General features: G+C 40.2%; 1 protein-coding gene across 1 annotated transcript; it reads left to right on the top strand.

The window, feature by feature from the left end:
* Positions 1-28194: 28194 nt before the first annotated feature.
* ZC3H12C (zinc finger CCCH-type containing 12C) lies at positions 28195-70812 on the top strand. Its single transcript, XM_068181358.1, has 6 exons — positions 28195-28310; positions 48175-48941; positions 60322-60461; positions 63246-63480; positions 64357-64463; positions 65214-70812. Exons 2-6 carry the CDS (start codon positions 48247-48249, stop codon positions 66608-66610), a joined length of 2574 nt encoding a protein of 857 aa, XP_068037459.1. The 5' UTR covers positions 28195-28310; positions 48175-48246; the 3' UTR covers positions 66611-70812.
* The last annotated feature ends 1277 nt before the right edge of the window (positions 70813-72089 follow it).

Genomic DNA, 72089 nt, shown 5'->3' with positions numbered 1-72089 from the left:
ACCAGATTGCCTTAGATCCCATGATAATTTTTTTAAGATGGCCTTACCTCAGTCTTGAACCACAGCAGTTTGATGGTGGGTTTTTTTGTTGGTCTTCCTGCTATTGAGTGATCAGGCATTTGTTCAAATATGTGGTATTTTCAGACAAATCTTATGTCACCTGTGAACACTTCACCCTCTCATTTGTTTCCTTTCAAATCTCATATTCATATTGTTGTTTGTTGCTTCAGGTTTTTTTTTAATTGACCATTGTGCATTGTGGTTTGACAGTAGGACTTTAACCCCAGGCCTGTGCATAGCTCCATTTACAGTGGAGAGTTTCTGTTCCACCTGCCTTTTCTCTGACTGGCTCCTCTGTAGTGCATACATACAATATATACCAATATATTATAATTGGTATATAGATAAAGATATAGATATACCTTTATATGTATCTATATATATATAAAATATTATACATGTATTGGTGTATATATGTAAATATATACCTGCATATGCATGTATATATAATAGACATATGTATATATTATATATATACATAAATGTATATACACAATATACAATCAAACTGCACATATTTCATTTATATAAAGAAGCTCATGTATCTCATTCTTATTGGGTTTCCTGCATTTGTCATCATTGTAGTCATTCTATCTATCCATCCTGGGCTAAAGTATAGTCATAAAACTGCATTTTTGGTATTTAGATTTGGAGCTTTTAGTCATGGCTACTGCATTTTGAGTCAATCTTTAAACTAATTACCTGATTATACTGTGTGTCTTCTTTAATATATAGATGCACTGTTAGAGCTGGGCAGCCACTCTTTCCTTTTTTTTTTTTTTTAATAATATTTTTTTTCCTAATTGCTACAATATCCCAATAATTATTATTTTCCTTTCCAGTTCTGGGGTGTCTGCTATGTGAACTTTCAAATTTAAAAGCAAACAAACTTGTTCCATAATTTCAGCTTTTGGACTTACAGTATTTCAGGGAAGCACACACCCCTTGATACAGTTACCTGTGTGTGTGTGTGTGTGTGTGTGTGTGGTCACCTGCACATGCACCTTGTTCAAACAGGAATTTTTTCCTCAGAATAACCTTCACTGTTTCTCTCCTGAGCTATCAGCCTCTACACTGCCACTCATCTGAAGATGTTTTTAATGCCTTTGTACCATAGGATGTGCTTTCCAGATGCTATAGCTCTTTGCTTTCTCACAGTTGTTTATTTATTTCCCATAAAACTTTTTCCACTTTAAATACCACCTTCCATTTCTAGTGTTTCTTAATGCAGAACCCACATTTTCAAAAGCTTCCTGTGTGTGTCAACTCTGCATAATTTCTTTTCCTCATTTCCTAAATCACAACCTGAGACTGATTTTCAGGCTTTCTGTGCTGACGTGTGGCACTGGGAGCATTTCAGCAAAGACAGCCATGGGAAAAGGCAGACCACTGTGCAGCTACACCTTAAAAGTTAGGTAGAGATCTACAAGATCTCCCACTGTTGCATCTAGCTGGGATCAAAAACACAGTTATCTACATGCTGGACAACTAAAGCATCTTCAATTTTAACTTGTCTCTTTCCATCCATGAGGAGAAATTTCCCATGGCACTCCCAAACAGAATATCTCTGGTGCAGTCCTCACGGGGCAGAAGTGGTCTACCAATGGCATAATTTCTGTCTCTGTCAGCTTGCTGCCTTTCTGCCATTAAAGTGTTTTCTCTGCAGCAGTCTCTGTAGCTGGCCTAGAAGTAAGATTTTTATTTATTATTTGCATCAAGGTCTTGATGATGAATACTTTTTTTTATTATTTCCAACTTAGTTTTCTTTTTTTCCCTCTTGACCTCACTAGAGAGTAACTTGCACTGAATTAAGCCCATTTTCCCAAATGAAAGACTTCTCTCCTCTGATAAACTAGAATGCTCCAGGGAGATATAAATCTGCAATACAGTGAAAGCCAAACTATATCAATTATGTGTTATCCTACAGAAGACTGTTCATGTACCTGAACAAAGAGAATATGACAAAGCCCTAGAAGTGTTTATCAGATTTGAGAGATTGTGTAACAGCAAGAGGTGGTGAACAGTAGGTAGGTAGCATTTATACATGTCTTGTGAATCATAAGCTTCTTCAAAGTAGGGTTTAACACAGGAAAGTTATACCAAAAGTACAGTCTGCTTGTCTTCAGAAGCAGGGAAGCGGTTTTCTTCAAACAGGCAGCTACAGACCCTTTTATTTCACCAAAGATATGTCAAGGGAAAGAATGCAAAAGGCACAATAACTGAAAAACCTATTGAAAATTAATAACAAAAACATATTTTGAACATAACAGGCAGGCAGATGCAGTATCTTGTCAAGATACTGTTAGGACGTGTTGAGTTTGGGAAGTTCATCCCCACGACCAAAGTCTCTGATAACAAAAAAGATGCAGGAGTGTCTCTGCTGGGTGCAGGCTGGTGGGGCACTTGACACCCCCATGCCATGCTGTGGCTCATATGCGGGACATGAGACTCAGAGGGAGGCTTCGCCCTGACTTTGGCGAAATCTGTGCAAAGGGTATGCCTACAAACAGCTTAGTCTCTCTTTGTGATACTGGCTCCTTGGTGATTAAAAAAAAAAAAGTTCCAGTGTTACAAATATAAAATTGTATGGGAACAGCAATTAGACTCCCCTCACAGTAGTCCAAAGCAGGAAGGAAAGTTATTTCATTTTCCTTCAGGAGTTCCTGTCTGCAATTTTGGGGAAATGTTGAAGCTCTGGACTGTTTTGATCAAAGCCTTCCTACACTGTCAAACTTGCAAATAATTCATGAAGTGTAAGGGACTGAAACCTGTCATAAAGTATGTTGTAATGCTACCCTTTTTAAAAGATGTTGGCTATATTCTTTATAGCAGCACTTGGAAATAGGCATATCCTTTTATTGCTTAGCAGCTGCCAGTTTAACACTTAAAACATGATTTAATTCACTGAGTCAATGAATCAATTCCTTGTGCTTCCATGTGCTTCCAAGGGATATGCTCATTGAAATGTCTGGCAAAATATTTCTGTGACCTCTTCATTCACATCATGATGAAAATTCCACAAGTAAGCTGAAACTTTAGGTTAACTTAGTGGTACACTGAGTAACAGCAGACAAATCCACTAAATCATCTCATAGTCTCTTAATATTCATGTCTCTTCCACTGAATCTCAATTGTGCATACTCTGATCTCAATGTGAAACATTTGGGATTAATGTCCACATTTTAAAAAGAAGATGCCGGTTCTGGTGACCTTGTTATCTGAGGACCAGCTTGAGAAATTTGACCTGAAGCTGGATAGAGGATCTGATTTGCACATGGCACAGAGCCTCCTACTCTAAAAATCAGACAAATTCTTCTTGACTTTTCTGATCCAAGTCTAATCCTAGAGTAGTTGTTTCTGATTGATTGCTCTGCACTGTCACTTTTATTGCTGGATGTGTTATAGGCAGTAGAAAAAGGAACGCTCAAGAGAAGAGAGCAGCCTGTTTTTACCTACCAGCCCATAAAGTCTCAAAATCTTCCAAACCATATCACCCCTTTCAATTTCTGTTCACTCAGGAGACAGCAGAGTCTCTTCATGCCTAAGGGCAAGGACACTGCCACATCTGCCCTCTCCTCCAAGGTGTTCTGCGCCAAATAAACCCATTAGCCGTGACCTCAAGGTATGCAAGGGAATGCCATCTAACAGGAATGCTGCAGCTCTCAGTGTTGTAGAGGTAGTGCCTATCTACAGGCTTTGAGACAGGCAGCTCTCTGAAGATGACCCATAATCAAAGGAGAATAAAGCTCCCCCACCAAAAGCTGACACTGGCATTGAAAAGGTGATGTTCCCATCAGTAGCAACAAGGAGAGAAAAAAGATGTTTTTAAAGTATCAGTGTCTGATGGAGCTCTCAGACTTACACATAAAAATAAGAAGGCTAAATTATAGGCTATATGTCTTTCTGTGTAAGATACTTTTTGGAGTCAAAGGTGGTGGGTTCCTTCCTGTGCTGGTTTCAGAAATTAGAGTTAATTTCCTTGACAGTGGCTGGTGTGAGGATCTGTTTTGGATTTGTGCTGAACAGAGGGCTGATAATGTCAAGATAATTTTGTTATTGCTCAGGGCTTACAGAGAGCCAAGGCCTTTTCTGCTTTTGTACTGCCATGCTGAGGAGGGAGCTGGAGGTACTTGTGAGGTTGAGAGGAGACATGGCCAGGACAGGTGGCCCCGCTGACCAAAGGGACATTCCAGACCATCTGACATCATTCTCTGTGTATCAGCTGGGGGCAAGAAAGAGGAAGGGACATTTGGAGTGATGGCTTTTGTCTTCCCAAGTCACTGCTACACGTGGTGGGTCCCTGCTCTCTTGAGGATGGCTGAACACCTGCCTGCCCACGGGAAGCAGTGAATTAATCCCTTGTTTTGCTTTGCTTGTGTGCATGGCTTTTGCTTTCTCTTTTAAATTGTCTTAACCTCAACCCACAAGTTCTTTATCTTTCACCATTCCGATTTTTTTCCCCAATCTCACCAGTAGGGGTGTGAGCGAGAGGCTGCATGGGACTTGGCTGCTGGCTGGGGTTAAACCATAATACTTCCTCATCTCATTAAAGAAAATCTTAAGTCTTGAATATGAGATTGTATCATAGGCAGTCTTTATCATCTTAATATCACAACTCTATTCTCTGACCTTGATAAGACACAGTTTGTAAATACAAGTCCCCTGTTCCTTTTGTTTTGAGATAACCAGATTTCTCAGCAAGACATTTGGAAAACTGAATTACTTTTGTTGTTGATCATAACTGCAAATTTATACAGTTCAAATTCAGTAGAACTGGGATGTGAGGAGGAAGTGCACAAAAAATATTGCAAACATATCTATCAAAAGGGAGATAATTTTCTGCCATAGGTTGAATTTTACATATTCATTGAAAAGGAGCAAAGAAATAATTCTGTAATAAAAGACTTTTTGGCACAAGATAAAGGGGACAAATATAAAAACAAACCTTGAAATTCCAAGTCTATGTATTTAAATTCTGACTGGTGTTGCCTGTCAGAGCCAAATTTAATATTCAAGGTCAAAAGAAAACTTGTACAGAAAATACTTGCTAAGCCAAGATAGCTCATTAATCTGATTGATTGAAAACATAGCTTGGGAAGCGAGAAGTGTGCCTTTTGCTCCTAAACTTAAGATCAGTACATTTAGCAGTCCATGTTTCTGGGGTTTTAGTTTGACTGAATGAAAAGAATTGATTTTCAGAGGTTGGGAGTTGGCATATTTGTCAAATACAGCAATTTTTGTCAAGGTGTTTACTTAGGAAATAAAATGTCGTAAGTAATTTGCCAGCTCTGAAGGGTACTAGCCATGATTTGCATTTTAAAATTTGATCATATCAATGACTCGTAAAATGCTTTGTAACCATAATGAAACTTAGGGTACAGTTGGTATCAATTGCCCATTTTTTGGTATTTCTGTTATGGTTTCCTATTTAAAACAGTAACCCTGGATTTGTAAAAGGCAACTCAAGGTGGAAAATCAAGGTTCTTGGTGCTATCATAAAGAAACCATTGGCTCATATGATTGAAAATCAACATCCTTTTAGGAGATTCAAACCTCACTCTAAAATCAAAGCTGATGATCAAAATACAATCCGTTACATATAATTCATTGAAATGTAAAATAAGTGTTAAAATCACACTTAGAGAAAAGCTAATATCAGGCAGAAGAAAAAATTGTAAGCTTTCTGTCTTTTGGCAAACTTTTCACTGTCAAACAGTCTTCAGAGATGCCTTCAACCTCTCCACTAGCACCTTTAAAACTAAGATAATTTTCTTTAAAGTCCTGGAATGCAAGAGACAGGTACAAGTAATGAAGCACAATTAAGGCAACTGCAGAAATGAGTGGCAGTGATTGATAATATTATGTGCAGTGGTACTTGTCAGTCTCAAATTCTGGTCTGGATGAAATGAGTAAGATAATAGCCTAAGTAACCTGCTATACCATGCAGAAATTAGTAACCAAACCAGCATTAGTTACTCAGTACACAGATAGAAAGACAGAACTTTAAATGGTCTTTCCAGGTCTCTCCATTCATTAAGTCAATTTTAAATGTCAAGCTTATTACTCAAGCCTTAATTTTACTGACAAAAGACCTTTACTTAAAATCATAGCAGATGCAGCAATTTTCTAAGTACAGAGCAAAAGGTTCCAGAGTAATATTTGTACAGATTTTGGACTTTGGAGGTATTCATGTCACATAACTTCAGCTTTCTAAAAGTAAGGTATCCAGCCTCAGTTAGAGATTAAGTTCCCTCTCTAGTCAAGGAGGAAGTGAATCACCCTTTGAAATGTCTTCCTCTGCCTCTCTGGCCATTGATGGAGACTATTCAAACAATTAGCCTGGACCTTACTTTTGGATGACTGGAGTTAGTCTGCCATGGCTTCAGGGCCCCACTGGTACAGACCCCACACAGAGGGTCTTTGCAGTGTAAAGAAAATATTCCAGGTGAGGTGGTGTCCTTGTGATATTGGTTTCTCAAGCATGTTAGCAGTATATGAAGGGTGTGTGTCACTAATCTGTCAGCATTTTGGAGTACTTCATCTCCTGCAATTCGCACTTCACATAACACCATGTTGCCAGCACTGACTTTTCAGCTGTTAGCAGTACATGCACAAAAACCAGATGGAAATATATGTGTAATGGAAAAACTGGATTTAGAATAACTCTAGTTGGAAGAAACCAAGATTCAGAGTTAATAATATAGAGGGAAATCAACCCAGTGAGATAGATGAGGTATATAATCAGTGAAATTGTGTTGCTCAAAACAGTGCTTTGATAACTTCTACTTTTTAAATATTGTCACAAACAAATCAATAGATGTTAGTCAATTTATCATTATCTATGGTTAGGGATTAGTGCCTGGGAAATTACTGCAATATCTTAGCATGATTACACAGTATTAAATAAATATTCAATATGAATGAATGCTCTTCACCACTGCCAGCAACCCTGAACATTGTTTTGCCTAAGTGAAGAATAAAAGTTCTGGTCCATATTCAGTTATTTTTGCCTCATTTGTTCAAGGGTAAGGATCTTGTACTCTACAGACAGAACTGTGCCTAATTAGTGAAAGTGCTTTCTGGGTTTCTCAGATGACGTCCCTGTCCCAAGGTATGGTTAGTGAAGGAGATAAGGGTAACTAGCCCAGAGTAGCCAGCAGGTGTAGTGTCCTTGTACTTTTAGGAATTTACTTAGGGGAGTCTACCTGTGAATTAGGCACCAAGGGCCCACTGTTGTCAGTGGAGATACAGAGCTCAGTTCAGATTAGGTGTTCAGTGCCATCTGACACTTGTGGTCAGATTAGGTGTTCAGTGCCATCTGACACTTGTGGTCCCCAACTGCAGGTACATAAGGCATTCATCTCCCATGGGTGCCTATGCCATGTGTACCAGCCCATATGGATGTCTTGGATACTCAAACACATCTCGACAGCATAAGCACCTATATGCCAACAACTGGAGTGAATCCTGAGGAGGTACAGCCAGGAGACCTCAGAAAACATTTCAGTTCACCCTGATAAATTTGCCTACTGCTTGACTAAGTTCTGCATACACAAGGATTTTGTGCTCTTTGGGATGCCATGGGACACCCAAGACATGGCTGGCAGACACCACTCATAACCTACGAAGGATCATGGCCTGCTGGAGGCAAGGCAACTTAAATGACACTGTGTGCTGGCACCCAACCAGGTGTGCAGGTCTCTAGTGCTTGGCCACTGAGCAGCTCCCTCCACCCCAGGGATATCTCAGCTGGGATGCCATGACCTGTAATGGGTTCCTTGGCACTACAGCTCTTAATCCCCTACACTGAGGTTTTGTGTCTCAAACTGAGTCCTACCCTGAATGTTGGACAAGTGTATCTTGTCTTTTACTCTCTTGCCAAAGAAGCTGGGGTGGCCTCTAGAGACTTTCAATTCTCAGGGGTTTAGCAATATTCATGGGTCCAAAAGGCTTGGAGAAATTCTCTTTTCCACTCTTTTCACAGGTGCAGGGAACCCTTGAAGTAGATAGTGCCTGCAGCTCTCAAGCAGAAGACTCTTAGGTAAACTTTCCCTCTTGTCAGCTCTTCTCCCCTGACCTACTCTCCTTTCCCATATTATATTAATCAGGTGAGTCTTCAATACCCCAACCCAGTTTTACCTGAAAGGCATCTGCCTCTTACTCCACATGCTGCAAAATTGAGCTGCCAAGGAGGAACAGCAAAATAGAAGGAGAGAAAGGGGAGGCATGTTGAGGAGTTGTTTGAGAGACTGATGACTCCACTAAATTCACTCTTGCTGTAATCCCACACCTGTAATAAACCTCAGAGACAAACTCACTCCAAAGCCCTTGGGCTCTCATAAATTTTCTTCTACAGGTCCAAACCAAAGGCTATGGAAATGAATGAATCTCCTCTCCATGACTTTAATGATCTTCAAATGACCTTGGCATAATTTCTTCTGCTTCTCATCTCTTCTTCTCTATTTTCCTTCTGCTGCAAAATTTTACAGGCTCAAATATGCTTATGCTGTGAATTATGGCAACGAGCTACAGAAATCTAATTCTTCAAGTGTCTCTATTATGTTCTGCCAGATAATCTGTCTGTAAAAACCAGCCTCAAAACAGGAATTCAGTCCTGCTGAAATTAGGCTGAGAAGAAACAGAAAGGAACTACCTCTTGAAATGTAGGTCTGCTGGTGAATTTTTAAAAGATGTGGCCATTATCTTGGGTAGTCTGTTCCATCTGTGACACTCTCCTATAAATTATACTGTTCTCTCTGGGTGTGCATGTCTTCATAAATCTGGTGCAAGTCGACGGTGTCAATTTTAGCTACAAATGTTAAAATTCTTTATTCATCTATTGAACCAGCCCCAAATGCCGCTTTCATGGTAATGGCTTTGACCTAGTACAGCTGGGAACTTTGCTATGAATTAACCAAACCAAAATAAGAAGTGCTGCCTTTTTTCCCAATCTCCTGTGCTGAAAAACACGAGAAAAAATATTTCTGGTTTTTCTTTGCATAATATTTATACTTCCATAATTCCCATTTAAAGATGCTATATGCAGGCAGAGAGACAAAGGACTGCTCAGGAAAGGGTAAAGCTAGAGAGAAGCATGGAATAAAGAAACGTTAAATTCTTTCAAAGTGACATAAATCACCTCATGGGTGAATACACTGAAGGTGAGCCAGCAGGAAACCTGGGGAAGATATTCACAATCAGCGCAGAGCAGGTGAATATCAGCTGAGATCTGCTCATCCCCATCACCCATAAGAACTTACTGGATAAAGATGTTTCAGGGATGGTATAGTTCCTTTTCATTTTCCCTTAGGTAAAAGGACAAGTAGGTGACCTGCAAGGAGCCATCCAGCCTTGGTTTTTTCCAGCTATAATTCTCAGTCACATAGGAAACTGGCACAAGAAAAGGGGGCCAGGGTGTCCAATATCACATCTGGGTTCCCAAATGGTAATTGGGAGTGTAGCATCCCCAGCTTTGACACTGCTAGAAAAACATCTGCTTAAAAGGGTACTGATTCTGATTCCATTTAAAACAAATAACACCTGGTTTCCTATTCTATGTATCCTAACAAGTAATTGTTAAAGTGCTTTCTTCAATACAGTGTGAAAGATTTCTCTGGCTGAAGGCTGTTAAATACTGCAGTTGATTTACAATGAAAGGCATGAGTAGAAAGCAAGCTCTGTTGCACTGATTTCTAAGAACAGAGTAAGGCAAGTGTCCTATGACCAGGCTGAGAGTTTTCAGCCTTGAGAACTAAGGTTCACTGCAGAAATAACGTGCTGAATTTCCTGTCCTGCTATACCCAAGTAAATATTTAGCAATTGCACTGAGTTCAACAGAGATTGAAGTTAACCTAAATAATCCATGATAGAGCATTTTCTGTAATGGATGGAAGTTCACTTCAGTAATTTACTTGTTTGTGAAGGACCATTGGATCAGGCCTTTGTTCTCTTCCAGAGTCAGGAGCTGGTAAGGAGAGTTAAACTCAGATTTTATGCTCAGGATGTTGCACACAGGAAATGTACAGCACTCCGGACATCTGGAATACAAATCTTGTTCTCTTGTCCTCAGATTTTTCTGATTGGCTTGGCAAGACAGTGAACTGGGCAGTGAGTGTTTCTTTGCTTCATCTCAACAAAACCTAGGTGGATTCACTGGAAGGCTTTAATAAAGGGGTTGAGAACTTTTTGTCCTCCAAGATAGCCCATTTATCTCAGTCCTCTCAGGCTGAAGAAATTACTAAGTTTCTGATCCCCATTCCACTATTAATGGGAATTTATTTGCACCCCCAAAGCTGCCAGCTTCAGTCAGCAGGCTGGGATGAAGAGCAAATGGGCAGCACAAGCCAAACATCACTGCTATGCTGTTACCAGTACCTGAGAGAGCTGCCTAAAGCTAGCCCATATTTAGCCTTGTATGGCCCTTACACCTGAGGCTGCTTGATAGACAGTTTTTTAGACAAACCAAAATCATGACAGCCCCTCAAGAAGGGACTCTGTGAAATAAAACTTACGTGCTATGCATAATCTTTTGGACTACAAATTTATATTGCTTAGGCTTTGTAAGTAAACAGAGAATATCAGCCACTAAATAATGATTCTGCATCAACTCCTGAGCAAACAGTGCTTTACACCACTCAGTAGGTGATACAGTATTGTTGACTAAGTTTGGTGGGAAATGACGCTACATTTTCCACAGTGCTTGCATGTGATTTGTTCACAGCACAAGTACATGGTGAACACTGCAATTGCCATTTCTCACTAATTATGTGGAAAAATCCACTGAGGGAAAAAGAAACCCTTGCAATATCTTTTTAGCTAACAGGATGAGCACATTAAAGGCAAATGTACATTTCCATAAATAGATATAATATTTTCTCCATCATTATAAAAGCAGAACTATTACCAGAAAATTATTTTTTGCCCTCAATATCTTTGAAGAAAGAAAAGGAAAGTTACATTCAGGGTGAAGTGCATGGTACTCAGTCAGGGCACAGAGCATGGGGAATCATGCCCAAGACATTGCCACTGAGGCAAAGTTGCTGGTACGTAAGCTTGATTGAACAGGTCAAAAAACAAGGATATGCTCAGGTGCTCTGGTTCCTACAATATGGGGTACATGGGCGAAGGCTGTTATGGGTTTGTGTCCAGGAGATTACACCAGAGATGTCAGTAGTTCTGCTTCAAAAAGAAGGTTAAAAATAATATTAATTAGGGTTTTAGCTATGTTATTAACTTTTCCCTGTCATTTCAAGGACAAAATGTTCAGTTCCCCTCTCTTGCCTATTGTTTCTACAAATTAGTTCTGGGTATCACTGCAAGTAATGACCACAGGAGCATTCAGAGGTGTTAAATGCAAGGAGAGTTTAACCCTGCTGCTGGAACTGACCCACCAGGAGAGGAGTTCAGCTAATGGGAAGTTATGTTTCATAACAGGTACAAAAATTACTTGTATTCTGTTTTTAGGGCTCACCAATTTTACATTTCTTTTTCACAATCTTCTTAACCAAAAAAAACCTAAATGCATAATGAATGATTGTCTGTTTTTTTTAATATTTTATTTTATGTACCAATTTTTGGCATCTTTAAGGGATATGTTTTGCAGAAGATGTGTGATGAGCACTGGTTTTATGCACTAATAGTTAATGGAAAATAAACACCCTGACATCTTTGGCTCCAACCACCAGCGTCCCCTTCAAAGCTCTGCACTCTCCTAAATTATTTTTGAGTTTATCCTAATAGTCTTTCAGGTCTAGATAGCAGGATGCAGTATAAAATGGACTCAGAGCAAGCCCATGAAGGACACCAACTAACAGCAGATCTAATCCTGACATATCCAGGCCAAAATGTCTGCAATAGGCTGACAGCAGTCATCACCAAAGACACAAGGAAAACCATATTTTTCTATGCATTTTAATTACTCTTAGGAAAGAAAATCCCAGTCGTGGACCAATTTTAAAGTAAGGCAAGCACTTGCCATAGGCAATCCCACTAGTGAGTCGGGAAGGCAGAGATCTCACAAACACCTTGATGCTGCTCCTTAATGCCTTTTTTTTTTTGCACAGAACTACAAAACTGCTCCTTGAGTCCCTCATTCTCAGCCCTGCTCCTCTGACCCTGTTAAAATACATTTTCCTGCATTTGTTTTGCCTTTTCCCTCTGCCCTTTGAATTTGCCTAAGGTCTGGGAGTGGGGTGTCCATTCTCAGCTTTGGCTGAATTCTATGGTTTCAGCTGCCAGGCTGTTATCTGAACTACTGCCCATTTCCAGCTCAAAGCCTGGTGCCAGCAGTCACATGAGGACCTTGGCCTTTAGGACAAATTAATCCCATTTCTAACTCTTACTGTGCAGGAATAAAAGATGGAGACACTAGCAGGCAGTGGGAAGGGAGGGCCAGAAGAAAAAATAAGTAAGTGTTTTAAAGAAAAAAACGGCAATTGAGTGGGGAAGAGGGGAGGAGAGGGGGGAATGTAGGAATCTAAGTCACAACTTTTCAAAAACTGATGTTAGTAATTTTTTGAACATCTTTCCAATCCTTAACCCTACCCTGTCTCCCTTGGGCTGCTGCCCTTCAAAATCATCACTTTACAAGGGCTACAAGGAGCTAGTCCCTGCTGAATATGAGGCATGGACAACCTGCTGCTCAGAGACCAAGGAATCTAATGGGCAATGTCCACAAGGAACACAGAGAGCTGGAGCTCAGAGCCGTGATATCTTGTAGGACAGGAGAGATAAGGACTTCAGATCCCTGCTCCTCCATCCCATGCTTCATCTTGGGACAAGATGCTTCAAAGATCTGATTAGTGGCATCTTGTTCTGGCTCCTGCAATTAATTCTCTGCTGGCACATCTGACCTTTAATTTGGAAAGGTAACATTCAGCCTGGCCTTCTACCTTGGAAAGGATGCTGACACCTGCTACATATTTTCACTGGGAAGACAGAGTGATTCCTGGTCTCATTAATACAGTAGATAGCTGGGGTGACCCATGGCACAAGCTAAATGGATATTTTGGGAATGGTGATTCCTAAGTTGTTGTATTGTGTTTTTATAAAAGTTCAACTTGAAAGGGGTTTCCATATTTGTGAGACTGCAGTTAGTTTGGTATTTATTTAGCTGCTAGTATGTGTGAGTTCCTCTGGCATTAAGCAAGCTCCAGCACACTCAGGGCTTTAAATACACCTCTCTCAGAGCATGGCACTGCCTTTGACCTTGAGGAAGCTGGAGTATACCTGGCTATGGGAGAAATCCAGAATGCCCCCCAGAAGAGAACATCATTTTCCATCACACAGCACCCCAGAACAGGCACCCAGGAGGCTCATGCTAGGGGTGTAAGGGGCTTTCAGGGGACATTGTCCATGGGCTAGTCATTGTACTGGGAGGGCAGACAATACAGGATAGAGCACAGTCACAAAGCAAACACACTGTCACTTGGCACAATCAAGTGTTGCTGTCTTTAAGCTTACTGAGACTCATATAAGGGCTCTGGTGTATGGCACATCACAGTTGGGAATCTGCTCTGGGATCAGGAACAGCCTTTGGGACAGCAGGGATGGAGCAGCATGCTGTATTCTTCTAGTCAGGCTCTGTGTGAAAAGTTCTGCAGGAGAGACCAAAAGGACACCTTGGATGCAGAAAGATCTGCTTTTTCTGGATGGTAGCATGTAGCACATTGCCTGTTGTTTTTGGTTTTTTGTTTTTGTTTGTTTGTTTGTTTTTGTTTTGTTTTGTTTTTTCCTTTATGTCAAAGAGAGTAACAAAGAGTCACAATGGGGAAGAACAACTCACTCCTACAGGAATTTAAGCTTTCACCTGCTTTGCAATAGAGTAATATCTGCCTTTGATGGCAAGGCTATTTTTCTCTATCATTTATTTTGAGCAGGAGGGCTTATACACCATCCACCTACTTCTCCATGCTTTTTGAGTGTTACTTATGCTGAGCATGGAAGAACATTAAGGTAAAAAAAGCAATGGCAGAGATTCATTAAATACTGTGCTTCACTTAATCAATAGTGCTTAAGCAGTCCTGAGCCAGGTTTTCTGAGGATCTCACAGCCTTTTCTCAATATATGCTCTATCTCAAAGCATATCTGTAATACTTTCTAAACTCACATGACAGAGAATAATTATAGACAATGAATAAATACAGACAATGAGGCTTGTGACTATTTGTTACAGCACACCTGTATAGTTAAATAGAACAGCTCAGGGTCTCTTGTCTGACCAACTGACTATCTCACCCCAGCTGGTTTGCAAATAACTGCAGTAAGCCTGTGATGACTTTGTTTTATTTTAATGCAATACCCATTAGCGTTTGAAGTGAACAAGGCTCTTCCCATAGCCACTAGTGTGAATCCTCTGTGATCAGTCATTTTCCCCTTAAATGTTAATATCATTATCCAATGCTTTCTCTGGGCAGAAAAACACATCAGCATTTCATAAAGTCTGGCACAAAACCACCAAGCAAAGGGGAAAAATCATCCTCTATCAAAATCTTTCATGGTGAAACCATATTCCTCAAATATGAAGAAAAATATGGAAAGATAGAACAATTTTTCAAGGTGTCTGTTAAGTACTGCACTTCTTGAGAATGAAAAGTAAAAACTCACACAATCAACAGGTGCAGAACATCACATGGTATGGGTTAGTAATACCATCCTCCCTGATACTACATAGCTATTAGAGCACAGTGAAAAAAAAATTTAAAACATACTCAATTTGATTGCTACAAGGAATAAACTAGGAGTTCAAAGATGAATCTGCAGAAAGTATTTAATCTTATTTTTTTATATGTGTAAGTATATATATAAAGCCTCCTGCAAGCAATAGCTGGAGGTCTTAAAAGCACACAAGCACCAGATGGAGTTATCGCAGTTTGCAATAATGGAAATAAATTTTTTTTAAAAAGACAAAACTCTAAAAAGGTTTAATATCCTCCACATCCCCTCAACGAAGCAGTGAAGTATGAGTGCCATCAGGCCAGCAATGAGCAGTGAGAAAATTGTACTAAAAATCTGCTTCCTCAGCTTAACCAGGCGCCTCCAAAGTAAAGACTTTGTGACAACATCTGCTCAGTGTAAAATGTTATTTCATGTGCAATGACCAGCACAGAACTGTCAGAGGTTTTATCAGCTTTCTAGTACACATCATGGTCTCCCAGTGTTAGAAAGCCAGACCTGGGGGACCACAGGGAAAGAGGAGAGTTATTTGACACCAGTTTAATTTTGGTATCATCATAGGTATTCTCTATAAAGTATCAGTAGTCACTTACATTTTCCACCCTTTTATAAACATAAACATAAACATTCTGTCTCAGATTAAGTGCTTAAATAATATGCTCACAAAAAAATTCATTTTCAGTGGCTACAGTTATAATTTTACAGTTGCAAATTGTACTCCAAAAGTCCACAAATATATTTACAGTTCACTTGAGAGCTTCCTTGAATTCTTCCTTGAAGGCTTCCAGAGAAAAGCAGTGATATAAGTTTGAATCAGAATAATCAGAATCCGTATCAAGAAAAACAAATGTGAGGGTGAGTCATTGAAGAACTGGATCCAGTAAGCAACCTGAGAGCTTTGTAGGTGAACAAAAAAGAAAGAACCTCACATATTTCTGTATGTGATTTTAATGTAGCTGGAAAAGTAGAGACTAAAATACACCAGAGTTAGGAGTGATCCTGAAGACAACAGATTCCCTTTCAGACTCCTTGGAAGCCTCATAGATGGTTCAGGAGTGGGATGAGAGACACATGTTAGCCTTCTTTCAAACATATAACTTTCACTCAGGCAAACAAAAAATTGGAGAAAGAAACATTTACCTACTCTCAAAAAAGTGTTAATCTCAAGGTATGACATAATTGCAATCAAATTTAATTAATCCTCAAAATAAGAACTGATATGGGAAGAGTTGCTGAGACATCTAAGTCAAAGACCTGGCGTTTTCCTATACAGAAGATTGTCACCTGTGCAAAAATGGCAGATGGATCATACTGATTAATTACAATGCAAATATACATGCAGTAATATAGAAAGATTTTCATAGAGAAAATGAGGCAAGAACAGCAAGTTTTGTTCAGGCTCACTGCAAGCTCTTCTTGGATAACAGGATACAAATTTAACTTTATGCAAACCATTATTGGAGTATCATCCTCCTGCAACTGTAGCCTTCAGCAACACATTTGGAGAAGCATAGAAAGAGGCTTCCTTCATGCAGCAATATGTCTAGAGCCAGTCCTAATATATATTATGCTATTTTTTTGGCAAGACACCTATAAACTGTTATAAAGATGGCTAAGCTGAGCCTGGGCTACAAGCTCTCTTTGGTTACTCTTTGGTTAGCAATGCCTCTTGGAGGAGGAGGTTAGACTAAACTCAAGCCCTGGGTGATGTCAGGCAACTATCCCTTACTTTAAAGTCTCACTGCTACCTACTAAAAGGCAGCAAATATGAGACAAAATTATTCCCTTTTGAGTAAGACCTGGATGAGGTGAAGACCTTGTGATTTCTTTTCAGTACTTGGCTCCCTCTCACATGATGAGTTTGTTCCGAGAACACACAGCTGTATCTCTAACAGGTGGTGGCTCTAAGAAGCAGCCTGGGTATTTGTTTTCTCCATGGTAGGGAGTAATTCTCCTGCTCAATAAACAGGCACAGTTTGGTTGCTAATCGAAAGCCACCCAAGGATTCAAAGTGAACATAAATCTCATGCAGGACACCTAGGTAGCAGCTCCCTGAATACACTGCTGATGCAGGACTGTTAGCTGAGGCAAAACCCACCAACCAACATGAGCTAAAATCCAAGCTGTTTAATGTTGCCATCAAGCAACTCCTCCCAACCCCAACAAGAGGATCCTCCAGCATCACATAAATCTGGAATACCATTGCTCTCATCTATCCCAGGAACAGAGCAGCTCTGTGCTCATCCCTTCAAAATACATCAAGGCAGATTTACCTCCAGTAAGACAAGTCCATTGAGGATTTTGCAACAGAGGCCTGTCCCAAGCTGGGCAGCATTTCATTAATATCAAAAATACAAGTGCTGTGGTGCCAAGGCAGATACACAGCTCAGACTCCTCCTGCCTTACCAGTTCCTGCTGCTTTACTAATTGTACTAATGTTGTTTCATTACCTGTGTCTCTCCCTAGGATGAAGTCTGGGTATTTCTGGTATATGATGGAACCTTCACCACAAGCTGCTGAGCTCTTTAATGTATGATCAATAAACAATTGTTGAACTCCATAACCCTTTGAAGCTGAGGACATGCTTGGTAGCCAGGCTGTGTTGTGTGATACATCTAAAGTGTATTGCTCTTGGGGCCATTAGCACAGTGAGCAGCATGGACTCGTAGCTCTTCCCAGAATAGAACTCCTCAGAAGTGTTCATTTTCATTTGAAGAGTTGCCACAAGCTGTGAGGCAGATGCACCTTCCTCCTGCTGTGCATGTTTATGTATAAATGTAAATCTTTCTTACCTTTCATCTGTGAAAACTGAAACTTTACCAAATGTTCTCGTTTATTGAAAACACACATGCTGGGGGTTTTCAGAGAAGTAGCTTTCCATCCAGCATTATGTAGATTCCTCTAGACCTGTGCTAAACCAATCCTGTATTTTAATAAATAATTGCACTATTATTTTTACATGAACCATGAAGGCAATCGCCATATATTGTAGCTAATGTGTTCTATACACAGTGAAATACAGGAAAACTTTTGGGGACTTGAAGACATTTGAAAGATTAATCATTCCTTTTTAGGACAGGCCTAGCACGGGGCAAGTATATTTGGGTTAAGAAAGGATTTCTGAGCGTTTTTTTTACCTCTGCCTAAGATGTCACCCTTTCAAATCATGTTTTGCATAAGTAATTTTTACAAATTGCCCACAGAGCAATCAAGCCAGCCAGCCAATTCTGCAGTAGGGCATACTGAAGCATCAAATTGGAAATGATTATGCCTCTCTAAGGTGTTCAGCTTTTCACACCACTATTTTTAAATAGATGGTGAGATTACACCCCTCCAACAGTGTGCCCAAACAATAACAAATCTTCTGCTAACACAGAATCAACCCTACTAAGTGTCACTCTGCCTTAAGTTCAATAGCCTGCAGTGCTCAAACAAATTCAGACCAACTACAGATGGGACAAACATCAAGTAAAAGCAATAGTGGTAACTAAAATTATCCTGGCATTTGACAAGAAAACAAAAGAGAACCAGGGTCAGGGCCTTTTCCACATCCTACCTCTCAAATGCTAGGCGGTGAGCCATAGTTTCAGTTTGTTTCTCATGGTGCTTCTAAAGAGATGTCCTTTAACACAGGTGACCTACAGCACAGTTAATTTTAAATTCTGAGAAGTACTGGTGACATGCTTAGTAATTGCTATTCTATAGTACTTGGAAGTAGTCAAAATCAGGGAGATTGACTACAAAATTGCTCAATATTGATCCAAAGATGTAGAGTTTACAGTATGCAAGCTTGTGTTTGTGAAGTCTATGCTACAAGACACAAAGAGCCTTCCTTCATTCCACTGTCCTCTGGGGAAGAAGCAAATTACAAATTATTTTCCCACCTGAAAATAATTTTCAGGAACTGAGAAAAATTCTCCACCCCTAATCAGGATAAGCAGTGTTTGTATCAATTGGGAAAAAAAAAAACCACCAGAGTTTAAAATAGATTTCAGTTCAGTTTTGATGATTTGGGGTTTTTTCATCATCAGTTTCAGTAGAAAAGTCACTTTCAAATGAGAAAAATGGAACTGTCTACATGTAAATCTTGAAATCTCTCATTTGATATCTCCAAAGCCAATGGTTGTTCAGATCACATGCCTCTGACTGTGGCACTACCTACTCTTGTTTTATGGCACTACCTACTCTTGTTCTAAGTTAGGTGTGTTATGAAGGGGACAGAGATCCTATTTTCATTCCCCATACAGCATCCAGAACAAGTCCTCAATGTACTACTATTAACAAGTGTAGCAATAATACAAACAATAAATAATAACTGAATAACTGGAAGAAACAGGTTGTCCTTTATGTCAGCAAGTCATGATAAATGTAAAGCCTTATAAAGACAAAACCCATACCCCAAAGGCCAGGGAGAAACGTAGAAGCTGTTTTACATCACAATGAGCCAGCAGTGCCTTGGCAGCCAAGAGGGCCAACCCTGTCCTGGGGGGCATCAGGCACAGCATGGCCAGCCGGGCAAGGGAGGGGATTGTCCTGCTCTGCTCTGCACTGGGGTGGCCTCACCTCCATGCTGGGGGCAGTTCTGGGTGCCACAATATAAAAAAGACATTAAAGTATTAGAGAGTGTCCAAAGGAAGGCAATGAAGATGGTGAAGGGCCTTTGAGGGAAAGACCCCCTCACGGCTGAGGTCACTTGGTGTGTTCAGCCTGGAGAGGAGGAGACTGAGGAGAGACTTCATTGCTGTCTGCAGCTTTCTTGTGAGGGGAACAGAAAGGGCAGGCACTGACCTCTTTCCTGTGGTGAGCAGTGACAGGACCTGAGGGAATGGCCTGAAGTTGTATCAGGGGAGGTTTAGGCTGGATATTAGGAAAAGGTCTTCACCCAGAGGGTGGTTGGGCACTGGAACAGGCTCCCCAGGGAAGTGGTCACAGCACCAGCCTCACAGAGTTCAAGGAGCATTTGGACAACGCTGTCAGGCACATGGTGTGACTCTTGAGGATGATGCTGTGCAGGGCCAGGCGCTGGACTCAATGATCCTTTTGGGTCCCTTCCAACTTAGAAGATTCTGTGATTCTCTGTTTCTATGAATAAACTGATTCTGATTTGCCGATAACTTAATTTGAAAGTATCAAGTAGCAGTAACAATAGTAAGAGAACACTGCAGGAGAGATTTGTTAATGAATAGCAATATGAATTCAAAGCACTATGGTGCCAGTGGAAAATCTTAAATATTATTAGATAATACCACTAAGCAGAAAGTATTCTATCAAGATGTTGATTCATCTTCAGTTTCAGAATCACAAAACCAAAGAATTCTTAGGTTTTTTACGTAAGAGCCTTCAGTCCATCTGTCAGGTCCTGTAGCTGTGACCCATCCAGGGTCTGCATCAAAAAAACTTATTCCAGTAGGCTCTGCCCTAGGGATCTGAAGGTGCTGCTATCTTACCTCTCAGATGACTTTGAACCTAGAATATTAAAGTAGCAGGAGCTACATATGATGTTTCTAGATGAACAAACACTGGAAACGGCACATTAAATAAATTTTCTATCTTCAGTCTTAGTTTCTGTCCTTGAAATTTTGATGATTTCTCTAAACCAATTATAATCATATGAAATTCAAAATCCCAGGTTACATATTCCTTATGTTCATTATTAGTATAAATGTAAGTATAAATAAATTATTAGTTTAATGCTATTAAACATAAGGTATGATCAAAGTAGCATGGATTTATCCCAAATGCTCTTTGCAGTTACCCATGCATTCTCCCACAGTCCTAACATCAGTCTGGTCATGTGTATTTCAATTGCCTTTGTATTTCATTTGACTTCAGACAATTCACTCTACTTGAAGTTTGTTCTGTAATTCTCACAAAGCTGTTCTGAGTTTCATATAGATTGATTGAGATTGACAGATGAAAAAGTAGAAGATTCAGAAGCAATTATCCTCCATCATAGGAGGTACTATAGTAATAAGGATGTTTTTTAAGGAACTATTATTTAAGCTGTTTATAAAAATAGAAATGAAAAGAGTAATATTTCTGAACACTTAACTAAATGGACCATATTTTTAGATCAACTTGCTTTTCAGATACATGAAAAAAATCCTCTCAGTATTCCTCCCTCACATGTTAATTTGAAAATTTACTCCACAACTTCAAGAATGAAGATGATATCTTCTTAAACCTGCAATAAAGACAGGAAAAGAGCACTTCTGGCATATTGCTTTTGCGTGCATCTTTTTTAAAGTATTGTAGACATAAAACATCAAGAAAGAGTCAGCACTCTTTTGCTGCTGTGGCACCTGCTGATTTTGATTCTCTCCCACCAGGCCTTGTGGCTCACTGGTATGCAGCACTCAGCTTCACAGCAAGTACAGCCTGAAGTAAGCAATGAAGAGCTGCATGTGCTGCTTTTGCTTCAGTGGTGATGTAATTGGAGAGGGCTTTTCCTCTGATCAAATTCTCCACCCGCCCTCCTAAAAGATAAGCTGAGGTTCTTGCAGAGGACGTTTAATGTCATGCAGTCTCTCATCCAACACGTGCTTAGTTTCAAGTTCCTTATTATGAGAACTATATGAACCAGCTGAAAAGAGGAACAAAAAGGATGAGTTGGAAATAAACAGCGTTTAAAGAAATAGCAACTGATTTATCCTTTAGAAGATGAGAAGCAACATGAAAAAAATAAGGATAAAGGGCACAACAAGGAGGACAGGAATAAATTGCACTCCATCCTTGTCCTATGGATGAGACAGAGTGGAATGGTTTTCAATACAGATTAGACATTAGGAGTGTTCTTTCCATCTCAGACAAGTCTAAAGGCCCATCTGTAGACAAACGAAGAATAATCCATATCTCCACCTCTCCTAGCAGAACCTTAGAAGCCTACAGTATTTGTAGATACGTACCAATAGACATGTACAATTAGATAATTAATCCTATAATGATTATTTGAAAGGTATTTCCCAGGGAAACTATGAAAACAGTGCAGACCAGTCAGTACTAGAGAATTTTGCCTACAGAGTATATGGTGTCTCCATCAACACATATTATTTAGAAGTAGGACAAATGCTGTCATCGCTAATTTACATGGAGATGATCCTGCTGTGGAGTATAATGATGGGCCAAATAACATCTCTTCTCATACTAGTTTCTATGATTTCTATGATTCTGCTTATAATCACAAAATCATAGAATGGTTTGGGTGGGAAGGGACCTTAAACACCATCCACTTCTAATCCCTCTGCTGTGGGAGGGACACCTTCCACCAGACCAGGTTCCATCAAACCTTGCCTTGAACACTTCTTAGGATGGGGCATCCACAACATCTCTGAGCAACATGTGCCCAGTCCCTTACCACTATCATAGTAAAGGACATACAAAGGTGACCAGGAATGGGGGGAAAAGACTCCAAGATACTCAGGGGGTGGAGCAGAGTGAAGGTAAGTGTCTAAAGTCAATATTGCCCCCCAGCTAAAATACAGACACTGGAAACTGTTCTGCTGGTTCAAAAATTGTTAAAGAAATCAAAGTGAAACAAAGTCTGACAACATGGATACTCAGTCTCAGCTATCATAGCATTTGTATCTCAAATATAATGAATTAATAAATACTGAGACAAGTCAATTGTCTTGAATTTGCTTGCTTTCAGATCTTTGTTCAAAACAAGAGGGCAAAAAATTATATAAATGGAGAGAATAAAGAAAGTAGAGATTCTCACCTCCAAGGAGATGAGGTATAAAGAACAGCAAACATTAGGAGAGAAGATATTACTGCTTTCTCATTAATGATATGCAAAACAACTAAGAAAATGGTAGCATGTTGTTAGCAGCTTTTGGGCAAATTGCACAGTTCCTGAAAAAAAACGTATTTTCACTGCAATCAAAGGCCATTTTGTTCATTTATCGTAACTGCTATGTTCATTTCTGAGCCATTATGAAACACAACTCTATAGGAAATAATACTAACCCCCCTCCATGAAGAAGAAAAAAGCACAAGCATTGGTGTTTGGGGTTTTTTCTTGCATCAGTAAGATCAGATTTCACCAGAATGAAGGAAACAAAATGGTATCTCTTCACCTTAAAGAAACACCAACTTCTCACAATACTGACATATAAAACTTATAATAAAAATACTATCTAGTGAAACAGCAGAATGTGACTAAGACTCATATTGGTTACAAAAGAACAGAAAAGAGCTTGTTCCTCAGTAATTCTCTGCCAATTTTTGCCAGCTGTGAAGAAAATAAAACATTTGCGTATCTGAAAATTATCTCCCAAGTGCTCTTTCCTTTGACTTTTTAGCATTTAAAATATTTTCAGATAAACTAAAGGAAATTCCAGTGCAAATTTATTCCTAATCAAGGAGTCAAAACCCCAACCAAAGATGGAAGCACAAATTTTTTTATTTAATAAAAATTCTGTAAAACGTATGAATGTAAAACTGCTAAATGTTTTAAGGTTTTTGTTTCAAAATTTGAAATGTTGTAGCAACTACTTTTGCTTGAATTTTCATTGCTTCCAAATACAAATAGCCAATACTAAATACATGGTATGAGGTCATTTTATACTCCTATATCCTTCTCTCCGTATTCAGTAAACCACAGCATGACAGTCACAACAGATGAATGTATGGGGTAAATAAAGACCTCCCTAAACTGTTTTTTCACTGCTGGGTTGCTCCATCACCCTCACCCTCTACCAGTGTTCTCCACAGACTAGAGGGTTACCCTAGGTGTAACCCTAACCCTAGGCAGAGCAGTAAAAGCAGCCTTGGGCTAAGGCTGGTTCAAAGGAGAAGGCTATAGTAAAAAATGCAGTGAACCCCAGCTCAGGGAGGAAATGATGCTGTCTGGCTCAGGATCAGAAGGCAGAAGGATAGCATTATTAAAACTATACTATATGACATCTATATACTATTTAAAGAGACACTATACTATACTACATACTTACTTCATACTAACCTAACTACCTAACAACTCCTGACACTCTGCTGAGAGTCTGACACACAGCTGGATCCGACTGGTCATTGAACTCAAACAACCTTCACCAGAATTCCAATCAAGCAATCACGTGTGGTAAACAATCTCCATACAACATTCAACATGGGGAAAACAAAGGAGCAGACATAAGGGTTGTGTTCTCTTCTTCTGTCTGTGTTTCTCCTAAGAGAGAGAATGATGTCTCTCAGTCCAGAGAATGTGAATGACACAGAAAGCTGTGGAAGAAGCCATTTTTTGGCAGTTCTGTGTTCCCCTTGGCATGCCTTTTGCAGCTGCAGTATGCCCGGAGCTCTGGGCTTTGTGGTTTTCAGAGCCCTAACCCTTTTCCTCCTTGATGCAATTTAAGTCCATTACATCTTACCCTTCCTACCAAGAATAGATGATTCCCCTTCTCTTTGCAATGGCTTTTTAAGTATATTAAGAGTCTTAGCATGTCCATCTTCTGCCTTGTTTTCTCTATCCTTTACAACTCCAGATTCCTCCGTCTTCTCAGTCCTCTGTCCACCCTGCATTGACTCCTATTGGCTCATATCTTCTTGAGCTGTGGTGCACAAAATTAGCTCTCCCATTGATGTCCTACCAATATTGCATAGTGCCCAAAGATTTCTCCCCACATCTATATCTTTCCAGAATATTTACTGTTTTTGCCAGGAAAACACATTGCTGACTCATACTCAGCTTGTGACTTATTGTAGACTCCACATTCCTTTCTGGAAGATTACTTTTTCACCCCTTGTTTGTTGTATTGTGGTTTTTACGTTTCTGTAACCATTCTGTAATAGTTTGCCCCTTCATCCCCCATTTTCTCCCAATGGTTTTACCCCAAGTTTTCCTGCTTCTTTCCCCAATGGCAATCATCCCAAAACTGCCAAGTTATCCCCCTGTCCCCTCCCTGGTACCTTGTCCATCACTCGGCACCCCATCCCACTCTTCCAGAACCTTCTACCTTGGGCATCAAGTGATTGGGCGAGGGCCAAGGGCCCCTCCCTTAAACTTCCCCTGTTGGTTTGTGTATCTGTCCATTCCCCCACCTTCCCCTCCCCCAAATCGCCTCATTGGCTGGTGGGTGATCCCTTCCCCCTGTTACCACCCCTGTATTTAAGTTGTTGCGAGAGTCCAGAGCTCACTTTCAGCTGCTGGATTCCTTGGAGTGCGGAGGTTCTTGGAGCCCTGGATTAAACTTCAGACTGTTACCCCATCCTTGAGTTGACCCTTTCTTTACCTCCTCGGATGTTGCCTCTCCTCCATACAAGGCTGACAGCGCCAGCACTCAGCCTTAGCCACTCCCTGAGACACAGGGGAGTGTCCCCTGTAGCCAGCCGTGCCTTTGCTGGGCGGGTGAAGCCAGGGGGCTTCAGGTGGGCACGGTGGCACTTGTTCATTTCCTAAATTTGTGCAATTTTTCATACCTATCTCAGCTCACTGGTTTTTTTCCCCAATCTTTGTCTTATGTTTTCTAGACCAGTTTTCTACATGTCAAGATCCTAATCCCCTCTTCCAGCATGCCTCTAATTTCTCACAAAACTGAACAGAACTGGATTTAGATTCCTACAGGATCCTACCTGCTATGCCCATTTTGACAGTAGCTATTGATACCTACTCAATAGGCACAGTTATCTACCTAGTTAAGACCCAGCTCCATAACAGCTGCATACAGACTACATTCCCCTAGCTTTTTATCAAAATGCCAAAGTGCAATACCAAACAATGAAACACTACATTTTTGCATGACTCAGTTGCTGTGGTAACATAAATTAACAAAATGTACATTGTTGTAGCAGCTTTGTCATATAAGTACGTAGGCTTTTCCACACAAATAATGGCAGAAGCATCACAAGATTCTCTGATGAAAAAATATCTGGATAAAATGTGATGGCTAAAAAAGGTAAAAAAAATGCCAGGTGAAGGCTGAACAAAGAGCTGACAAACCATCTGGATATTTCAAGGATATCAGTTTGGAATCAGGGACCATAATTGTGGTTACGTGGAAGGAAAGGGTAAGTGTCTACCTGCCAAAGGTACTCAAACAACCAGTGCAGAAAGCCAACAAGAAATACACTTAATGTTCAGGATCTTCAAGTAAAGCAGCAGTTATTTAAGAAGACAAAAACAACAGGCACTGATACTGATGACACTATGCTGAAATCAGTTATCTGCTCTGGCATATCTGATAGTCTCAAGCACAAGGTGGATTAAGAGAGTTTGGGGGGTTACCTTAGAAGCACGTTGTTGTGGATAGAAGCACAAAACATAGGCTTCCCAAGCTGAGAGGGTGAGGAGTAGGTTCAATTAGTAGGGCTGGCCAGTGCATTGGACAACCAAAGGAATGAAAGAGCCATTCCCTGTCTGAGGCAGAAAATATTCAAGTAATGGAAAATAGTTAAAGTGCACAACATAATTGAGAAGGTAAAGAAATTCTGAAAAGATGAATGTGCATTTCTTACACTAAAAAGAGAGATAACTGATGCAGAGCTGTTAATGAAAGTTTGACTTGACAGAGATTGATAAGGAAGACAAGGGAAATCAGAGTTAACACATACAGGAGATCAGTTTTACAGAAAAAGTATTGTTTATAAACTTTTGCTGTTCTATATTATGTTGTAGTTATGCCAATACAGATTCTGGAAACAAAGGAGATTCTGGTTTCTAAAGAGGACAGCTGCTCCCGCTTTCCCTTTTCTTGCTTTTAAGTACTGATTAATCCTGTGAGTATGTTCTCATTTATTAACAACTTCTTCTTTCATTAGCTGACTAGGAAAGTGTTGTGAAAGTCCCAAAGAAGCCATGGAAATCCTGAGTTTCACCAAAACCTGAAAAACAGTGATGTAGGAATGACTGGGGACATACAATGGGGAAGAAAGAAAGAGATGCGGGAAGTTCTGAAGGCATATAAATCCCCAGCCTCTGACTGTCCTACCCTGAGAAAGTCTTTTAACACTTACAACCCCTCCTTGAAAGGTACTATTACCATATCGTGGGTGTGTGGTCACAGAACAGAACAATCCTGGTTTCTGACTCCCAAGTCAGAATCCTGTTTCTATTTTAATTGAGAAACAAGTTGTTTCCTAAGGCAATAAGGAGAAATGAGATTTTACCAACAAGCAGTGCAGCGACATCAAGCATCTCTCTTCATTTTGAGTACCCCTCCCATTTGAGCAGATGTAACTCATGCCTATGAGTGGCATGTTTTAATCACTTACAATGTACTTTAGGTTTACAGAATCACAAGATCTTCTAAACAGGAGACGAGGTCAAAAAAACACTTTAGACGAACTCAGAAGGAGCTATAGTATACTAAGAAAAAGAAGTTAATAGGAAATTCTCATTATTTTAAGTAGTTTCAAAATCAATTCCATATTGCTCTGTTCTCACTTATTCTGATAATTGAGAATCATTTCCTCCAGCAGTGCAGTGCTTGTAACTGACTCATGCTCCTCAATCACCGGCAAAGGCTTCTATAATAAGCAGCAAAGTAGCACTACAAGCATCTCATTCTTTTGTTTTGCTTTCACTAATTTCCCCTATTAAATTAATATTCATAGTCACATTTGGACACCACTCTGGCTCTGAAACAGCATCAGCATATGGGACTGAGGAAACAAGCATTTTAATTTCTTAAGTAGAGGCCTCAAATTCCTTCCATACAACTAAGCAAACTAACCAGGGGGGAGAGGTGGCCTTTTGCATCATGAACTGAACTCTCCAAATTTATGCCTAGGATGGAGATGAAATCCACTGAGAAATTCAACAGACATTGTCATGAATGAGTCAAATGAACTAAATCATTACGTCATTCTACAGGCTATGTCAGCTCTAAGAGAGAAGGTTTGTGGAAACATACAGGAAAGCAACATAGCCCTGTGCCTCCACAGTCTTTTGCTGAGGCAAATCTATCACATTTTATTGAAAAAAGAATCCCTTCAAAGCGGTGCATTGGGCTCACATTTCTGTGTAGAATTTGTGTAAATTGGATGCAATTTTTTTTTTAAATTAGCCCATTTTCTGGTGGGTACCAGAAGAGGCTTTTATAAATTCCAAAAGCAGAATAGCAGTGGGTGAAAATTACACACATACATATTTATATATACACACACACCGAGACACATTTGCAGCCTGTGAGTAGCAATGGCAGTATGTCTTATCTTGTATACGATATGCTCCATCAGCTACAAGCCATAATCACAACACCAGACTTTCATTCATATCTTCTAAGCAGCTCCTGGCGCTCAGCCGCCTCGGCATAAGCACAGAAGGCTGGGTGGGATGGTGAGAGGTAGATTACTTCAACTGCATAAAAGTAACTGCGAGGTGGGAGGAAACATCTCGTAATTAGAACACGGGACGGAAATTAAGGTCTCTACCAACTCTGTCACAAAGGGAGTTCGTGATCCTTGGCGAAAAGCTTTCCGACCGCCCTCTCTCCACCTGCACAGCCGGGGCGGTGGGGTACAGGGACCCTTGCACAGCGTGCGCCCGTGAGCACCCGGAGGTTTTCTCCGATGGCGGCAGGACCTTTGCCGGGCCGGAGGATCAGCTGCCCAGGCCGCGCCGCCCAGGCCCTCCCCACTGGCCCCAGCCGGTAACGTAGCGGCGTTTAGGGAGGGGGGCATCGCGGCAACCTTCGGGAATTCACGGCGGGAACCCACGGCGCGGGGGATGAGCTGTGTCCCTCGCCTGCCCGCCACCCACCGGGGCCGGGCCGGGCCGGGCCGGGCGGTTCCCCCGCCGGGTTTCGTGGCGCCTCGGCACCAGGTCCCCCCTCGTCCGTCCGCCCCGGCCGTGCCCGGCGAGAGGCGGCAAGGGGCGGCCCGGCGGGGCCCCGCGGAGCGCCGCCCGCAGCACCGCGGGGATGCGGGCGGCGGCGCCGCGGCGGGCGAGGTGAAAGCGACCTTGCGGCCACTCCTCACGCCCGCGGCGGCGGCTGCCGGCGGGCCGCAGGTGGGTGGCTGTGGGACCGCGGGGCTCGGCGGCCCCGGGCGGGCCCCAGCGATGGCGGCGGGGGAGCGCCGGGCCGAGGCTGCCGCGCTCCTACCCCGGCGCCGCCCATTGCCGGGGCCGGGCCGGCGTTGCGGCCCCGTGTTGACACACGCGCCGGCCCTGCCCCCGGCGCCTCCCCGAGGTCGCCCGGTGGAGGTCGCCCGGGCGGCAGAGGCCGCGGCGCGGCGGCGCTTCCCGGTGAGGGAGGAGACAAGCCCCGGCCCTCTGCCCCGAGGGGCCGGCGGTGTCGCCCCGCTCCTCGGCAGGCCCCGTCCCTCCGGAAAGTTTTCCCCGACCTGTTCGCTGCCGACCCCGGCGGGAGCCGCGGGCCGAGGCGGCGGGGGTGACCACCGGCCACCAGCCGGTGGCCAGCCCTTGCCAACGCCGGGCTGGCCCGCCCGCCGCGCCGCGCCCCGCCCGCGGCCGTGCCGGAGCTGCGGCCGGCCCGGGGGACACGCGTACCCCCGCGCTCCGGGAGCCTGACAAGGAATTTAAAACTTGCTTCAGGTACTCTACCTACCCTGTCGTTCCCCTGCTTCTAACTTTTGAGGTTGTTTTTGTGGGTGTTTTTGTTTTTAATTTTGTTTTCGTTTTCTGTGAGGAAAGTGTAGATTTATTCCCTCCGCTTTGTGTGAGAGGACAGGCTGCATAATTTGGCTTGCTCTGTTTAACCGAACCGCAATGTGTGTTGGTTTCACCATTCTCAGATCTGGTTGTAGCTTCTAAACCGTAATTTCTCGTAAAAATTAATTTTCAATCACCCGTGTATTCTGGGCGTAATTCTGCAGGCATGTCTGAATAGCGCCGGGCATGTAAGGTTGTATTTGTGGAGCGGTGACACTATTTTATAATGCCCCGGGGGAGGAAACTCCGCCGGGCTGTGCTTGTGCAGCACCTTCTGCAGCCGGACCTGGCCCTGTCTCACACTCCCCTGCCTGGCTCTGGTTTGGTGCGTCTGACAGGGCAAAATAGCCCTTAAGCGATGGTGTTGCCAAAAGTTGGGTTAAGAAAATACATCCCGCTGAACGGCAGGCTACATTTCTTGAACAACAGATGTATTGAAATGTCGTGTTTACTGTGTCTTGTCCTCTTGATCTGTGTTTGCAAAGTGGAGACATAACTCATAGTTGCAGCTCTTAGGGTTATGCAATTAACAACATACTTAAGATAGCAGTAGCACAGTCTTTTGATGTGGAAGGAAAATAAACCATTCAAGTATGTCTGGGTTTTCAAACTGACAGGGTACTTCCTCTTCCACTGTCTCCTTACCATGTAGCATTTGCCTATATAGCAAGCTAGTGAGCTGACAATAAGACTTTTTCAAGGATTATATTAGTCTTAGTGAACTGAATTTTCTAACTGGCAGTGCTCCAGGGTGATACTACACTTCAACAGAGTGTAATCTATCATTAATGAATCTGAACTCTAGCATGTTGTCATTTTAAAGAGAATTTGTTATGTCAGTGTAAAACACATTTGCAACAATTTTAGGGAGTTAGGGGGAAAATTTTCTGTTTTCTCTCTCCCTGCTCCCTCTTCTTTATTACTTAGACCACTTAGTCTTGAAAATTTGAAAACTTACTTTTTGTTTTTTCCTAATGCATGTAGTTGAACCAATTCGAAGTACTTAATCTCTCTACAAATCTTACCTTGGTTATTACACCTTTATTGCTACACCAGACTTCTGAGCAGCAGTCACCCAGTGGAGCTGCAATTACCATTACCATTTGCAATCCTTTTAAAAAGGCAGTTATTATTTATAAGATCCTGATAGACAGAACTATACTAACAGTGTTTTTACACATCTGCAAATCAAAATATGCATTCAAAAATATTTCTTAAAATGTGAATGCAGAGAAGTGGAGTTTATTGAAGGTATGCAATTTAAAAACAAACCTCATACTCTCAACCTGACAGAGCATGAAGGGATTATCCAGACTTGACTCATCTGTGCAGATTGTGCACTTCATGCTGACTGCTGTGCTGAACAGCACTCTGCTGCAGTGATTTCATTGCCTGCCTCTCTGGGTTGTACAAACCTTTAAAAACACTGTTGGTGTTCCAGAGCTGTTCATACTTTTGAAGAAAACTAGGCTTGCAGTTGGTGAGACTTGAAAAGATTGTAGATGCTGTTAGATATTTGATGAAACCTATTGACTATATATTTACTGTTCATTTTTACATGGGTAAGTCAAAAACCTTATGGAATTTTATTTTGTGAGATCTTATACATGCTACATACAGTTGAAAGTAGTCTTTAACCAAGCAAGCTGGAGAAAAAGCAGTTCAAAGTCGGTGTGAAATAAAATGAGGAACTTGTTTGGCTCGGGTCAGTTTTTGTTGTACTCGGAAATGGCTGCAGCTAAACAACTCCATTTGGTGAAAAAAAGAGATGTGTGATTTAGTTAGACTTCTTTCATTACAGGAGTCATAAAATCTTGTTTAGTATTTTCTGTATCATCTCCCTAACTTCTGTCTTGAACCAGTTATTTAAAAAATTCTGCCCTTGAGAACTAAAGAGTCTGTTTCTTTTTCTTTTTCCTAATTGTCCTTTATTTTTAAATTAAAACAGATCATAATCTGGATTTTGTTCCAATGATCAATCTCTTCATAATCTGGATTTCAAATAATTCTTAAAAACTGAAATGATTGTGAGTAGTAAAAAAGGAGGAGAAAGGTTTATAGTTACTGGGAGGAAGGGTAGAAAATGTGTGATGTAAAACTGCTTTTCCTCTTCTGTACATATTCTGCTGCTTTTGCTGTTCTCTGAAGCAATGTCTCACACGTAGCTAGGTAGTCATAGATAAGAGTTTTTCTATGTTATGCAAGAGATATTTCATAATTCAGTCATTTCCATAGTATTTGTCACCATGGGAGCTAGCCAGCGGCCTTATTAATGATCAAGGTGATTACACCTTGTTTTTTGACTTGGGGTACTGAAAACTGTGTCTGAGCTACCGTAAGAAATGGATGTTGTACAAAGACTGCAGTGAGTTGTTTCTGTGAAGAGATGGAACCGTTTCTGTCCTAGAACTGAAGTTGTAGAATGATGCTTTATATCTCTTATCATGCATAGTTATGTGTAAAATGCCTCATGTCTCCAAGCTTGCTAAATATTTACAATAAATGTACTACTTCTACCATATGTTTGAATCAAGAAACCCATTAATTGAGCAAGCCCATATTTTTATGCTTGAAAGAATTGGCGCTTTGTTTTAATTGCTAAATTATACGTTAAAAGTTGACTATAAAAAAAGCAAAGGTGAGATGGTGTAATAAGAATCAGAGTAATTTTTCTTACTTCCTGGCCTCAAACTGTAGTTATTTTCAGTTAGAAAATAGATAGAAAATCAATTGTAATCTGCTCATAATTGCCTTCCTGGTAGTTACGAGGCATTTCACTCCCTCTTCCTTCCCCTCTCCCCCACACCTTTTTCTTCATCTTTTTTTTTTCCTCACTGTCTGTATTTTTTTCTTCTGTATGTCTTGTGGAGTAGGCAGATCTCCAGAGTTAGAGGAGATTTTTCATTGAAAAGCTCTTAATCTTTAAATGTTTTTGTGTAACAGCTTGAGGCTCTGTCAAAAAGCATGTTCCTTTCCAAGTTGTTTAGTGATGAGTAGAAATTGACAGAGGTTTTCGTAACCTTGGGGCTTTCTGCTTAGATGAACCAGGCATTTCTCTTTTACCTCTCAGGATTGATTACTTCAGGTTAGATCACATGTCTTATGTAAAAAGCGTAGCTTGCACTGCCAAAAATCCAAATTGCTTTTTCCTTAGCATGAAGTGCTGGGCTTGACATTTGACACTGACTTTTCACATTCTGCTAGGGTGTTGTACTGCCCATTAAAGAATTATTTTAGGGCTTTGGTAAACTCAAGCTCAATTCATTCTTGAGTTATAGCTGCAGAATGAGAATGCTTTGAGAGCATACCTCAATTTTAAGACTTGCACCTCTGCTCCCTGACTCAAAAGGTGCAGACAAGATGTTTTCAAACTTTTCCCTGGGAAGTAACATAGCTCACCATCTGCAACTGTGAGGTCCATCATTCTTCCTGGCTTATGTCACAGCAAGCACCAGACTACCTCTCCTGATGGCTTGACCATTTTAAGGTAATATTTGCTTGATGTATGATACCAGTGTAACACTTTAAAATTTGACATACGTCATCCTTCCTCCCTGGGAGAGTGGGTGTCTATTTATATATTTATATGTACATGTGTATGTGTACAGGTAGATGGATACAGAACAGAATGCTAGACCATCACAGGTTCTGCTGTCCTTTAAATGTAGAAACCTTCTATGTGCTCATAAATGTAGCTCCCAATACCTCTGTTTTAGACCAAAGTGATTTGGTTCTAAATTCTTTCAGGATAAAGATGTTCTTTGCATAAAATTTCTGCAGTATTATACAAAGTATTTAAAATGTATTCTTGCTTAAAATTACAGTCTTCTTTAGAGTGGATAATGAGGAAACTAAAGCTTTATTCAGAAGGAGGGATTTTACTTTATGAGAAGTTGGTATTTTGAGAAAAGAGTGGGTAGAGAGGAGGGAGGGGCAAGACATTCAGTGGATGGGAGTGCAGAAAAGTTTAATGGATGTTATTAATCCTCCCAGTGGAAGAAATAGAGTCACTTCTTTTGGTATGAAAGGAATGTCTTGGGAGGTGGTTGAAAGTTGCAGAAGTGTGCCAGAGAATGGAGAATCAGTGAAGCTGGAGGTGTTCAGTAAATGGGACACAGGTTATTGCAAATACCTGAAAAGCATTTTGCTTGCTGTGAGTAGGTAAAGCTCAGAGTCTGGGGAGCATCTTAAAGAGTAAAATCCTTAAGCCCTTTACTGCTTGACAGAAACTCAGGTGATAATTCCTAAATGACCATTTGTATGAGCCATGCTCCCCTATGAACTGTAAAAAGTAATGTGTTAAGTTGTGAAATCAATGAAGCAGTCCCATGAAGCTTTGAAGTTTTGTGATGTACTGAAAATTTCAGTGTTGCTATGACGTAGACCTTTTATCTTAGGATTAATGAAATTTGGTGGTTTGGCAGAGGTTGTCTGGAAAAGGGGCAGATTGCATTTCCTTTAGCAGAAGCTACTTTCCTAGTTTACTTTTGTTCTTTAAACTGCTAACACAAGTAGCTGGTATCTAATTCTTCATCTCTCTGCTCTCATAGTTGCCATTAAAGTTAGCGCCTTGATTCTCAACAGGTCTCTTCAATCCTTTGTCATCTGTAAAGCTAATATTGGAATTGCTGAGTTATCTGTCTTTCCAGATTCCATACATGGCTTCATTATTGATGAGAGACAGTTCTCTTACAAGACATGCCATAAACACTTACATGGAGATCTCAACTTTATCGTAGCGGAGAGCCTTAGAGCCTCATAGCTTGCAGAACATCCCCTAAGGCTTTTCCACCTTAAAATATTCAACTAATTTGGAAATCTCAGATGATTTTTCCTTCAGCAGAAACTCCAATACATGCTATTTGTAATGCCACATACACCTCTGGAAATGGTTTGTTCTGGCTAGGGAAGGACTGTGATGTGCAAGTGCCCAGGGTTGTGCATCTGGGTTCACAAGTCTCTGTAGCAGCTGTTTCTGGGGTTTGTACCTGCCATTCTTGCTGGGTTGCCAACTAGGCTTTTGCCATTCTTGCCGAGCTGTGAGTTGGACTCATTAGTGCTGAAACTGTCACTGTTGGGATTACAGTCTGGGTTTCTTGAAGTTCTTGAGCTACAGCCCATGCTTTCTGGTGAAAGATTAAAATCAGAGTTTTCTGATTCAGCTGCTGTTTCCCAGACACTTCTTCACTTCTCTTTTCATAGTTTTTTACTGTAGCTGTCCTGTGGAAGAAAATAACATCTGGTACCATGCATACATTGATGGGACTGTCATCTGGTTCCAGGAAAAGACTGTGTGGCTAAATGTGTTTAGGTAGTTCTCACTTCTTGGAGCTTGACCTTACTGCCAGGACTCATTCAAAGTCACGATTTTTGTCTGAGCTTTTTGCCCTCTTCTCTGAATTGAGCATTGCTTAAAAATGAAACTTGGTAAGCCACCCTTGCCTGATCATTTTGGAGAAGCTAAAATACAGATCTCACAGAGAATTAGGGTGTGTTTGCATTGTGAAATTTTCCAGCCTTTTTTTTTTTTCCCCAGGAGTGAGAATAATTGTTCTTCGATAAGTTTTAATGGTATTGGTGGAGTGCATGGTCTCTCCCTGAGGTTTTGTTCAGTATTTGGTGTTAGTCTGCCATCTGATTTGTTCATAAAACTGTCTGCTCCAAAGTTTTATAAGGCTGTGGTAGGACTCTATAATTCACATGTAATGCCTTGATAAATTTTGGACATTGGTATGTTACAAATCAGTTTGCTTTTGATATATACGTATGTTGCAAGAGAGACCTCGGATAAGCAAACTCATTAGTATGAAATAAGCATCATCATCTTAAAGTTGATCTTTGTTGCTACTCCTGTGAGCAGTTTGAATTGTTCATCTACAGCTTGAATGTGCTCATCATTATGCCTGCGAGATCTCTGATGAGAAAATGTTTGTAGTGGGCAGACTGAAAACAGATGCCTCCAGTGGGAATTGTAAATAGGGTTTAGTTCATCTGCTGACATGGGATCCTTTTGTGGACTGTAAAGCCTCATCCCTTGATGAGTGTAAGATGATGTTGCAGAAATAGATAATAAGGCTAAAGAGGGCATATTAGCAAGAGGTTCACCATTGGGCTAAGTGAAGTGATCATTTGCCTCTTTTTGGCAGTGGTGAGATTGTATTTGGAGCACCGAGTCCAGTTTTGGTTTCTAAAGGACAGGAGAAGACACTGCCTTACAGAGGCCAGTCTAGTGGATGGCTACCAGGTTGATTAGGGGGCTGGAGTACATTGTGTTAACAAGGAGAGACACCTGGAGAACTGAGTTTGTTCAGCCTTATTTAAGAAAAGGCAAAGGGGGATCTTATTGCTGTCTTCAGCTCTGTAACTTGTTTGGAGAAGACAAAGTACTCTATTTGGAGGCATGTAACAGAAGGACAAGAGGCAGCAGTTGACAAGGTATAGTGATAAATTCTGGCTGAAGATGAAGAAAAATGTCACCATGAGAATACTTACACATTGGGGCAGGTGTTTGGGGAATTTGTGGAGTCTCCAGCCTTGGCAATGCTCAAAAGGAAAAGACACAGAGCAACCTAGTGTAGCTGAACCTATATTAAGTGAGGGTTTGTTGGACTAGTTGGCCTCCAGAGATTCCTTCCAAACTAAGTTATTTAGTACTAAATGTTAATAGCATCACCAGTTCTGAATGAAGGATTCCCATTTGAATGTCTTTATCAGATCTAACTTCATGACAAGGACTCTGAAGGGCAAAGTGTGAGCACTGAGGGCTCAGAAAGGCTCAAAATGTTACCCTAATTAAATAAATGTGTGCATGAATTCACAGGTCTAAAATCTATCTAGCTTTTTAACTAAATACAAGAAAATTTGGTCAGCAGTATTAATTACTACTTTAAAAGCTGCAGACTTCTGAGCCCAGAATGACTCTGAGGCTGCGAATAGCTGGAAAAATTATGGTAAATCACTAACACAGTTTGTCTCTTTCTGATGTATTAGGTTATTAAACATTAGCAAGCTGTTTAATTAATGTGTAAAATACTAGGATTTCAAAGCCTGTATGTAGCTCAGTGTGGAGACTTTCTTGTGGTCTTTCCTGAGTTCAGGAATACAGTAAAACTGAAGAAAAGCTATACTTAAAAGACAGTTAGTAAGATAGACTTCTGTGCGGCTATTTTTTTCCATTCCAAGAATCCAAGTTCATTTGGAACTTTGATTTGCAGCTATAGTAACCCACTTCAAGTAAGATCTGGCTATTGTTGCCACTTGTCAGATCTATTAAAAGCTTCCTCAGAAAGTAAGAAATAGTTATGTGCTAAGTGTGTCTCGACAAACCACATGATCATCTCTGTCTTCTCTGATTCTTAGCTTACTAAATCCAGGTAAAAAACCGAACCTTAACATGTTCTCTGGCTCTTTCATCCCAGTAAAGTGTAAATGGCAAGGCTGAAAGTTGTGCAGAAAATCTGCTGCTGGCAGCTCTCTTGCAGAAGGCTCCAGGCCAAAAAGACAACTGCAGCCGTGTGGTACAGGCATAGGAATTGTGTCTCAAATAAGCATAACACTGTGATGCCATTTAGGGCGACACAGAGTCCAACCAACACCTTGAACTGTGTCCAGGAACCCTGGAGATTATGGGGCTCTATTGCCAGCAACATGGCCTGAAACACAGCCTGGCCATGTCTCTAGACAGTTTGAGAGGCCTATTTTCCTCTGGCAAACCTTTCAAACTCTTAACAATAGTCTGTGGCACAGATAAAAGATATTAAGTTGACTAGCTAAGTGTATTTAAGTGAAGAGAATACTTTTTTTTTTCACATAACCGTGTTAGTTTTGTAAGAGGATTTTCTTTTGACAGAACAAATTTGAATAAAAGTACTTTGCTAAGCATGATGGTGTGCACTTTGTACAGTTGTAGGCATTGTCTGGCCACCCCATATTGTCACAGGGAAAGTTAATTAGGCAGTTCAAATTTTCATGCTCAAAAAGCATCCAGACAACATGACTCTTTCTGGAAGTGGGAGGAGATCAAATCTAACATGTATGTATTGGTGGAAACTTTTTTTTTCCCTTGAATGCTTTGTAGCTCAGTGTCTCCTTCAATTCATAAATAATAAAACTAAAAAATAAATTAAACAGTTACAATCTTAAAGTGAGCACTGTTCCCCCATTTGTTGCAGAAATGGACAGTGTGTTTCACACTTGAAGTTGCCCTGGTGTGCTTGTGCAGGTGTGATTACAGTGCCTTGTGTGTTTGTGCTGGGATTTAACCACATTTGAGTTGGAGTGTCCGCTTAAAGATGGGAAATACTTGAGCCTGCTGTATGTCATTGTGCTGGAGGCAGTCAGCAGTAGCCTTCCAGTAGAAGAGAGACGTGGAGTTACTGGAGTGAGTCTAATAAAGGGCCAGAAAGATGAAGAAGGGACTGGAGCATTTCCTCTAGGAGGGAAGGCTGAGAGAGCTGGGGCTGTTCTGCCTGGAGAAGAGACTTGTAGGGTTTTTATCAGTTCATACACTGATAAAAATCAGTCCATACACACTCTGAATGGTGTGTGCAAAGCAGACAGAGCCAGCCTCTTTTCAGAGGTGCCCATGGACAGGACCAGAAGCAGTGGGCTCAGACTATTCTTTCTGAACATTAGGAAATGCACTTTTTCTGTGAAGATGACCAAGAACTGACAGCTGCCCAGGGAGGTTGTGGAGTCTCCATTCTTGGAGGTGTTCAGATGCTATCCAGACAGGGTCCAGCATCTGGCTCTTGGTAGCCCTGTTGGAGCAGGGGAATTGGACCTGATGTCCTACAGAGATCTCTTCCAACTTCAGCGATTCTGTGATGTTGTGGAAGAAGCACAGATCAGGAATCCATGCCTACAGTGACTGTCTGTAAGTTACAGTACCGAGGAAATCATCATCATCTTAGGTAAACAGTGGAGGGTTTTTTGTCACATAATCAAAACTATTTCATTTTAAGATTAAAATCTGCCTCAGAAAATGTATTTCATTTCAGGTGCTACATCTCAGTGTGGTAGTGAGGGGTGATGCCAGTGTTTTTTAGTGTTACAGAATGCTGCTTTATGCTTTCTGTGTAGTTGGCTGGTGTGGCTCAAGCCTCTTGGGCTTGTCATGTAGGCAAACTGTGCAGCTGCAGGTGGGTGCCTTGTCACGTTGTGATGAGCAGCTCATGGTCACTGGCTTTGTCTACCAGCAGAAAAGTGAAGACTGGATCTGTTTTACCCGTGATTAGCAAAAAAGTAATCACTACTTATGATAACACTTGGGGTTTTCCGCTTCTCTTCAAAACCTCAGAGGACATCCTGATAAATGTTGCAATGGTTTGCTCAGGTCTTGCATGCAGCCAATATACTGATGATCTAATGGGATTATACCAGAAACTTAGACATTTTGACCTTCTTTTCAGATGATGCCCTGCTGGAAAATGCATCTCTGCTTTTTTAATTTTAAGTATACCTAGAGATTGATGTGTCTTTTTTCAAAGAGTGAAAGAACTCTTCGCCACTTTGTTTTAATGCATTTGAAAGTGCTTATTTTTCTATAAAGCAATTGCACTGCATTTGAAAATACAGTTGAACCTTATTTTAAAATATGGTGGTTTTGAAAGGTTAGTTATTCTCCAGGCAAAACATTACTCATCTTTATCATAATATCAGTTCTTTTTCTGAATTCTAGGCACTCCTTACGGATCATTTAATTCCTTTGTATGGCTGTAGACTGCTGGTTTTTTGTCTGGTTTTGACTGTGAGTAAATCCAGTCTAGAGCACCACTTACAACTCCTCAAAACCAGGTGAACTTCTTTCAAATGTTCTACTTAAGATAGTCTATCTCTTTGTATAATTTGAAAATAATATTTTTTTTTTGTATTGCCACCTTGTAATTTTAAAGATAAGCATCTCCCTTGCAGCTCCCAAGTCCAACAGTAAACATAAGTTTTTCACTTTTTTTTGGGCTGAGTTTTGTCTGTAGCCTATAACCGTAATTTCTGTTTCATAAATGCAGTGGTACATGATTGATTTTACTTGTGCAGTGTGTTCTTGCAAAGGCATCATTTAATACAGGAGACTTAGCACAAAGTTGTAAAATAAAAGATAATTAAACACATTAATGGGACAAATTGTCTTTCTAATTGCTGCAATAATACCACTGGAGTGACAGCCAATTTTACGTATGCTTATATATTTTATGTATGCTTGCATAAAATAATTCCTTTTTCAATAAGGCTTTGTTTTCAACATGTTTGAAACAACAAGATTTGTCTGGAACTAGCAGATTTTTTGGGGCTTTTTTAAGGTCTTTTTTCTGCCTTATAGTAGTGGTTCCCTAATATCTTCAGCCTGTGCTGTCTGAATTTCCCAGCTGCTCCATCTCTCCTCCCTTTGGTCTCTCTGGTCCTTCCATGCGTGCTTTTCACACCACACTGGGCAGTGGTGGGGGGGGAGAATAAAGGGGATGCTCTCTTTCCCACCCCTCGCCCAAACCAAGAGACACCTTGGTCTGTGTCTCTCTGCAGCATCCCATCACCTCCAGGCAATTCAGGATTTTATGCTGGCCTGCTGTTTAATCAAGTGGCACTAAGGACCTGATAAGCACTGTACAAAATGTCCCATACCTAGCAGCCACAAATACAGGGTTTTATAGCTTACTCATCTTGCAAGACCAGAAATTTGAAGGAGCTGTTGCATTTGCTATGTCTGGATTTAATTTACTACCTCTTTGTATTTTGAGTGTTGCAATAGGAAGCTGTTGAACTCGGTATTGGATTTGGAGGTTTTAGCACAAGAAGTAGAACTTGCTTTGTCTTTTTGTGCTGTGTGCCTTGTGCTTGCTTTGTACATTCTGGTGATGCTCTTACAGCCTTTCACAGATGTGATGGCAGAGCCCCACTATTTCCTACTAAGGTGTCTTTGGTGAGCTCATCATTCCCACAAAGAAGCCTGATGTACTTGATAAGCCTTAATATGAATGCTTTTCTGTCATCATAAGCATGATTTAATAGGATGATCTGGCACCTTGTAAACCTTCAACAACCCAGCTTCTTTTAGGGAAGAGCTGAGAAGATGCTTCCAGAAGAGGAAGCTGGTTTAAGTAACTGATGTTGTGCACAAGATAGAATTAGAAAATGTCTTCTTAATTCAGCCAACTATAGCTTACTAGAATATTTTCTGTAAATTTAACAATATAATGTAAGTCTTCAGATTGTATCCATTCTCATTTTGGTCATAGTGCTGCAGCATGGTGTTTGCATGAACTTTAATCTGCAACTAAAGTTCCCTGGTTCCCTGAAGACATGCACTTGGTATGTGGAGAGTTTGGGGGTACATGAAGTAGGGTGATATTGTTACCGTAGAAGATGTAGAGGAGGCAGGTCTTTGCAAGTGAACTTCTTGCGGCATTATTTTTAAGGCAGTTTTCTAAGCTGGGTAATGCACTTGCACTAGCTGTAGTTGTAGAACCATAAGTACAGCACTTCTTTGCCACGGAGTTCTCTTTTATAGATGTATATAAAGGGTATATATGTGTATATATGTATCTCTGTATTGCAAAAGAAATGCCTGGCTCTAATCAGGGAGATAACAAGTGACTAGCCAAGTGATCCTGCTTGCATTTAAGTGCAGTTCTTGGACACAGGTAAACTGGACTGGCTTCCAGTTTTGCCTACAGAAGTTTTAATATGCTTAACGTTATCCAATACTGGCAACTGAGGTAGTCTAAATACCACAGCAGGGACTGATTAGCTTTTTCAGATCACTGCTTTTATTTGCTGTTTGCAAAGAGGCTTAATCCAGTGCTGTGGATCAGGCATCCCACTGTGCTCGTAGGTAGCTTTCTCTCAGTCTTTGTGTTCACAGTGGCAGAAATTAGTATGGAGTCTCATCCTGTCTCTGACTTAAAGGCTCCAAAACTGTGGTGTTAGTAGCTGTTTTTAGGGGTGTCTAATGGACAGTGTGGAGAAACTATGGTTGGAGTTTCTTCTTTGAAGTTTATTATCTGGGCACCTGATAAGTGCATCAGTGTAATAGCATGACAGTATGTAAGTTCATTTACTGTGTTGAATTGCTTTAATATCCGCATAAAGCTTGGAAAGTTACTTGAAACAGTTCTAACAAACCTATTCTCATTCTTCTCTTCTGTTAAATCACAGTAGATACTTCCCAGCAGTTTGCCTGTCCTCACAAGCAGAGGAGGACAGCTGCCTCTGTGTTTCTCATTATTGCTTTTAGTCATGTAATGATGCTGAAGTTCAGTAAATATGCTTTTCTAGTAGTCATTCAGATGAACATTTGGAAATGCACAATCTCTTCCTTCTCTATTTTGATTTGTCTTCAGTTGAAGTTACCAGCAGTGGCAAATTGTTATTTGAAAGTCCACATTGCACCACCTTTTTTTATCAAGGATCAAACCTTGCTACAATTATGTTGCTAAATGTCTGTGTTGGGCAATGGAAATGTTGGGCAGTGAGGGGAGATGTGGACTGGAGTTTGTGTTTCTGTGTGGATTACTTCGATTGAAAATAAAAACAATAAAGACCTGGCTATAGCCTAGCTCCAGACTTCTGTTCAAATATTCTGTCATCGAGAAAAGATGGAAAGATCTTGGCATCTAGAACAGATCTGTGAAAAAGTAAAAGAGGAAAGCAGTTGTGTTGCAAACAAATACGAGGGACTCCAGAACAAAAGAGTGGTTTGTAGTTCCTTCCTATCAAGTGCTCTGATGTTTCAACTGCTTAAAAATATCCATTATTCCATATATTAATATTATGTGGTTTTAAACGCTTTCACCCCCTCCATTGAAATTACTCACAAGTACTCTTAAGAGTTATGTGTAAATGCAAGCTTGTTGCAATTATTGACTAATGTAGAAAAGTGTCAGAAAATCCAGAAAGCAGTTTCTGAATGCATTTCAGTGTTTAGTGTGGGCTCCTTTCATACCTCCTTGTGCTTTATATCACTATGATTAATTTTGCTAACAAGAAAAGGGGACTACAATAGCTCCTGATAGATCTGTTTTTCTTTAATATTTTTCTTGACAATGAACATTTTGTTTCCATAATAGAAGGGGTTATATTCCTTCAGACTGATACATTTTAATAGAAACTCACAATTTTTACTACTTAAAAAATAATTCTTTTCTTTGTTTCATGAATTAGAAACAATGAGGAGAAGCTGAAGTCTGCCCAAGCCAGGTGTTTCTTGTTGGCAGCCTGCTCCCTAATGACTCTGGCTCTCATACAGCAGCTGCCTGCTAGTCTCTTTTGTATGGCCTATTGTTGCTGCACACCCCTCGTTAATACACATGCTGCCCGGGGCAGACCCTGAGAATGACATCAACTTGCTTATCTTAGAAACCTCCGAACCTGATGCTGGATGGGGAGGTTGCCTTGCATCTGCCCGGCCAACTAATTGTGAGCTCTGCCGGCCGTGATTGGCTCCACAGCCGCTCAGTAGTAGGTTAAGCAAAGACATCGCGGGTCCATCTGTTCGTCCATTCATTGTTCTGCTTGCTTGCCTGAAGTCTGCAGCTGAAATCGTGTTAAGGAGTTGCTTCTGGAACAGCTAAGAGAAACCAATGTCTGTGTGTTTTCCAGCCAACGTAAGTATAGGGGCTTCTCTCTGCACAAACGGGATGATTCACCTTTCTGGTGTTGAAGCATTATCAGTTTGCGTTTGGACAACGAGCTAGCCTGTGTGTCGGCTGAGATTTGCACACTTTGGGTGTCTCTTGGAAAAAGAGGGATAGAAAAACAGTTATGTGCTAAGATTAAGTATATTAAAGAGCATTGACTCACCTGCATTCTATTAAGGAACTTTTGAAAGCATCAGTAATGGTGCATTTCCCAGAATTTGAAAATGGTAGGAGTAGCCATCAACAAAACAAATTCTCTAGCCCAATGGAGAGAAGGAGAGGTTTCAACTTCTAAGTTACAGGTATTTACCCTTTTTTGCAAATAAGCTGTTATTTAAATTGTGGCTAGTAGAAAAAGCTCTTAAAGAAAAACAGAATTATATACCTTTTCCATTATACTACACCTTGGGTGAAATTTACCATGTTTGTGGAAGTAGGAAGAGCTCCATTATAGGCTATCTGAAGATACTGATGTGTAAGATTGAGCATTAGGGTGGTCTCAGATAGGAATGTGTTACAGTCAAAGGTTTTGAGTTTTTAAAACCAGTTATCACTGTGTCAGATGTAGTCCGGCTGTTTTTCTAAAGTTTCTTATCTATTTTGTTTTATATTTTGAGTTCAGATGTTAGGCTGAAGAACAAACACTGTGTACTCCATGAGCCTATGTTTCAAGGATCCTGTAAAAAAAAAAAAAGTCCAAAACAAAGACCTTCATATATCAGTTGAGAGGGAAAGAGAGCATATAAAAGGGTTAAAAAGAGGTTTGCATTTCTACCACATGCCCTATTGTGTGAACATATGCATGAGTCTATTGAAAGTTTTCAGAAGATGGGCAGGCCACCAGTTGCTGGTCTCCTGCAGTTCCAGTAGACATCTGTTGCCCCAGAGCATTAACCAATCTGTTCAATGGGACATCCCTCCTTTGTTGGATAGAATGATGCAGACAACAGCACTCGCTCAAATACAATGGTAATTAAATACATAGAAACTACAGCAGTAGGTATTTATTACATATTCATTATTTTATTTGCATTGTTGCAGTATCTTTATCATTTGGATAACAGATACGTTCTTTTTTCTTTTCTGATCAACTCTGCACTTCTGTTTGTGACAAGCAGTGAGTGTTTCAACAAAATTATTTCAGTATTTTGCATTTTGTGTTCAGGAGACTTAGAAAAAGTCTACCTCTGTGAAAACATGTTGAACTCTTTCCTTGTAGACTGTATCTTCAGGAACTTGTTGATGGTCTTTTGAGAATACATGTTTTCTGTTATACTGTGCCACATGACACTACTTTAGTCTCTTATTTTCCCTCTGTGAACTAAATTTGCGTTAAATTATTTATTTTATGCTCAACTGTAAGTGGAAAATATTCTGAATACACAGTAAAAGATAAAGTGATCTACTAGCCCACATCCCTTTGAGAAATATTTCTGTTTTGTGTGGAGGTGAATTGATGGGCTGATTGTTGTTAATGGTTAGTCGAAAATAGTGGCAACTTCTAAGAAATGGTAAAAGATTATACTTCTGCAATGAAGTGCTCATCTGGATTATTATACTTATACCTGATAAATGTATGTACAGCACTTTAAGCCTTTAAAAGTGAACACAGTGTGAGGTACTGTAGTTTCAAACAGACTACAGTTTAAAACCTTTGTTATCATAGGTATGTCTAAATTGGGAGTTACCCATTTTATTAACCTTTTCATAAATACCAATCTTTTACTGAGCTGTGGTGAGCATAACCAAAAGGTGAAGACTTTCATGACTGGAATTTTTTGGATGATTTTTGTTTGTTTATCTTTCATTTGAGTCAGAATTCATAGTAGATGCTTTTCTTAGCTATATTGAATTGTATCAGTCAGCATACTTTAAAAACATATGTGTGTAATAAAAGCTCCTTGTGAATAAAGGAATTCTTAACTGCTGTTGCTCCTTAGATAAGTGTGACCTTTTCTGGTTTTCATGAGCTTCGTTGTCCTGTATGTAGGTACACTAGCGTTTATTTGGAATACAAATTATTTGGAATTCAAATTGACTGCCTGGCATGTTGCTCTTCACTAAACAAACCCAGACAAAATAATCAGCAGCATTCAACAGTGACATCTGATTTTCATGGTTCTAGTCAGTGAATCTCATAGAGGACATCATGATTGGAGCTCCAGAGTGTAATGTTTCTAAGACATGCTACTGACTACAAATATGATATGCAAAGTTTCCAGGCATTATAAAAATTTGTCTGAAAATAAATGCATTTTACATGCAGGGTTTAGGCCAAATGCCAGAAATAGTGTACTGCTTATGTAAAACTATTTCAGAAATATTTAGCTTTGGACTTACAGTACAAAAATACAATTTTAACTACCCTTTTAAAACAATAATATAATGACTATATATTATCTGTAGGATATGTTAAAGCTGCTGCTTTTATTATTCTGTTATTTAAATAGTTTCTGAAAAACAGTGGAGTTCTTTGCAAAACAAGCAATTATATATTGAAGCATGATGGAGATTGACGGGAAAATTAAAGCAGATAGATGTGAGGCTGGTTATGTATATATTTCTAACAATGGACCAAGCTCAGGCTACGGTCATTTTTCATATGCAGTTGATGTGCAAATCATCTAAAGTATGTTTCATATAATGCCTGATCTTCAGACACATTCATATGCTAGTGACTTCTTTGAATTGCACTGGAGGGTGTTATGATTGTATTTGCTGTAAAGCACTTAAACTTCAAGAAAAAAGCGATTGAAGAATGACTTAAGTATTATTTTAACTAACACTAAAAAAAAAAAAAATCCTCTTTCTAATCTATGCACTTCAGGCTTTTGATATTTGATGCTGTTAATATGCAAACTCTTCTTCCCCCCCTTCCAAAAAAAAACCTCCCTTCACTTTTAGTTCAATACTGAAATGACATTTCACAGTACACGGATTTAGGCAGTGACCCATTATCTCCCTGTATTCTGCAGCAGCAGTACATGAGCCAGCTCAACTTTTCAGTCCAGCTTAAAAGTATTGCCCATTAACTAGACTTCCTCGAGTCAGAGCAGATTGTGGGGTTGGTGGAACAATGATGTCGGGGCTTCCAGATTGGTTTGGCAGCTGCATTGTTCTCCGAGGGGAAACCAGACGCACTTAAGTCCCGCTCTCTTGCATGGGCTTTTGTTCATACCAAATTATTCTTTGGCTGTGCTAGTATTCATGATGGTATGTTAAAGGAGCGCATCCTAGCAACTAGAGGCTGGTTGCTAGGCAGCCTGGCTTCCAATAGGGGCTGCTTGTTTGCGATTTGTTTTAATTTTTGTATGTGTGTGTGTGTCAGTTCTGTGAAGGCCACAGTGTTGGTTTTTTAACTGTATCTTTTTATTGGAAAATTGTGATTTGTTACTACCTCTGTGCTATCAAGTGTATTATCTTAGTTAATAAATCACCATGTGAAAAGGTCCATTTCCTAAATTCTTGTTGTGTTTAATCTCTGGGTTGCTTGAAATCCTAAAGCTTTATGTTCAGAGAAGGCAATATTCATTAATTCATTAATGCATGAGAATTACAGCCCTACTGCCTTGTAACAAGATAAGATCTAAATAAAACATTGTTTTCTTCCATATCTGTCTCGCTGGGATTAAGGTGTTGGAGATGAAAGCACTAATGATAGACAAAATTTATTTATGTTAACTAGAACTGCTTGGGTAAAGTAAGATTTTTGTGCCCCATAACCAGAACACTCTACCACAAAGGTGATGTCTTAGCATTCCCTGCCTGTAGAATCTACTTTTACTGAGCCATGGATTGGGTTGTTTGTTTGATTCTCTCTAATCTTAAACCTGGATTAATTTCTCTGGTGCACTCTCTCAGATCTTTATTGCAAGAAGAGGGAAAGTACACTCTATTTTAAAAATACTGCATCAGTCTTAAATGCTCACCTGTAAGGTGATGGAAGAGTTAATGTATTTGCTGTCAGAAATTTTAAGTTCAAGTGAAGTCCTTTGTTTCTATATCTTGCTTTATATTCTGCCTTACAAGATGGAAGTGTGAAAGAACTCTTTGTTTCATAGTCTTTCGTTAATTTAAATTCTTCTTTTTCATGGTAACCTTGCAGTACAATTGGTCCATATGGTCCATTTTTATTTATGAGAAATAATTTATGTTTTATTTTCTTTATTGAAGCATTTAGCAAAGATTGCTGTTTCAAAGAACAAAGTAAGGGAAAGAGGTAGCAATCTCCCTTTAAATGTAGGTTGTTGAAGTAATGTTTCTGATTAAATGGATAACTAACTTCTGTATATAACTAACTTCTGTAACTAACTACTGCTATGCAAAATTCCCCAAGAAAATCTGATATGGCAAGTATATGAAGTCCTGAAAATGGCAACTTTTTTCTTCCATTCTTCCTAAATGGCTCATATCTATACATGTATAGCTTTGATTTATCAAAAGGCTTGCACAAATCTAGTGCAGGAGCTGAAAGCAGCTTTTAATTTTGTTGCCTTGTTGGCTTGATGAATGGTCTGTTGGAATTAGTGCAAAGACTTCCATTGGCTTTATTGGCCATTAGATCAATCCACATCCCTAAATGCGGTATGTGTTAGTAATACAACACTCTGTTGAGAGTAATTAGTCTTTCTTGACTTAATTATCACGTTATAAGGGAATTCAGAAATAGTTTCAGTGTATTCAGTTGATCTGATAGTGTCTTTCAGAACCAATAAATTTTTATTTAATCATGTTTTCTGTTACTAATAAGCCAGAGAATCTAGCACTATGCTTATTTCTTTCTGTTCAACATACTGTAAGGCATTTCATTTGAAAACCTTTTCTAGTGTATTTTATAGTCACTTTTTTTTTATTGCTACAACACAGTCTTATGCTAGAAGAAATATCTCATTGTTTTTAAATAATTACTTTACTCCTGTCTCTACATTACAGTAAGTAAACTTGGAGTCTTTGGTATTGTATTCTGTCATAAATCCATTTCTAGAAATGTATAAGTAAAAATATTTGATACATTCAGAAGACAGGTGGTTAGTTAGCTATAGATATTCCTCAGGAGGAGTTTTTTCCACTAAAAGCCTTCCATGTTTAAAAAAAAGAAAGAAGTTCTATTTCTCAGCTGCAAGAGAACAAATGCAGTTCTGAGGAAGCAGCAAGAAAATAGAAAACAAGTAATGCATGTAACCAGTTGCAACATTTTTGTTTTCTCTTTAGGAATACGGAACACTTTATATTCAGGAATACAAGAAAAACAGCAAAGTGGAGTCAAGTGCATGCAGCAGCTTCATGGGCTTGAAGGATCATCTGGGGCATGACTTAGGCCACCTTTATGTGGGGAGCACTGGCACAGAGATAAATGCAATTGTACCTTGGTCGATGGCGGAGAAGCCAACGATGGATAAGGTTAATTCTAGGAAAGAAGACAGAGAAAAGGAGACATCTGAAGAGACTTCTGGAAGCTCCAGCTGTGACTCCGAAGAAAGCACAAATTCTGATAATGATTCAGAGAGACTGAATAATTCTGCATTGGAGTCACATTTATTGCCTAAGACTCATCGACAGCTGTGCCGATCTCCTTGCTTAGAGCCTCATATACTAAAAAGAAATGAAATCTTGCAAGACTTTAGGATAGAAGAGGCTCAGATAGTACCTAAGGAAGTCAAAAAGCCTCCTGATGTGGTGAAAGAATATCAAACCAAACTGGAGTTTGCACTTAAGTTGGGTTACTCTGAAGAGCAGGTTCAGCTTGTACTAAATAAACTTGGTACTGATGCTTTAATAAATGATATTTTGGGAGAACTTGTCAAACTTGGGAATAAAACTGAGACTGATCAGACTGTAACTAATGCTAACACTAGTGTAATGCGTGAAGCGTCTTCCATAGAGTCTCAGAGGTCAGAGTCTCCACTGCAGGAGGATGTGACAGAGGATGGAGACAACCTGAGGCCAATAGTTATTGATGGCAGCAATGTTGCAATGAGGTATGTGACTATGAAGGTTTTGCTTTTCTGTTTAAATGGAAATACAGTGTGCTGATATTGTAATCAGGCTACAGGTCTATAGGACTTCAGTGGTGTACTACTCACTGTTAGAACAACCAGAGGTTAGTGCCATTGTCCCTTTGTAGGCAGATAGCAAATATCTCCTCACTACCACTCTAGTCCTTAATTTTTGGTAGTCACCATTGCTACAGGCAATTGCTGGATGGAGTTATGTACAGAAAGTTACAGCAAATGTAAGATTCCATAGGATTATAAAATAGTGATGTAGAATTAAGCAGCTTAAGGGATACTTCTTAGTTGACTAATCTGTGAGAAACTGATCTGCCCATAACATTGGTCTTGGTTATCAGTCTTGGAGTTACGTTTTATTGCCATTAATTTTTGAGATTAGTGTGTGAAAGACGACTTTCACTTATATGCCCACGGATAGCACATTTACCTGCAGTGTTCACTGATCCTGACCCAGTCATCTGGGTGCATAACGAGAAACTTGCCTAGGCGAGAGGTTCATGCTTCATCGGTTATTAAAGAGAGAAGGAAATGGCACAGAGACGTGCTGAGAGATTAGGTTTTTATGGCAATATAAATGATTAAATGATAAATTGATTGGTAACTGTTTCAGTAAGTCATAAGGATTATCTGATTACTAACAGCAAGGTTTAGGAGGTCAGTTTTAGTTTTCTGATGATTTGATAGGGTTTTCATTACCTTAGGAATAAAAGTTAATGCAAGACTTTCCTGGGCTAAAAAAAAAACCCTGGCATTTCCATGGGACTTTTTTTTTAGCTTCTAATCAAGTCAATTCCCTTTAAATGAAGCTTTTTAAAATGAAATTTAAATATACCACTTATTTATGCCAGTGTGATGGGTTTTGTTTTTTTAAGTAGAGGGGTTAACACATAAGGCAAGTATATTACTTTTTTTAATATGGTATATTCCTGCGAGTTTTTTCTGCTGGATGTGTCATTCCTTATCTTTTGGTTCCACTTGAGATGTAGAGGAGGCACGTCCAGTTGAACAAACACGATTGTGGCACTCAACCAAGAAGTTACCCAGTGACTTCTAAAATGGGTTTTTATTGTACATCACATAAATCCAAAACGGTTTTGTGTTAGCTAGTTAGCATGGCTCAGACTTGGTGGGTAGACTTAGGCTTAACTTCTCCTACAAACTGTACTGAACACATTCCAGAATTAGCTCCAGGTCTGTAATTTTTCCCTTAATGTTTATTCAGCTATTAGTATAAATATTTAGGATCTGCCTTCCTATGTTAAATTTACTTTCTTGACCACCTGCATCAAATGAACCAACTATGAATGTATGTGATACATGCTGCAGGACCTTAATAAATAGATTAAATCAGTTCACAAAATGGTTGTTCTGTATCCAAGAATCAAGTTAACAGGTCTTTACTTGTTTTCTACCAAATGTAATCACAGAATCATTCCATTTGGAAGGGGCCTTTGGAGATCCATACACAGAGCTGTGTCATTTCAAGGCCATGTCTAGTTGGATTTTAAATGTGTCTGAGGAGATGGAGACTCAGTGTATTCTCTGGGCCAGTGTTCGGGTACCCTTATTGTAAGAAAGTTTTCCTTATTTTATGTTAAAGCAACATTTCTTATATTCTGTTTTGTGCCCATTGCCTCTTGTTCTGTCACTGGACACCAATGAGAAATCAGTTTCTGTTCCCTTTATTTTTTCCCATCTGGTAATCAGACACATGGATAAGATCTTCCCAAGCCTTCTTCTCTCTAGGCTACACAGTCCTAGATCTCCCAGCGCCTCATCCTTGTGTGAGAGGTGCTCCAGTCCCTTGATTAATTTTGTTGTGCTTCACTGGCCTTTCTCCAGTGTTGTCTTTGTCTGTCTTATATAGGGGAGCCCAGAACTGAGCCCAGCACTCCATATGCATGAGTAGAGAAGGATCCCCTCCTTCCGCCTACTGCCAGTGCTTTTCCTAATGCAGCCCAGGAGGCTGTTGGTCTTCTGTGCTGCAAATGCACATTGGTGCCTCGTGATCAGCTTGGTGTTCACCAGAACCCCAATGTCTTTCACTTCAGAGTTGCTTTCCAGGTGATCAGCTCCCAGCCTGTAGTGATGATCAGTGTTAGACCTATGTAGCAGGAGGATTGGCATTTCCCTCTGTTGGATTTGCTGAGGTGCATGTTGGCCTGTTGCTCTACCCTGACCAGGGTCCCTCTGAATGAGAGTGCACCCATCTGGTGTTCTCGTCCCAGCTCAGCATCCTCTGCAAACTTGCTGACCGTGGACTCTGTTCCATTATCTAGGTCATTATGAAGATGTTAAACTCCTGGTGTCAGCCCCTGGAGTACACAGATACTGATTGACCTTCAACTGGACTTTATGCCACTAATCACCTTTGAGTGCAGCAGTTCAGTCAGATTTCAGTCCATCTCTGCTCTAACCTTCCCCCTACTTCCCTAGTTTGTCAGTGAGGCTGTTATAAGAGAAGGCTATTACAAGAACAAAGCTGTCAGAAGCTTTGTTAAAGCCACAATAAACAGTGTGTCCACTGCTCTCCTCATCCACTGAACAAGTCATCTCACCATAAAAGGCTGTAAGGCTGCTCAAGCATATTTCTTCTTCATAAATCCATGCTGACTGTTCCCAGTCATCTTCATCCAGTCTACATACAGAAATGGTTTACAGGATGATTTGCTCCATCACCTTTGCAGGGATCAGGGTGAGGCTGACCAGCTTTATAGGTCCCTAAATTACCCTTCTTTCCCCCCTTTAAAATGGAAGGGATATTTGCCCTTTTCTAGACATTAGGAATATCCCCAATTACCACAACCTTTCAAAAATTGCCAAGAGAGGCCATAAAATGTCATTAGCCAGCTCCCTTAACACCATCAGAGCCCAGCAGCCTGGCAATATCCCATTTCAGTGTTCCCAAAAGTCATCTGAGGGAAAGTCTTGTCCTGTTACTTTTGCCCAACTTCCTGCATGTTACTGTGGGCCAATCTTGAGCTTGGCATGGGTGATCCTTGAAAATTCCACCGTCTCTCCTGTGCACTCTTCTCTGCATGGGATTCTCCTCAGTAGGCCAAAATCTGCTCTCCAGAATTCTGATCTCATAATTCTGATTTTGCCTTGCTCTTTCTTCAGAGGATCTGCCTCTCATGGTCACTGCAGCAAAGGCTGCCCCTGACCTTCCCATCTGTCTCCTTCTCCCTTGTTTCTGAGGCCCAGCTGGTGCACTTGTTAGGTGCTCAGTCACACATGTTAAGAAGTTACTGCAAAAGCACTCCAGAAACTTCATGGATTACTGATGCCTGGCTGTGTTGGTCAGAACAAAAGCATCTTTGCCAACTGGCTGGTTGGTCTAGTCCATCCCACTTTTTTCTAGAAATCAGTCCTTGATTAGGAAAGCCAGTCCCATGTACATAAAAGATGAGTCTCAGCTGCTGACACCAGTTGTGCAACCAGTTGTTTGCCCACAAGATCTGTCCTTTCCCCTTAGAGAAAATAGGTACTAGTAATTAAGCACTTCAAATACTGGAAAGATTTCAGCTTTTACATGCAGGAGAGACTTGGAGTCTCTTGGACTGTTGGAGACTAGGAGTCCCCTTGCAGTTCAATCTTCAGATTTCTGTATGTAATTGTCCAGGGTTGTGTTATGCGTAGCTATAAATTGTCACAGTTTTGTCTTTCCTCTTTGCTCTTCCAAGTTGTGGCCAAGTTCACACTGGAATTGCTAAAGGGAAATGGGCCTGTGCCCTATGCAAGACTGTAGATAGTCTTTTGAGAGGTGTTCTTGGAAGCTTTCTCACGTGTTATCCCAGGAATGGTTAAACTGCGATCTGTATTCTTACTCCCATGTTGCTGTAATGCACATACCTGATGATAACATTTTCTATTAGAATTATTCTAGATAAGAGCTACTAATTTTCATTTAAAGGATTTATTTGACGGGGAAGGAAAGTTTTATGGAGAAGGTTCAGGTGACTGATGTCCAATAATTCAAGTAGGATGAGATGGCTGTCCTCTTCTGGAAGGATCAAACAGTGTGCTATCCTATGTCTCCATTCCATGACTAATTAAGGACATAGTTTCACAAAACATCCAGTGAGTGACACAGAGTGATTTACTTTTAGGCTTACCTCTATCCCACTGCCAGGGATGCTTTCCTATCTGCATCCCATCTAGTGACTGGGTGGCTGCAAGATGAGTTGATTCACCTTCCTAATTCAGAGAGCAGGGGGAATCAGAAAGGATTATTTTTCCATTAGACATGTTAACATAACCTGATGTTTTTGTCATTGGGAGAACAACTTTGTCTGACACTTAGGAGGAAGGCTATGTCTCGTTATGTGACTGGATATTCATATTTGTGGAACTGGTTGCATCTAATGAACTGATGGATTCATGAATTTCTTTAGAGCCGCACAGAAAAAGGCTTGGGTCAGAACAACTTACTCTGGCAAGCCAGAGCCCACATGTATGCCAATCGTCTGGTGACTACTCCTGTTACAGACAAGCTGTTTTAGCAAACTGTAGATTCAGAAAAACCCAACAGTCATTTTTTCTGCCTTTTGGTAACATTTGGAAAGCTTTCCTTAAACTTTCATGTGACACTGCTTGTCATTTGTGCATTAAACTGTAAATGAGTCATCAAATGCATCTTGTGTATATCAAATTTAAAGCTACAATATGGTCTAAATAATGTGAATTGGCTAAAGTTTTAAAAACAAAGAAAACATCCTCTTTCAACTGAATAGCAGAAAGGAGGCTTTTGCAAGCTATGACTTGAAGAATTGCTGTTTAGCTTCCTATAGGATACTTCAAGTCTGGTCTTGTTTTGTTATTCTACCTTTCTTGGTGTTGAGTTAACCTTTATTCAGAAGAGGAAAGATGCCCACAGTGTAAGCCTTAAACATCAAGGTTTTTTGTGAGAATGCTCTTATAGATGAGACTGATTTTTCTGTGTATATAAACTTAAAATAGAGCTGAACAGCAAATTAGATAACCCCCCTAGAGCTATTGTGGACCTTGGTAGTTTTCACTGGGTGTCCTGGGTGCCTTCAGACTTTCTTTGCTGACTGTGAAAAGAATGTTTCAAATATATATACAACTTTATGCTGAAAACTTATTGGCAGAAAAGAAGTTTGCTTTGCTTACAGAGAGTGCAACATGAAGATAACACTGATGTAAAATTCTTTGATTACTTTACTTGCTTTATTATTAGTTTTAGACACCAACTTTCAGAAGTTTATGGGCAAAGGAATTAAAGTATTTTGATAATGTTGTTTTCATTTGCAGATTGAAATCAATTGATCTTGTTTTGGTCAGTTAGATTCCTCTGAAAACTTGACCCTTGGGATTCTCAGGCCATGGAGGTGATGCATTTCAGCTTCCCTTTCTGGAAAACCTTGGCCTGTGTATTTAAGTGGTCCTTGATTGTGCATCATTGCACAAAGGAAAACACAGCATGAGATAAATGGTGTACTAATTTTTGTTTGGGAAGAGGAAGATGCTGATTTGGGGAGTTGGTTTTTAGTTAAGCACATTCCCACTTTTAAGACAGATATTTTACAATTTTTTTTCTAGTTTTCATGTCCAGGCATCCCACCAGATGTGGATGTTGTAGGTGCTTGGTGGCACCAGAAACATACACCCAGGCCTGACAGTCATGGCTAGAGCCCCCACTGCCATTCAGGAGTGGCATTCAGCTGGAGAAAGTGTCACTGGAGTGTCTAACCAGTGTTAGACATCTCTGTTCAGACAGCTGAGCCTTGGTCCCCTGTGTTAACCCCTGAGGCAGGTTGGGCTGCAGTAAAAGGTTCACTGATATCCTACTGACACAGAAGGTTCTCCACAACTGAACATTGTGTCAGCCAGAGGATGGCTCAGTTGTCTTATCTATGCCACATGGAGTTTTCATGTGACAATTTAATTGCTCATTTATTTTAACAAACTAACAATGTAGCTGCATTAGCTTCTTCTCACATTGTTGCTGAGTTTGGTAGACATGGTTGTATCTCGGTAGCTTGATTCAGACATTCATCTTTCAGTACCACTATCTATCTATTTTTTTAGTTTATTTTGAGATGTCACTATAAGGAATAGATAAAAATATTTTTCCAGCGAGTAACAATCACATGGATAGCAGCTTGTCACTGGCAGCTTTGAGTGTAGCTTCTCTTTGCCTGTTTTGACCTCGAGTGCTGAGTGTATGGCTCCGACAGAGACCCACATGCAGTTCTGGCTGGGGACAGCACCTGCTGCACTTGCAGAGTGCTCCAGCATGGGAAGCCCTACAGGCAAAAGGTATCTTGAAATATGTGACAGCTTCCAAGGCTTTTTTCTTTAAAACACCTCAAAGCATTGAAGTAATTTTGGCTCGTGGCAAAAAAACCCCAAACATATGGCACCTGTTCTGTCTGCTTCATATCAGCATCAAAATATACATATATAGGGGGAACAAATGCAGGACTGATAGAAGGCTCAGGTTAATGAGAAATGGTTTGGGACAAATGATTTCTGTGATTAGGGAATTAGTAGAGCTTAAGAAAAGTAATTAAAAAGGCTAGTTTTTTAAGTTTTTTAAATGAGGCTAGTTACAAAACCAGGCTGCGAGGGTTATGAGTCACTGATATGATACAGGTTTTCTTCTCTGTCCGTGCTATGGACTAAACACTCTTCCTCCCATGATATGACAGAAGGAAATAATTTGGTAACTCTGTAATAACTTGTAATGGGCAGGTATGTGTTTTAGTTTTGTTCTTGCTTTTAGTCAATATGCTTTTGCATAGTAGGTGTGTAGATGTGTCCAGATTTCAGTTTTAAAAAACCTTTATGCAACAGACGTTATTGTAGACCTTGCCTCTAGTCATCAATGTGCATGTTTTCTGTAGCTTTCAGAATCTGATTGTTGGTTTGGATATTATATTAGAGCACACTAGAAGTCTTGCAAGTATTCTAAATAGTCTTTTAAGCATGTATACCACAAGTCTTTCCAAGACAGTCACTAGGAAATCTAATTTGGGGTCTAGGAAGGTAACAGAGAAAATGAAAAGTGTTCTCATCAGAAGTTTTACACTTTTTACTAATTCTCCTAGCTTAAAAAAATGCTTGGTTTATTTTTTTGCTCAGGAAACATGCTACTTTATTTTCTTTCATTTAAAAATAAAATTAGAACTATTAACAGACCAAATATAAAAGTGATGGTAAAAGGAATCGTTCATACATGATATGAAAAAGAAATAGGTATTTCTAAAGGAATATAATTTTTCTTGCAACTGAGAGTGATAGATGAAACATAGTCAGCAAACAGAACCAAAGTACTATAAACCAGTATCTCACTCAGGGCTACAGCTGTCAACCTGACTGGTCTGAGCTTTCTCATATTCCTAATGATTGGAAAGAGATTTTTAAAAGGAAGTTTCTTGACAAAGAATTTACAAACATTTTTCATCTTTTTCACAACTAAGAAGGAGGAAAAGAAGTCAGAAGCAGTAGCATGATTTCAGTCTTTTCACCATATGACATCATAAAGCTGATGAAGCACAAAGATCACAAAATGAAGAGCATCAAATCTGTCTAACAACAAAAGAACAAATTTTAATTATACATCTCTTTCACGGACTTTCTCACTAATTATCTCAATTCCTTGGAATTTGTATCCCCTCAGATCCGAGCTTAGGCATGTGTCTGAAAAGGAGTCGAAAAAAGAGCGAAGATTTATACAAGTTACAAATTCACTTGCTCAGCAGTGCAGAATAGCTGGTATGCATTGTAATGCATTCACCACTTCTGTTTCATACAGTTTAAGTATATTTAAAATTTCTATTGTGGATGAAAGAATTTTGATAGTCTGTACTATGCAATAGAAAACTAAGGAGCTGGACTGCCTGGTCCCCTCTCTGTCTTTAAAAGCATGGCCTGAACTACAACCTGATGGAAAGCAATAGGCAAGAATGTCCAAGACTCCAGGATTTTTTTTCTTGAAATTATTTCTCAGATTTGCAGAAAGAAACATAGTGCTGCTAAAATGTAGTCTTACACACCACTTTTTCATTGTCAGGAATGAAAAGTAGGCTTATCCACTTGAAATCATGGAGATTGTTTAGAGTAATCACAGTACAGTGATTCCACTGGAATTTAATAGCTGGAACAAGATCTTCCTTACTGTTTTAAAATGGATTACAATATATTTATAGTTGCACTCAGCCTGCTGATAGCATGAGCAGTAACCTCTTGTCTCAGGCTTTGCAAAGGAGGACTTATGGCTGCCCCCTAGGCATTGAATATGCACCAAGTGTCCCAATCTTGTCTTGTCAAGGGAAGATGAAATTAGACCATAGATGAAATACTGTTGGGCCATTTTTTCTATGCATTGTGTGCATGTGCACTTTGTGTCACATCTGTGTGTCGTTTGGTTTTCTATTCCTTGTACGTTTTAAAATACACAGAGATACCACTCTTGCAGCCAAACAAGCACAAGAATAGTTTTGTAGTATAAAACAATACCTAGAAAAAAATACTGGTCTGTGTTTTATTATTACAGTGTTATTATGATGTAATACAATATTGTGTGATATGATCATAGAAAACAGGGAATTCATTACTGCAGAGGTCTACAGCTAAAGCTGAATAGGATATTGAGGTACATAGATGTATTGTTCCTGACATTGCTCCTAGTGTAGCCCTAAAGGCATAGAAGATGGGCTTAAACTATCCTTTGAGTACCGCAGGGCAGCTAAAATCTACAAGCTTTGATCATTATGGCTGGCAACAATTGCAATATCAGAGTATCAGAGTATATGCTTATGTTTGCAGGTACTGTCTCCAGTTTCATTACAAGAGGAAGTAGGACACTTCCTCACTTAAATCCAGTTAATGGTAGTGGGCTCTTCTTTTCCTTTTCCTTTTCCTTTTCCTTTTCCTTTTCCTTTTCCTTTTCCTTTTCCTTTTCCTTCTCCTTCTCCTTCTCCTTCTCCTTCTCCTTCTCCTTCTCCTTCTCCTTTTTCCTTTTTCCTTTTCTTTTTTTTTTTTCTTTTGTTTGGGATCTGTGACGTTTAACACAGTCTTTGCTGAGAATGATGCTTTGTAAGGAGTGTTATTCTCTCTTGACTCAGGTGCAAATGTACACCACCTCCATCACAGGCTTCTGAAATCAGAATATTTTTGCAAAAGTTTTCTCACTTTTTCTTTGGCACTTCGTCTATTGCACAATTACTCAAGCTCCCACAGTGTCAAGAAAGATACAGCAGTGCTATGTTTTAGAAGGTGGAATAAGTAGGTACATATTTTCCTACAGAGGGGGAAAAAGTTTTTAAATAACTTTCTGGTGTTTTATTTACCCCAAAACATGCAAGGAGAAAGGGACTTCTAAAATTCCTTTGTCTATCTGTCATTATATTGTCCCCTTCACTAATCACAGGCAAAGAATTTTCTTTTACCCTTCTGGAAAGCAGATTGTGGCATACCTGCTATACATGACAAGCCAGCCAAGTGAAAGGTGATGACTTCTTTCCATGCCCCTGTGTTTCCTCTGCTATACAGAGCTGCAGCATTGGGAGGGGTGTCACAAAAGTTGCTTGTCTCCTGTGCATGGAGAACCTAGACGGGCCTCAGAGGAGCTGTCAGTCTTTTTCTGCAAAGTGTCCAATGAGGAGATCCCAAAATCCGTGGCCAGACTGTACCACAGATCAGGGAGAAAGCTTTCACTAACATAGTGCTTAACTATGTTAGTTAAGGACTTTTCTAGCTCTAGTTAAGGACTTTTCTGTCCTTATCTGGCGGGACTGTAGTGGGTTGGCTGTGGCTCACCTCCTCCCAGCAGAATGGGAGAGAAAACATGAGGAGCAAAAGCAAGAAAACCCATGGCTCAAAATAATGACAGGGAGATCAGTCATCATGTATTTTTTTATGTCAGGCAGACTCAGCTTGGGGAATTCAATTTAATTTATAGCCAGTTAATATAAATATTTAATTCCAAATCAGGTATTGGGAAACAAAAAGGACAATCATTAAAATATTTAGGGGAAAGACTGTCTCCCCTTTTCCAGGCTTTCTTCACTCCAAACATGTGTCGTCCTCACTACCTCACCACAGCATCACTCTTACACCTTGTCACAGCTGCAGGTGGCAGTCAGTCCTTTCAGAGCAGCTGTGAGCAGTGCAGGGGACTGGGGTCAGCATGTCACAGTTTTCAGTTTTTCTCTGCTGCTCCTTCTTCTTGTACTTTTCCTGTTCTCTAGTGTGCAAATCCCTCTGGGCATGTACCTGCTCCTCATGAAGAAGCTCCTCATCCTCATACCATGGTGTTCCCTCATTCCCATCTCCTGCACTGTGGAGCTGGCTAGGGCTGGGTGTGCCCATCATGGGGCAATCCCAAATTTTTCTCAGAGCAACCATGTCACAATCTATGGACACCCATTGGTTGATTGCTGTCCTCCCTTTCAGTTACTTCCTATACATGGGTGATTGGTTTGTTCTTCCACAAGCTGCTTTTTTTTTCAGATTAGCTAAATGTGCTTACTTCATCCTTTCCCCATAGGTCTCCTTTCACTTTCTTTTGGATTCTTTCCATTTCATCTATGTCTTTTATAATGTCATGCCTGAAACTGGATGTAGAAGTAGGGCAAGGACTTGTCTGCCTTTAGAAAATGACATCATTGCGTCTCTTGCCTTACCCCAGACAGTTATTGCACAACAGACAGATACTTTGTTTTGCTTTTGTCTGATCACAATTAATTGTCTCTACACAGCGTTTAAAATACACGTTAATTTCTCCTTCTGAAGTACGTACTAAGCACATTCTTAGTTTTGCCATGTTGATTTTGGACAGTCTCCTCAGTTTGCCTGATTTGTCCTGTTGAATGCTTGCCATCCCCTTGGGCTTGGAGGCCTCCTCTCTCATTCCCTGTTCACACAGGACCTTGAGGAGCTCCTGCAGCAGCTGGTTCTGCTGTGCCTTCCCCTGCTGCTGTGTACACCTGTGCTCATCTGCTACCATTTCCTAAGCACAGTGCACTCTCGTGTTAGTATTTTGGACCTCCTGCTTTCCCTCATCAAGTCTTTGAGCTGCCTGTTATACCCCATACTTTTGGTTGGGCTATGAGGATTTTTAAAAAACCCTACTTACATTTTTCTTTGTTTGTCAAATATGTGTACCGGTAATAAATGTGTTTGGAAGATTTAGCAGCCCTCTCCCCCACTGTTTTGGAATTGATGGCTGTGTTTGGGCATGGCTCAGACAGACTCCCAGGTGCCTTTAGAAACCATGGAGCAAGTGAAAAGCATGGCTATGACATCTGCATTTTACTGAGCTCCATTTATGGTCATAGAAAAAGTCATCTAATAAAGAATTTTAATGTGTGTGTTTCAGCCATGGGAACAAAGAAGTATTTTCTTGTCGAGGAATCAAACTGGCAGTAGATTGGTTTTTGGAAAGAGGCCACAAGGATGTTACTGTGTTTGTGCCAGCGTGGAGGAAAGAACAGTCAAGACCAGATGCACTTATAACAGGTAAGCTCCATCTTTGCTTGTTTGTTCAGTGCTTTGCCCAGCAGGAGTACTACTGCTCAAATGAGCAAACCTTTAGCAATGAAAGGCTGTAACAGAAAGTATCTTGGTGCAGTAATTTCATCGTGATCTATAGGTAGGAAAAAGACAAAGCAATGCCCTTTCCAAGTCCTCCTGTTCTGTTCTGATCATCTGCTTAAGTTTCCATACCATTGCTACTTACTTCTTGAAGGATGTAATTGCCTTTTTTAAAATCTGCTATTTCAGTGCAGCATTAGTAGCAAAGAGGTTTGAAGTTAGTCACTTGCTGGGTATTATTTCTTGTGGTGATCAGATTCTGTCAGGCTGGCCTGTCACTGCCCATGCTTTGGATTATGGGAATTATCCAGACAAAAAGGGAATGAATGGCTCCCCTCTTTGTCATTACTATTAGCAAATAGACAACTTTTGAAAAATTTAATTTTGAATGTGTTTATCTAGGAAAAAATTTGGTGTAAAGGTATTTATTCCTTCATCAAACTAGCAAGTTCTTTGTGAAGGCTGGAGAGACATCCTCCAACTGCCCTAAAGTTGGAATAGAAAGCAATTGGGGGTTAAAAAAACCCTAGAAGTTGGAGAGGAGGAAGGGTTGTTTTTTTTTGGGGGGGAGGGGGGTAGCACAGCTACCATTAAAGGAGGGGAAGCTTTTGAGACTAATAGCTGTAGCTTCTAAAAGAATACTGAAGCATGTTTTGATTGCCACATGTATCTTCAAATATCTGCAAAGATCCTCTCAACACTTCATTCAATTTTCTGGATTGCTACTAGAATATAGCATTCCTTAACACAAGGAAACATTTGGAAAGCTGCTGTTAACCCTGTTGGCAGTGTGGAGCCTTCCTTTTGAATCTATTCTCTTTTGCTGTACTAGTGTTTGCAGTGTGAGAAGAGCATTAGCTAAGTAATAAAAATTTGGCCACTTAGAATTAAATTGTGACGTCTGCTTGAAGTGTTCGTAGGGCTAAATGCCCCAAAAGGTGTTTCAAGAAAGCAGCAAGGCTAGAATTGACCTAGCAATGGTGAATTGTCTAGCAATGAGAAATCAGTTTTCCACGTGTCATCATGGACCCTGAAAATAGGAGGAAGATCAGAGCAGGTTATTGTATCTTTTGTAAAAATACTGCATCTTCTGTTTTCCTCTAAGGATTCAGGAAGCCTGTGCTACCAGGCATGTAAAATATCTGGTGCTGACACTTGTTTCCAGAGTTATGCACCTGAAATACATGGCCAGCTGGAGTTTTGAAAAAGCCCTAGTTGACTAACATAGGGATGGTTCTAGACTGTCAGCATTCATGAGAAGCCTCTTGGACAAAACAACAGCCACATCTTTCTTACCAGTACCTGCCAGTCATCACATGGCAGATTTTTTTTATTCTTTCCTAGCAAGGAAAAAAAACTCACCCTCCATCTCACTCTCACTCGTCATTTAGCACATTGTGGGGGTTTGAATACAAAAGGGTTGTATTTCATTTAAAATTTTGTGCTTTTTCTGTTAAGCAAATAAATACTTGTATCAAATAGATTGCTTATATGTTATATTAATGCTGTATTTCTCCTTGTTGGAATCTTTTTTTTTTCCCAGATGGAACATGTTCCCTGTCAAGTTTCTTATGCTACAAAACAGTTGAGTTATTTGAGATCTTAACCATTGCTTATAGCCATGACTCATACTCACTATGCAAGCATCTTCTGCTGTTTTAGATGTTGCCTAGTATTTTGTGTATTTTTCTTTCATAGCTTGTCTGCTCCAAGAAGAGTGATAGTTAGGAGAATCAACATAAGGGGTAGGTGCCCCAGTACTAGGTACAGCTTCCTTCATAGCCTGAGGTCTGTCTTTGAAAGCTCCTTGGGATCTCCAGGTTCTACACAGGAAAAGGGAAAATAAAATACTTTTGGGATATGTGAGTGACAGATTGTGTAGAACAAGAAGGAACTACATAAAATGCTAAATATGCTTATTTAGAAGGATTGAAGAGAAATCTGTCTGGCTTTAATAAGAACTTATATTAATGTGTACACATATATACAAATATTATACACATATTATACACATATATAAATGTGCAAACCATTCAAGAAAAGATACAATCTAAACTATTACTGTTGTTAATAAAAAAACCAAACCAAATCACCACCATTTTTGCTGTTGGTTACAAAATTACATCAGATGCCTTTCTGGGGAATGCTGTTAATATTTGTGGAGAGCCTGAGTGCTTGTACAGAATGTGGATTTTCTAGTCCTTGTGGGTACCCCTTCTGTTGATGGGCAGAGACTTTCATGAGACTGTCCCATTAATATGAGCTCCTGGAATTCTTTCAAAAGATATTTCTTGCTGGGTTCTACAAAGAGATGGAAAAGGTCTGTCTTCACCAAGGAGAAGTTATGAGAAAACTGTGGCTGTACTTGGGTATAGTCTTCATATTCAGTGGTGATAAAAAATGACCCCTTCACCAGAGGGGTGATAAAATGGTTTTTCTTTTGAGCCACAGGAACATGAACAAGGTCCCCTGTGTTAGTCGTAGAGAAATGGTGTGGAGCAGGAGGTTTTGATTTGTTTTTAGGGTTTTTTGAAAGTATTGTCAGCTGAATGCTGATTGTAAGTTCAGATATTATATGTGGACTATAACATATAAGACATTTTTAGTCCTAAATGCTTGGATTTTATTCCTCAAGCCTAATATCTTTAGAGGTTAAACGAACTTTTTTCTTTTCTTTCTTGTTTGACTTTTGATTCTTATTCCTTGTAGATCAAGAAATCTTACGTAAATTAGAAAAGGAGAAGATTCTCGTGTTCACACCATCCCGGCGTGTGCAAGGGAGAAGGGTGGTGTGCTACGATGACCGATTTATAGTGAAGTTGGCCTTTGAGTCAGATGGCATCATTGTCTCTAATGATAACTACAGGGATCTAGCTAATGAAAAGCCAGAATGGAAGAAATTCATAGATGAACGCTTGTTGATGTATTCTTTTGTTAATGACAAGTAAGTCATTCTGTCTTTACATGTGCCACTAAAATAATTGATAAAAGGACAGTTTGAAGATTTGCACAAATTTTTCATCCTACACCCAAATCATTAGGTATATGTAGGAAAACAGGAGGAATAGTCAATCATAAATTTGGTCTTCTGATTAGAATTACTTGAAACTGTTTTTGTAGCAACATTTTTAGTTCTTTTTATGCTATTTTTTCCTCTTTGGTGTATGCCAATGTATATTTGATGTATGCTATGGTATAATATTCCAGCTCTGTTGATCTACTGAACAAACATTTTGGAGTGCCTGTAGTTAGACTTCTAAGTCCTAGAGTCATAGAAAAACCCAGGTTGGAATGAACTTCAGGGAGTCTGTAGTTCATCTGTCTGATTAGATCCATCTATAGTAAATGTACCCCAGCCTGCAGATCAACTGCAGTTACTGCTGGTGGCTTCTTGTAGTGCTCCCCTAAGCAGGCACTTGTGTTGAGGTGCCTGAATGCTGATGCAAGAATCCTAGGCCGTCACCACAGTTTTGCAAAGCTAGTAGTGGTGTTTTAAGAAATGGCTGCCTGTTTGCAGCCCTTACTTTTGATTTTGGGATGGGTTATTTGCAGCCCTGCTTTGCCACAAAGCATCAGCTGAGCTGGACCAAAGGTGTCTAAAGCAGTCTAGAGGTGTCCACACAGTCTGTTCCTGTGACCTACCTCTAAGGCAGTACCTGCAGCAGAAAGATGGCCTTCCAAAACTGCTCTTGAGGTTCCCAGATTTAAAAATGACAGGATGGCAGGTTATCATGTAGCATAGTCATGAGGTTCTTGGTCATTGCATGAGAAGTATGAAAAGGCTTGTTTGCTTCCATAATACTTTGTTCTTTCTTTGTAGATTTATGCCTCCTGATGATCCTCTTGGTCGCCATGGTCCAAGTCTGGACAATTTTCTTAGGAAGAAGCCTATTGTGCCAGAACATAAGAAGCAGCCATGTCCATATGGTAATTTGATTTAACCCATCAATTTTTATGTACTGGGACGGGGGACCAAGATCCTGCTTTATTTTAACACTGCCAAAACTGTTTAAAACTCTTTAACATTGGTTTTAACGTTGTTGTCTTATCCTCAGATGTGTTGAAATGCTGAGCTGATGGTGGAAACCGAAGCAATTTTTTCATGTGCTACTTAAAAAACATTTCTGTCTACTAGTTGAACTAAAGGAGCAATTTAATTAAACATTCATTGGAATAAATCCAAATCAACACCTAAATTCTGCAGGTTCCAGAAGCCCTTTCTAATGTCATGAAATATTGAGGTTTTCTTCCAGAGAATTAATTGAGCTATCTGAAGTTTAGCTACTGAGCATTCCTGCAGGCCTCTTGACTAAGCTGAAACCTGCTGGCCTTATGGCTGTGGGACTTCTCTATTAAGTTTTCTGCCTGTATATGCCTTGGCCTGACACAGCAGGTGTGTACAGCCTCCCTGGCAGTGCCACATCCAGCTCAAAATGTGGCTGGTATTGTTGGTCTGCATTCCCAGAGCACCAGCTGCAGGATACTACCATCACCTCTTTTTTCCCCACAAAACAGGAGAGAAGTTATTAGAACACACCCTGTGTTGCATGAAACCAATCTTATTTGCAAGATCTTTCAAATCAACAGTAGAACTAAAAATGAGAGGCATTTCTGTTATTTGATGTCGAACAGATTTTGTTGGAAGTTTTTAAAATCTGATTATGTTTGTATTAATAGGGAAGAAATGTACCTATGGACACAAATGCAAATACTATCATCCAGAAAGAGGAAATCAGCCTCAGCGATCCGTAGCTGATGAACTTCGTGCCATGTCTAGAAGCACAGCTGCCAAAACTACAAGTGAAGGAGGACTGGTAAAAAGCAATAGCGTTCCCTGTAGCACTAAAAGTGATGGCACTTCAGAGCTGAAGCGTGTTGCTCCAAAGAGGCAGTCGGATCCTAGTATAAGGACTCAAGTCTATCAAGACTTGGAGGAAAAGCTTCCCACCAAAAACAAATTGGAAACCAGGTCTGTACCTTCTTTAGTTAGTATACCAAGTTCCTCTGCTGGAAAACCCCAAAGTACTGCACCTTTAACTAACGGCCTTCCATCCGGAGTTCACTTTCCACCTCAGGATCAAAGACCACAGGGACAGTATCCTACAGTGATGATGGCAACCAAAAATCATGGAACACCAATGCCTTATGACCAGTATCCAAAATGTGAATCTCCGGTGGATGTAGGGTATTACTCTATGCTGAGTGCATATTCAAACCTCAGCATATCTGGACCGCGTAGTCCTGAGAGGCGCTTCTCCTTGGACACAGATTATCGAATTAGCTCTGTAGCTTCTGACTGCAGCAGCGAGGGGAGCGTCAGCTGTGGCAGCAGCGATTCCTACGTGGGTTATAGCGACCGCTCTTACATGAGTTCGCCTGACCCACAGCTAGAGGAGAACTTGAAGTGCCAGCACATGCACCCCCACGGCCGCCTTAATGCTCAGCCCTTCCTGCAGAGCTACCATGAGCCCCTCACTCGAATGCAGAGCTATAGTCACGAAGAACCAAAGCATCACCACAAATCTCCCATTCCATATATGGCTGTGCATCTGCAGCACCCAGCAGTCAGTGCTCGTTCCAGTTGTCCGAACGACTACTCCACATCTCAGAGCTCGTCTCATTCGAAGACGCTGCATCTGGGGAGAGCCCTGGTGTCCACGAGAATAGACAGCATTTCAGACTCGCGTTTGTATGAACACTCTCCGTTAAGACACAGGAAGCCTTACTCTGGCCAGGAAGGGCTGGGAGGTTGGGATAGGCAGAGTTACGGGATGGATGCCTACGGCTACCGCCAGACGTACTCCTTGCCCAGCAACCCCACGCAGCCGTGCTATGAGCAGTTCGCCTTCCAAAGCCTTCCCGAGCAGCAGGACCAGCCCTGGCGCGTACCTTACTGTGGAATCCCGCAAGACCCCCCAAGGCTCCAAGACACCCGGGAGAAGGTTTACGTTAACCTCTGCAACATCTTCCCCCCCGATCTCGTGAGGATGGTGATGAAGAAGAACCCTCACGTGACGGACGCTCAGCAGCTCGCTGCTGCCATCTTAGTGGAGAAATCTCAGCTAGGTTATTGAGAGATGACGCATCTTTGTGGCGTCTGGTAGTTTTCAGCTCAGCTCTAACGCTGAGGGAGGTTTGCTACAATAGCATTTGGGATCTCCTTCTCAGCAAGGAGGTTATATAGTAATCCGTTTATGTGAAATACTGTATCATGGAGTCTGTATGTATAGCCCCATGCATTGAAAGTACCAGATAAGTCTTGTGTTCTAGTTTGAAAATTTTTAAATGGCTATTTTCACATCTGGAGGATGTTCCAGTTTAAATTAATATATATATATATATATAAAAAAGAAAAAAAAATCTGTGGTCTCTGGTTATAATCTTTGGTGCATCAGGGGTTTATATGCAGCACTTTCTTATCATTGTTACATTTTGTTGGGATTTTTGGTTTCATTTTTTAACTTGCTGGATGCTTATCCTTGGGCTGTGAGATATTAAACTGCAGAATGAGGATTTTGCTACTTCTGGCAGGCAATTTTCAAGCCAATTTTCAAGCCAAGTGTCTGAACTTTTTAAACTGCCACGAGTATGTCTGATGTATGTTTGTTTGTTTTTGTGAGCTTTTTTGTGCTGTAATCACCTGTTTGTAGAAGACAAAGATTTCCTACAGCACTGACTTCATTTTTTGAAACAAATAATTAAGTTACCAGTTAACAGTGAAATGGGTAACAATATATTTGTAATTTATAGTATGGCACTTTTTGTTGCTTTCTTTGTTTTGCTTAAATAGTTACATGTTTTTGTTGGTGCAGTCAATTAGTAAGATCAGATGCAAACAGAGGAGGAAAAGATTTTTTATTTTTTACTAATTTATGGATATGTTAAAAGCCTTATTGACTGATTTTAAGAGGTACTGAGAATTTGCAGCCCCCTTGGAAGCTAAGAGAAACTGCAAATGCTCAGAACCTCCCCAAACCAGGCCACCCTGTTTCAGTTCCCATATATTTTTACCCAGCTCTGTGTATCTCTGGTCAGTAGATGGGGACCTGAAATCGTAGGGTCCTGTTTAGTTGTTTTATATGTTTTTCCTTTGTATTGCTGCACAACTGTACTGGATAAAATATGCTTTTCATAAAGTATTTTACCTGTTTTTTAAATGAATTTAATTATCTCAATGCAAGTTTTGTATTTAAGATACTGTTTGATTTTTTCTTGCTATTTATCAAGGCTGGCCTGAAAAGGTTTTGTGTGTTCAGGATATGCAACATTTATTATCTGCACTATGGTAATGATATTGTAGCTCAAAATAATAACTTAAACTTTTTTTTTTTTCTTTTTTGGCTGGGGAGGGGAGGGTTGTGGGGAGAGAAGATACCATATGTGTTCCTGGCATTAGTTTTTTGCTATTTTCATTGTGTAGGCCTGATTCTTGCCACAAATAGTGTAGTTTTAGAAACAGACAAGCCAAGTCTGTTTTAGCATTAGTAAGGGATATTTCTGGTTTAAAGTCATGGGTTTTACTAGCACCTCTTAAGCTTTTTTATATATATATATATATATATATATATATATGAAAAATAGAAATAGTTTTTGCAATTGATGTCAGATGTACTTCCATGACATGATCAGTTGCCGACAGTTTTAGGTTTCCATACATTGTAATGATGTTCAGTGTTAAAGTCACTCGTTTACACTATTACAGCTGATAATTTTGGTACACTTGCTGGAGTTTTAAGTAAGGCCCTGAAGAACCAGAAAGTACCTTTTACTGTTGATACAAATTGTATCTTTTTAACTGAGAACTATTTTGATTTTTAGATTAGAAACACAGATGTAAAATTATAACTAGACTTTTGGGCAACATTTTATCCCTTATTTAAAAATTAGAGGTTTCAGACATAGAATAGATTTAGGCAAGTAAAAGTAGGTATTTATTTAGGTGTCTGTCTCAATTTCACATACTATCACAAAAAATAGACTATTGGCATCTTATTCCTTCTAAAATCTTTGTAGTGGGAACTCACTAAAATAAAGGTAAAATGCTGCCTGAAAATGATGTCCAAGCACCTTTGAATACGAAGATGTTTTCACTACTTGTGTGACACCATGTGTTGCAGCAAGTAGGGTTTGGGTATACAGTAAATGCTTCTAAAGAGCATTGTGCTATAGACATATCCAATAATCTGAACCATGTTCAGCAAACCAATTCAGGACGTGGTGCTCCTGCAGCTTCCACTGCTGGAGCCCTGCAGGTTCTGCCATTGCCTGTTCCCCTGGCATGGCCAGAGGGGCTCTACACCATCTGTCCTGCGTTGTGTGTTTAGGGAGAAGACCTCTTCACCTGTGGCAACAGTTTTTCCCTGGATTTGGTTGGTCGCCATCCGTAGAGCATGTTTTAATTAGAGATTGATGCAGCGCTGACGCTGAGGTTTGGACTGGGAAATGGGTCTCATCTTAGTTGTACGCTAAGATTTGGTTAAACTGAATTACACTGAAGTACTACACCGTAGTGTAGATGCAGCTGTTTTAATAATGCAATTATTGTGTTTGTGGTTTTAATAGGTTTCTACGTTTATTTTTTATGTAGGTATTCTGCCAAAAGTTCAACTCCTTTAAGCATGAACTGAAACATGCATATAGAAGTGAAATATGCATAATAGAAGTGTTTTGTATTTTTTCCTGTGATGTGGGCACCAGGATGCTCCTGCCGTGCACATGTAACAGTCTGGCCTAGAGCAGGGGCTCAGCAACTGAGATATCAGTGTGAGGAGCTGCACTGCCCAGGCCTGAGTTACCTGTGTCCATTGCCTTCGCACACAGACAGGGCAGTACTGAATCCCCAAAGGGTGGTGATCACTAGGGAATTCTTGTGATAGGTTCTATGCTTTGCACCCAAGCACTGAAAAGGCTTTAAAAATAAAAGAGCAGGAGTACTTTGGTGGATTTTAATGTTGTGCAATGATGTGCTAGTTCCCCTTAGACTCGCTTATGTTGGGTAAAGGAAATTTACTGTGGACAGAATGTTTGCCTTGATACTTCCTTTTGTTTTGCTGTGGTAACAGATGGAGGAATTGTGTGTGAACATCTCCAAGATGAGATCAGTCTGTATATTTAACAACTTCTAAAGAGTACACCAGTAACAAACATGGATGCAGTGGTACTACCTTTGTCTGTGTAATTGCATTGATGCAAATAACTGAGCTGTAACCTCCTGTGATCCTTAAATAGCAGAGGTAATTCAGTGAAACTGTCTTGGCTCCAGCTGAGTGCCAGAGATGCAATGAAGGGTTTAGTACCTTCAAATTATAGCTGTCCCTCAGCTAAGAAGAGGGCAAAACTTCCCTTTGTCTTCAGTTCTTGAGAGTTGTTTTGATACCAAGCAGAAACTCTGTATTTTTAGATAAAATCCCAAGCTGTTATAACTGCATCAGTAATAGTATATAGATATACAGTATTTTTAATGCACATACATTAGGCATCTCCCCACAACTGTTTTCAATACAACGTGTCGCAAGTATTTAAGAGTTTTTAAGTGTGTCCTGTAGATAACTAACTTTGAGCTAAATGTACCCAGGCTATGACAGTATTAATCACTTTGTTGCTTTTTATTTTTTCAAATATGTGGGTTTTATATATATGTATATGTATATATTTGTATATATACACACATATATTTGGCAAGTGGGTTTAAGATACTGCTGATGGTCTGAGGTAGGTAAGATCATACCTTCCCAGGTGTCCCATTTTCTTTGGCATGTCTGAATTGTAGCTTGGTCCTCCATTGCAGAGTAGCTCTGGGGAGAGCCAAAAGCCTGATGTGTTCGTGTGATGCCCTGAAAAGAGAGGGCGTGCCGGGCTGGGGAAGCCCTCAAAGGAGACTCCTGCAGCCTCGGTGGGTGCGGACTGTAGCTGACATGTTGGAAGATGTTGGAGATGGTGAACGCCTTCCCAAAAATATCAAAGCTGCCAGTGTAAACCAGAGTACCTCACTTGGAAGGGAACACTGGGGGCGTTTGCCCCAGCAGGGTGAGTGCTGGAGGACTGAATGCCTTGGGTGAGAGATACTGCACCGTCTTGCCACAGTAAGAGAGTACCAAAACATTTACCAGTTTTACCAGTTGATGGTTTGACCAAGGTATTTTCAATGTGTAAAGCTTGAAAAATGAGACATAATGCTTTCCTGCTCTCTAGAGCATTTAGAAAAATACCCAACTGACTTTTCATTGCTACTGAAAATTTAAAATACTGTGCAATTAAAAAGACCATTAAAAAAAAACCCTTAGAAATTATTTATTTTTATTTACAGTGTGACTTGCTAATTTATTCCTTACATTATAAGGCCATGGTGGAATGCTGTTTGTTGAAGTTTTTTTATCATAGGAACTAAAACTGCTGAGAAGAAAAACCAATAGATTTAAACTTAAAATTCTATGGCCTTGTTTTCTGTAAAAGGGCTGAGGTTTTATAAAAGTCAAATCACATGTTTTATATACTTAGTAAATTTTAGAGAGGAATAGTTTAAAAAGTTTTGTTCAAATTAAATATGTTTGGGCACATTGTTTAGACTAATAATGTCACTAAACCTAGAATCACCTGTACTAAATGTTTTTTCCAGCTAATCTTTTGCTCAGTAACACAAGAGATGTTCAAATTTCATCTTTAGATATTCTAGAATACATTTCTCAAGGTTTCATGAGAAGCTGCTGGCCCAGGCACCCAATCACATGGGAAATGCACATTTGCAAGGGAAGCATCCTGCAGAGTGCTGGGTTTTCCTTGCCATGCCGTACAGGGAAATGTACTGGTGCACATCAAGTCTCACAGATGTTTGTAGAGACACTACCAAATATCATGTGTGGTTCATAGTTATCAGTGTACTTGAAATAATTTTCCACCTTCCATTTTCAGGTCTTAAAGGGTTGTCATAACTTGTGCTTGGAGTGTTTATTACTCTGTCTACCCTTTAAGCTGAATGACTGCAATAGTTCTCATTCCCTCTCACACTCAATAGCCGTGGGAGGGTCCAGTCTCCCAAACACCAACACGTACACCTGACTTCAGCAGAAGCAGAGGTGTGGGCTGGTTTAGAGGTGTGAGAGAATACCTGAGTCAGACTGGCGTGTGTGTAAGTGCAGCTGGGCTGGGACCTTGAGGAGCACAGCTGGAGAGCCACCTCCTCCCAAGCACAGGAGAGATCTCACTGGTGCTGACAGGTCATTTGGCCAGGATTGCCCTTTGCAGGCTTTGGGAACACCTACAAACCAAATTTCCTTAGATGTTTAAGCACATCCATCCTCTCTTTTTCAAAGTACAACAATCTACTCTTGCCTTATAAAACAAAACTTCTCTGCTATTTTTTTGTAGAACAACCCATTTTATTTTGGTCTCAGATAAATTAACCATGTGAGATTGGCTGGTTCGTTACTTTTTATTTATCTAAATGACATTCTTAATGAAACTGAAATTTAAGAACAGCTTTCCCAGCATACAATAGAGTATCCTGCGAGGAAGCAATGCAGATACAACAGCAATAATTGTATTTTGTAGCTCTTT

This window comes from Anomalospiza imberbis, chromosome 2, assembly GCF_031753505.1.
Source record: "Anomalospiza imberbis isolate Cuckoo-Finch-1a 21T00152 chromosome 2, ASM3175350v1, whole genome shotgun sequence".
In the NCBI taxonomy this organism is placed as follows: Eukaryota; Metazoa; Chordata; class Aves; order Passeriformes; family Viduidae; genus Anomalospiza; species Anomalospiza imberbis.
The sequence above is the reverse complement of the archived record's forward strand: the minus strand, read 5'-3'. Positions and strand labels throughout refer to the sequence as shown.

What these genes read in the sequence shown, in the direction of transcription:
- ZC3H12C (XM_068181358.1), top strand. Translation starts at nt 48,247, where the DNA reads ATGGGCTTGAAGGATCATCTGGGGCATGACTTAGGCCACCTTTATGTG. An exon ending in GGCAGCAATGTTGCAATGAG is followed by an intron (nt 48,942 to 60,321) that starts GTATGTGACTAT and finishes TGTGTGTTTCAG; the next exon opens with CCATGGGAACAAAGAAGTAT. An exon ending in TATTCTTTTGTTAATGACAA is followed by an intron (nt 63,481 to 64,356) that starts GTAAGTCATTCT and finishes CTTTCTTTGTAG; the next exon opens with ATTTATGCCTCCTGATGATC.